The sequence below is a fragment of the Pinus tabuliformis genome, chromosome 5_2 (assembly GCF_031772625.1).
Source record: "Pinus tabuliformis cultivar Carrire ecotype Pingquan chromosome 5_2, CPIR1, whole genome shotgun sequence".
In the NCBI taxonomy this organism is placed as follows: Eukaryota; Viridiplantae; Streptophyta; class Pinopsida; order Pinales; family Pinaceae; genus Pinus; species Pinus tabuliformis.
The window spans coordinates 318,271,316-318,343,404 of record NC_142306.1 but is presented as its reverse complement, the minus strand read 5'-3'; positions in this window follow the sequence as shown (position 1 = coordinate 318,343,404).

Below are 72,089 nucleotides of genomic sequence, written 5' to 3'. Positions count from 1 at the left end.
TGCATTTTCATGGACTCCAGAAGCAACAAAGGCCTTCGAACATCTTAAAGAGGCAATGTGCCAAGCACCAGTCTTAGCTACACCGGACTTCACAAAAACCTTTATTGTGGAATGTGATGCTTCAGGAAATGGAATTGGTGTTGTTTTAATGCAAGATGAAAGACCCATTGCTTTTGAAAGTCGTCCAATCAAGGGAAAGTTTTTACACAAAGCTATTTATGAGAAGGAAATGTTGGCAATACTACATGCACTTAAGAAATGGCGACCCTACCTAATGGGAAGACACTTCAAGGTAAAAACAGATCATGATAGCCTTAAATACTTTTTAGAACAAATATTATCTCTGAAGAGCAACAAAAGTGGGTCACAAAGATGTTGGGTTATGACTTTGAAATCATCTACAAAAAAGGGAAGCAAAATGTGGTGGCAGATGCACTCTCAAGAAAGGATGAGGATGTGGAAGCATTGTTGTGCGCCATTTCTATTATCCAACCAGATTGAATAAACGAAGCAAGGGAGGAATGGAAGAATGATGAAGAAGTGTGGGCACTTATTCAAAAGTTACAACAAGATTCCAGTACATCTGATACATTTAGCTGGCAAAATGATTCGTTATGGTACAAAGATCGCTTATACCTCTGTAAAAATTCCAACTCAAACAAAAGATTCTTATGGAATTGCACACTTCTCCCTTAGGAGGGCACTCAAGATTTTTAAAAACTTACCACAGGGTTAAGAAGGAATTTTTTTGGGATGGCCTTAAATCAAATATTCAAAAGTTTGTGGCGGAATGTTTGGTTTGCCAACAAAATAAAGTTGAAACAATTAAGACCCCGGGTCTACTACAACCTTTATCCATTCCAAGCCGACGTTGGGAGGAGGTTTCGATGGATTTTATCACGTGTTTACCCAAGTCTGAGGGAAAGAGTGTCATCATGGTGGTAGTTGACAGACTTACCAAGTATGCACACTTTTTTGCATTATCACATCCATTTAAAGCCAGTACAGTTTCTACTGCATTTATGGAAACAATTCAAAAGCTACATGGAAACCCAAAGATTATTGTAAGTGACAGAGATCCCATTTTCACTGGAAATTTTTGGACAAAATTATTTTCTTGTCTCGGTACTCAGTTAGCTCATAGCTCATCTTATCATCCTCAATCTGATGGGAAAACTGAGATAGTAAACAAATGTTTGGAAGGATATCTTCGTTGCTTTGTATCTGATAAACAGACACAATGGGTCAAATGGTTGCCTCTGGCTGAATGGTGGTATAACACTTCCTTCCATACAGCAACAAAAATGACCCCATTTATGGCACTTTATGGATATCAACCACCATCCATCACATCATATTTAAGAGAAAATTCTAAGGTTCAAGCAGTGGAACATCACATCGAACATCAACAACAAGTCCTCCAACTCTTAAAGGATAACCTCGTGTTGGTGCAGAATAGAATGAAACAACAGGCAGATAAACATCGCAGTGAAAGAAGTTTTGATGTAGGTGATTGGGTATTCCTACAGCTACAACCATATAAACAAATGTCCCTCAAGCAAGCTAAGAAGGATAATAAATTATCACCAAAGTATTATGGTCCGTACAAGGTGTTGCAAAAGATTGGTACGATGGCATACAAATTGGAGCTTCCTGCAGCTTCTCGAGTGCACCCAGTTTTCCATGTTTCATGTTTAAAGAAGGTTATAGGCGACAAGCTCCCAGTTCAAACAATATTTCCAGAACTTGACGAGGAAGGAAAAATTATATTGGAACCGGAAGCAGTCACAGAAACAAGAACTCAACAGCTACGAAATCGATCAATTTCCGAGTATCTCATCAAATGGAATAACTTATCGGCTAAAGATTCCACATGGGAGGATGAGAATTTTATATCGAAGCATCCAGAACTACTCAAGCGTTGAGGACAACACTTTTTTGAAGGAGAGGGGCATGTTAGGTCCCTATAATACTAGTGATTACCCCATTACTATTGTATTTGTATCCCTTATTAATATTGTTGTGCCCCTATTGCCCCCATATTGTTACTACTGTGCCCCATAGAATCCCTCTATTGTTATTTTTGTGGCTTTAGATTATTATTGATAGGTTGGCTAGGTTATATTGTGACTCCTTAGACTCTTATATATAGAAAGGAGGTTTTTTCATTTGAATCATGAAGGAATCATTCATTTGTGTAATGTAAAGGAGGTTGCCCCCTCGAAGAGGCTGAATTCTAAGGCGTTGATCTATCTTTTCTATCTTTTTGTGAGCTGGTTTCATAACAGATCATGCCTATGATGTTATCTTCAGGAAAGGGAAATCCTTTCGAAGACACATAGCTACCAGGAAAGTGAAGCGTATCAGGGTTCGAGTGAAAAACTTTACAAACATGAGGTGGGAGATTGCACTACATTGAGTAGTAATCGGAAAAGTGTCGAGTTGCGATGTTAGAGAACCCTGACACAAGAGATTGGGTCATATACACCATGGTGAATTAAAGACCATGCAACAAATTACCATTAGTCTCCCTAAAGGCTCCCTTGACCAACAGGATGTCTACAAGGGTTGCATATTAGGGAAATATGTCAAATCCACTTTCCATGACCGAAAAAGTAGAGAAGATGCAATCTTAGAGCGAGTCCACTTTGATGTTTGTGGACCCTTTTCAACAACCTCCACAACAAGGCATAAGTACTATGTTACTTTTATTGATGATTTCTCTAGAAAATGTTGGATCTTCTTCATGCGGAAGAAGAATAAATTATTCTCAAAATTTGTTGAGTTCAAGGCATTAGTTGAGAAGGAGACTAGGAAGAAGGTGAAGGCTCTTATGAGTGACAATGGAGGTGAATTTTTTTCACATGCCTTCAAGGATTTATGTGCGAAATAAGGTATTCAAAGATAATTGACAACACCCCATAACCCACAACAAAATGGGGTAACTGAGAGGAAGAACGGGAGCATAGTGGGAGTAGAAAGGGCCATGTTACATGATCAGGGGTTTCCATTACATCTATGGGTAGAAACATGCAAGACCACAGTCTACTTGCAGAACCAAAGTCCTCATAGGATACTTGGTATGATCACACCAGAGGAAGCCTTCTTTGGGAGAAAGCTTGATGTGTCTAATTTCAGAATTTTTGGAGCTTCAATTTATTTCCATGTCTCCAACGATTCAAGGAAGAAACTTGAGCCTACAACAGAGTTGGTAGTTTTTGTGGGTTACACCAAAACACCACAAAATTACCGGGTGTATTTTTTTCACTGAGCATGATAGTTGTGAGTAGAGATGTCAAGTTCGATGAGGAAGAGGCTATCAAATGCTCTCTGGAACAAGAGTTGAGTATGCCACCAGAGAAGGAGCTTATAACTCCAAAGTAGGAGCCTCGATATGAGCTTCAAGAGGTTGTGGAGCAGCCACATGTAGAGGAGCATACAAGAGGTAGAGTGGAGGAACCCACTCAACCAAAATCTTTGAGAGAGGGGATAAAGAGAACCAGAGAAGTTGATAGATTATTTCAGGATGCATGAGAGAATGTGGCAGCCCCCACATCACAATGCATGAATAGGAGGTCACCTGATAGGTACACTAGGTAAATGGTTCTCATGACAAAGATCATTGAGACAGAACCTTCTTTATTTGAGGAAGCAGTTGATCAACCATTTTGGGTTGATGCCATAGTGGAAGAATATGAATCCATCATGAAGAATAGTGTATGGAAGGTGGTTTCAAGACTAGAAGGGAAATTAATGCTTGGTTCGAGATGGATCTACAAAGTGAAGTATGCAACAGATGGGAGCATTGAGAAGTACAAGGCCAGATTTTTGGCCAAAGGATTTTCTCAAATAGAGGGAGTGGACTATGAGGAAACTTTTGCACCAGTTGCAAGATATTCCTAAATTAGATCCATTATAGCATTGGTTGCGTAGATGGAATGGAAAAGCCACCAGATGTATGTAAAGATTACCTTTATCAATGGTGTTTTTGAGGAGGATATTTAGATAGAGCATATAGGAGAATTTGAGACATATGATCGAGAGTCGCATGTGTGCAAACTCAAGAAAGCATGGTATGGTCTCAAATAGGCACCCCAAGCATGGTACACTTGGATTGATAGTTATATCATTAGATTGGGCTTCACCAAAAGAGAAGTAGATGTGAACCTCTATCACATTGTGGTAGATGGTGAGTTGCTTATTCTTGTTTTGTATGTCGATGATTTAATATTGATTATTGATGAGAAGCTGACCTATTCTTGTAAAGAGGATATTGCAAGGGAATTTGAGTTGAAAGACATGGACCTCATTCATTACTTCTGCAAGCAGGAAGTATGGTAGGGTGATGGTGAATTGTTTGTGTCTCAAGGCAAGTATTCTACTGAGATACTTCAGAGATTTCACGTGGATAATTGTAAGCCCATGGACAAACCCCTAGCTACAAATTGGAGGAAGGAGTATGCTTCTCCAGGTGAGGAAATTGATGATACCATTTACAAGAAGCTAGTGGGTTCACTAATCTATCTTGTGAACACACGACCCAATATGCTATGTAGTCAACTAGCTCATCCAAGCAATGGTGAGGCCTACCAAATTATATTGGAAGGCAGTAAAGCATGTGTTACGGTACCTCAGATGCACTACCTAGTATGGATTATGGTAGATATCGACAAAGGGAGTGAAGATGCAAGGCTTCAACGATGAAGATTGGGCAAGAATTCCATCCGACATGAAAAATACATTAGGTGTTATCTTCAATGTTGGGTTCACAACTATTTTCTAGTACAACATGAAGTAGAGGCCTATGGCACGCAGCTCAGCACAAGCTGAATACATCGCTGCAATTCAAGCAACATGTGAAGCAATCTAGATGAGGAAAATACTTGTGGGACTATTCAGTCAGGAGATGGATCTGACAGTGATATATTGTGATAATCAAAGTTGCATTAAGCTCTCTAAGAATATGGTATTTCATGATAAGTCCAGGCAGATTGATATTTGGTATCATCATTTGTGGGACTGTGTGCAAAGGAGAATTATGTTGCTACAATACATTCTAATTAAGGATAATTATTTTGACATATTGACAAAGGCATTGTTCAGAGATAAATTCGAATTCCACAAGTGTAGGATATGGGATGTGGAAAATCCCTTTCTTGCTAAGAGGAAGTGTTGGAAAAATGTAGCAAGAAAGGCTCAATTTGAATATAGCCTTAGTCAAATTGAGTAAATCGAATTTCCACATCAGCAGGACAAATTTGAGGTAGTTAACTAGTGTGACATGGATCTTTTCACTCAGTTAGCTCAGTAAATTCAAGTTAGAAGGCTTGGAGTTCAGTTATGCATGTGTGATTGCTAAATTTTAGTAATCCATTTTAGCTATTTTCATTTGTATTCACTTAACTAACCTCTAACTATTGTTAGAGTCAGTTTAAGGTCAAGTGTACAGTGGGACAACAGTCTAACTTAGAGATATATTAGTTAACTGATTAATCAACCTAAAATAGCTAGTTCATGCAGAGAATTCAAGTTCCTTAGTTTAAGTGGAGATGACAAGGCAATGTAACAAGTAGTTGTAAACTAGTTTGAGTGTATAGGTGTTGCATGCAGTCATATGATCAATCTATGGGAATTTCACAATCAAATGGAGGAAAATTCCTAAAAAACAAGGCCTAATTTCCTCAGGAATTGTGCAAATAAATAGGAGGCTAAGTGAACTGATATTTGGCTAAGTGTTGGCTAGAGTTGTTCATTGAGCAAAGAGAACAATTATTCTTTTGCAGGTTGAGCTCAAAGTTGGAGCTAGAAATTGTAATATATTCTCTATTCATATGATTAATGCAAAGAGGCTTGAGGGGTTTTTCCCAGTTGGGTTCCCCTAGAAATCATTGTATATTTGTGGTTTTACTTATTTCATGTGTATGCATGTTGTTATAAATTGTGAATTTCATTCTGCAGATCAGTAGAGTAGAATTGTGTCTCATGACTTTAAATTAAATTTCCTAAGCAGTTGCAATTCTATCAAATTTCTACAAGGTCAACTATTTTCTACAGTAAATACTATTTTAATTGCATTTTGAATTGTTGTGTAAATTATTTTATTTGAGTATTTGTTCCACTCCATTGGTTTAAAGATTTAATTTTAGTACAAGTTGGTTTGAAACATTCCTTGTTTGCTTTCAATCTCATTTTTCTTGCCCACAACTATTGAACATCCTCGATCAAATCATTGGGAATTTTTTTATGAACTACATATAATATAATTTAATAATATTTTAAACTTCTTTATTTTCCTAGAAAAAGACTTGAGAAGTTCTAAGTTATGCCCATTTAGTGTTAAGTTCCTTAGCCCCTGGATAGGTAGTATCCAGAACCCATGATATTTCAAGTCTTACTCCTTTAGCTATTGTCCAACCTTCAAACAACCATTTCCTCTCTATCTAGGTATGGCAATGCCATTAACAAAATCATTGTGAAACCATAATGAGGTTTGAGAAAACGCATGGAGGGGAAAGATCATGCACCTTATTCTCATCCTTTCCTCTCCATCTATCAAGACCTCAATTAAAATCACATTGAATTTTTTTTATTTTCACTAGATAGTTGGAGATAACAATCAATACAAAGAAATGCTTAGTGAGTTGATATATGTCTGTCTCTCGCTATTTCACTGATGAATTATTTTGTACACTTGACCATTATCCACCACTTCATTTATCAACACTTAAGGTAATCAATATTTCACTATATTTTCATTATTACTATGACTATTGATAATTCATAACCAAGAAAAATAGGTACGCCGCCTTGATTGGCAAATGTCATATTGTGAGCATATCCTTGAATATATATGTGCATATCAACGATTAAAATGACACAATTATTTAATTCATGTACAATGAATCTAAAATGGTGAAGAATCAAAGAAAGAAAATTGCAACAATACCCAACAACTCACCCATCCACAATCCAAAGACACCATTTATCAGTGGTTACATAACCCAAAGACGTTGTCAAAGCCTCAATTCCAATGTAAGGCGCACACATATCATGGTCACCACTCCCACTCCCACTCCCACTCCCACTCCCACTCCCACTCCCCATTTAGATTAACCTAAAATTGATACTACAAGGATCAACATCCAACATCTAAACACATAGACATGGAACCCTACTTGTTTATCTTTATTCATAACTACACCGTTGTAGTCATTGTGCATATAAGATATTTGTAGCAACCTCAACATTGTTTGAATAACATATTGTGAAGACTTTATTGTACAAGTTAATTATGCTTTTGGATAATGACATTGTAGCTTAAGTCATGTAAATAAGTTAAATATTTCATTGTGAAACATCATAGACTTCCGCTACCCAGGCCACGCATCAAAACTGGCTACTAGTTGATCATCTTGTAGTTCTTTCATATACTATTATGCATGTCTTAATCATATGTTTATTTAACAAATATACCATTAGCGATGCAAAAACTTATTACATTTAATAGTGAAATCTCTTATTATAGGCCACATTTGAATGCATCATTGATTTGGAATATAACAAATATATTTACTTTTGGATATGACAATAGTAAAGAAATTTAGAGGAAACCATAAGAAATATAAAAACTAAAAATTTTGTGATGTGATGGAAGGTTTGGAATTATGCTTTAATTTTTTTTACAATGTGATAAAGGTTCGGAATTCATGAGAAAATAATTTGACTTCTTAGAATTTATTTTCGATGTCAAAAATTTATCGTATTGATTATAAAAAGATTGATTACTGGCTTTAAGCACAATAAGGTAAAGGTTTGTAATTTCTTATTAAAGTTTTTTTAATATTATTTTTAATAAATAATATATTATTATTTTTAAGTTTATAAAAATGTTTGATATGTTCAACGGGTTAGTTTAACTAATTGTTATTAATGTTGGTGGCCTTCTGCATAGCTTTATATTAAAAGACAACTAGTTCCAATTTTTTTGGGTGAGGCATGTTGAATTATGTAACTAGGTTTGCTTTTTATAATAGCATATGCAATTGTGATTTTATGTATTTAATGAAAAGAGAATTTTTTTATTATTATTTTTAATCTTGAGGCGTGGTTTTCATGCTCAAGGGAAATTTATTTCTAGGTCAAGCACCCATTGAGTGCTTCTAGGTTTGTCATAAAGTCAATTGATTATGCATTGTCATGTATTGAAGACCCATTTGGGCATGTTACATATTATAAAGAAAAAAATATTGAGTCAAAATAGAGTCAAATGACCCTCCAAGACCTTGTCATAGTACGAAGATCAAGTTGACCTACTTGAAGGGACAAGTTAGCCTCAAGATAACAATTTATTCCCCTCACAATCCTATAAATAAGAAGGAATTCGACCTCATTTACACACTCACTCAAGAAAGTTCGATCTCCTCAAGATAAAAGCTAGAAAAGGATGAAGAAGAAGAAGAAGATCAAGATCAAAGTTTTTGGGTCTCTCTCTCTCTCTCTCTTTCGTTAGGGTTTCTACAATTTCTAGGCTAGACAAAATTCTGAAGCAACATCAAAGTTGTGAAGTTGCAAGGTCAAAGTTCTGAAGCTACAAGGTCGAAGTTGTGAAGCTACAAGGTCAAAATTGTGAAGCTGTAAGGTCGAAGTTGTGAAGCTGCAAGGTCGAAGTTGTGAAGCTACCTCTAGATCGAAGTTGTGAAGCTGCAAGGTTGAAGCTATGAAGTTGTGAAGTTGCCTCAGGATCAAAGCTATGAAGTTGCCAAGTCGAAGTTGTTCAAGTTGAATCAAGGTCGAAGTTGTGAAGTTCCTAGTTCGAAGTTGCTGAAGCTACTAGGTCGAAGTTGCAGAAATTGTTGTTGGGGTTGAAGTTGTTGGAAGTTCAAAGTTTGTTGTTGGAAGTTATGCAAGGAAAGATCATCAAGAAGGAAGGATGACTTGGTATTGGAGGGTCTTGGTCAAGGTTCATAGGTCTTGGACTTCATCAATTGAAGTTCTATAAGAAGAGAATTATTCTGGTGGGTTTTCCTCTCAGTCAGAGAGGTTTTGGCCCTAACTGGTCACCTATATATTGTGTGCTATTGTATCATTGTTCTTTATTATTTGGTAGCTATTTGATGATAGAGAACACTAATAATAATAAATGAAATAAGAAGTTAACCAAGTAAAGTAAAAATACATCACAAGCAGTTATCAAAGTAAGAAAAATCACCTACGCTTGTTGGCCCCTAGATTTCTCAAGATGGTATTAGAGCTAAGGTGACTACATCAAGGAAGGGCAACATGAAGAAGGATACTCTAGGGTCTAAGTATACCTCAAAACCCTAGCTCATCCAAAGAAGGGTTCCACACTAGAAGAGTTCTTGGGAAAATCACACATTCTACAATCATTATTATGAGGAAGAAAGAGCGAAGCACTTTTGGGTTTGTTTTTTCTGGGCTATATCCTCCACACATGTGAAGTGTTAAGACATCCTTATGTAACAATAAGTATCAAATTGCATCCACCATCAAGGATCAATTTTTGTGCCAAGAAAGGTCTCCTTTGCAAGACAAAATAACAATAAAAGAAGTCAAGTCAAGCGAAGTAGAATGAAGGAAAATTTTTCCATATTCTAGCCACAGGTGTGAACTAGGGCTATTGAAAAAAACGTTGAAATTGAAGAACTGCTACATCAAGCTGAAATTATGAAGAAGGGCCAAAATTTGAGGTTCAGAAACAAGTTTAAAAAGCGTTGGCGTCATCATTAAGGAATCAACGTGATCTCCCTTTGAGTCAATGATCACTTTTGAAGAAAGACATATTCACCAAGAAGACATCTTCTATTATTTACATCATCATTAAAATAAATAAGGCATCAAGTTGAAGATTTCATCATCTAGGAGTTTCTTCACTTGACAAGTAAGTATTTTTATATCTATATTTGAATATGTCAAAATTACTTCATATTGCAAGGAGAGAAAAAAATTGGTTGGGTCATCAAACTTTCTTGCATGGAAGAAGAGGATAGATTTGATCCTCATAGAAAATGAACTTGTTGGTCATGTTAATGGTTTAATTATCGAACCGTCGAAAGAAGAAGATTAAGCTCTATAAGATGAAGATATCAAAAGAAGAAGTAATATCCTCATACTTTATGAGGGTATTAGAAATAAGAAACCAACTAGAAGAGGTGGGAGAAATAACTCATGACAAGGAAATGACTACCATAGTGCTCAATGCACTACCATAGGAATGGGTCAACTTCACATCAAACATTTATGGGAAGAAGGAAGCTACTCTATTCAATGAACTATGTCATTGTGAAAAATTGAACAAGCTAGGTTGCAGGAAAAAATCAATGTAAGATCAAGTGAGCAAGCTGAAGCATTTGCTGCCATGGATAGAAGAAAAGGGAAGTTTGGGAAGCTTGGTTCTCAGAAAAAGAAGAAGAACATGTCGAAGGTTCAATGCTATGAATGTCATGAATATGGGCACTACAAGAGAGATTGTCCAAAGCTTAAGAAGGATAACAACAAAAGAGGAAGGGAAGAAGCCCATATCACTAAAGAAGTGGAAGAAGCTGAAAAGAATAAATCCAAGAAGGAGGAAGTAAATGATCTATACTATGATTGAGATAGTCTTCTTCACATAGTTCTTTTCAAGTTTATGTTTCAAGTTTTATGTTGTAAAGTATAACTATCATGGTAGGAATAATTGGAAGCGTGATATGGTGCATCATGTTAGGAGATGACATCATAGAAGCATACGATTGAAAGAAAGAGTTTGTGAAATAATAAAAAAGAAACATGAAATATAACTAAAATAGAAGTCTATGGTTGTCACCTATAGAATGATGTAGCTCTTGGTAACCTCATTATAAGCATAAGTAGTAATTATGGGAAAAAGAAAATTATCTAGTATAGAAATCATCATACATCATTCAAAAAGGATCATTTACAAGATAAGGATGATCAAGATCCTCCATTGGAATCTTCATCAGAAGGTTCACCTACTAGAAGAAGCAAGTGTCTCGCTAGGAATTCCACCTCATATAGGATTCATGGAATGATGGTATAATGTCAAAAAGGAGGATGATCAAGATCCTCCATTGGAATCTTCATCGGAAGGTTCACCTACTAGAAGAAGCAAGTGTCTCGCTAGGAATTCCACCTCATATAGGATTCATGGAATGATGGTATAATGTCAAAAAGTGAATATCAAGGTGATCGAAGTTATTTCAATCAAGGAAGTTGTTGAAGGAAGTCTAGATGATCAAAAGGAAGAGATGAGATATGTATGCTTGCATTTGATAAAATTGATTATTGCCATATAGTTGTAGAGAGCATTAATAAATACTCCTCTGCATGAGCATGATCAAGAGAAAGGGATCTTCTCCGTTGGAAGGATGCATAAAGGCATGGTTCACATATTGAATAGATGAAATCGATATAATAAGTTCTCCCATGGAATATGAGGTGGCTGATAAAAATGAAGGAAGTTTGAATGGAATTTCCTGAGAAGAAATATGTGAAGAAAGTAAGGAGAGATCATGAAAGATGTAACTATTGTCGCATAGAAAAGGAAATCAACATCTGATAACTAGGAGAATTGACTGTGACATCTTCATGGAAAAGGTATGAAGAATCCTAAGAATTCTGGAAAGGAATATGATCCTTGACATTTAATATATATTTTTTTTGGAGAAGTGTCAATATGAATGCAGGATGTTGATACAACAAGCAAATGTCATGACGTAAGACCATCACAAAGGTAATTTGATGTTCATTTTTTATTTTTGAACAATATCTAGATGGGCTAATGCAGGGCTACGAAAGGAAGAGTTGCAGATGTCATCTGCAACTAATACTCGTGTAGTAGGATGGAAGATCCTGAAGGTAACATGATGTGAAGAAGGCAGCAAGGCATGAAGGAAGACCATATATGGACTAATGGATCACTTTCTAGTGAAAGGAAGGATGACATGACTAACATAATTCATAAATGAAAGTGATGGAGGGTCGATGCCCTACGAAGAATTCCCAAAATATGAAGACTCCATAATGATGAGAAAGAAGTTCATGACATCGAAAGGAGGAGCTATTCAACTAATTGTCCCATGATCTCCACCTAAAAGAGTTGTTGGAAGGAAATCCCTAGTTAAGAGGGAGTTTAGACAAGTCTCGAAAAAAAGAGGGATCTTAGGTATATTCCTTTTATGGAATGGGTTGATCATCCCTAGTTAAGAGGGAGTCACATATATGGTGATATACTTCATGTATAATGCACTAGACCGAGACTAACAACCATAATTTTTAGTGAAGGCCATGAGGAGAGATGGACACATCATTCTTGTCTTCGCTTTGGAAGAAATTATGGAGGATTGGGTAGGCATATGGCATTTGATACTCTTTGAGGGTGTGGTAGGAATCCAAGATAAGAGTAGTCACAGAGGACCGATATTCTTTGAGGACTAGGAATCCAAGGTAAGAATAGTCCTGGTGGAACATACTCAGAGAGAACCTGGGTGGGGTATGTTCTAAGAGAGATAATGATGAAGGTGTCCATAAATCATTGATCTAACCAACATTGTGCTCTGATCTTGTGGAGAGATAGATTTGTTAGTCAAGGCCTTTCTATGTGAAAAGGTTGGATGATATGATGTTATACATATGGGTTACTAATTCGACTCTTCTTATGATAATTCTTCATATTGAGAATGTGCAAGTACCTTGTATGGATTATGAATGCCTTCATAGTGATGAGGGAGTGTTGAATTATGTAACTAGGTTTGGTCTTCATTATGGCATATGTAATCATGATTTTATGTATATAATGAAAAGAGAAAAATAATATATTATTTGTGTTCTTGAGGCACAGGTTTCATGCTCAAGGTAAATTTATTTTTAGGTAAAGCACCCAATGAGTTATTTTAGGTTTGTCATAAAGTCAATTGATTCATTGTCATGTATTGAAGACCCATTTGGGCATGTTACATATTGTAAAGAAAAAAATATTGAGTCAAACGACCCTCCAAGACCTCATCATGGCACAAAGATCAAGTCAGCCTACTTGAAGGGACAAGTTAGCCTCAAGATAGAAATTTGTACCCCTCACAAGCCTATAAATAAGAAGGAATTCAGCCTTATTTGCACAGTCACTCAAGCAAGTTCGATCTCTTCAAGATAGAAGCTGGAAAAGGATGATGGAGAATAATAAGATCAAGATCAAATTTTGTGGGCCTCTCTCTCTCTCTCTCTCTCTCTCTCTCTCTCTCTCTCTCTCTCTCTCTCTCTTGTTAGGGTTCCTACAGTTTATGGGCTAGACGAAATTTTGAACCTACATCGAAGGTGTGAAGCTACAACGGTCAAAGTTGTGAGGCTGCAAGGTCGAAGTTGTGAAGCTACAAGGTCAAAGTTGTGAAGCTGCAAGGTCAAAGTTGTGAAGTTGCAAGGTCGAAGCTGTGAAGCTGCCTCTAGATTGAAGATGTGAAGCTACAAGGTCGAAGCTGCCTCTAAATTGAAGATGTGAAGCTACAAGGTCGAAGCTGCCTCTAGATCGAAGATGTGAAGTTGAAAGGGTGAAGTTGTGAAGTTGTAAGGTCAAAGCTATGAAGCTTCCTCTAGAGCAAACTTGTGAAGCTGCTAAGTCAAAGTTTTTGAAGTTATATCAAGGTCAAAGCTGTGAAGCTTCTAGGTCGAATTTTCTAAAGCTTCTAAGTCGAATTTGTGGAAATTGTTTTTGGGGTCGAAGTTGCTGGAGAAGTTGTTGGAAGATTGAAGTTTGTTTCTAAGCCATGTAAGGAAAGCTCGTCAAGAAGGAAGGATGACTTGGTCTTAGAGAGTCTTGGTCAAGGGTCATAGGTTTTGGAATTCATCAATTGAAGTTCTATAAGAAGAGAAGTATTCTTGTGGGTTTTCCTCTTAGTTGGAGAGGTTTTGGCCCTGATTGATTATCTATATCTTGTGTCATATTGTCTCATTGTTTTTTATGATTTGGTAGCTATTTGATGGCAGTGAACACTAATAATACTAAAGGAAAGAAAAATTTAATCAAGTAAAGTAAAAATACATCAAAATCAGTTATCAAAGTAAGAGAAATCACCTACAATTGTTGGCCCCTAGATTTCTCCACAAGGCATACTAGTCATCCATAATGTGAGGACAAGTATCCCTTGGATCTCTAAGGTTTTCAAGTAGTAGCAACTCAACTTTGAACATGGACCTCACCCAAGTAATCCCGATGATGCATTGATTCCTCTAGATCTTAAAAACAACAACAAAAAATACCAATTTTCTCCTACATAAAGTTATGATAAATCACAAAAAATATTAATTGTTTATTAGATTAAGTTACACAAACAGAAAAATCACAATACATAAAGGTGTAATTATACACTTATAATAGGTTGAACCATCAAATAGCTTAATAACTAATTAGATTTCATTTCTAATTATAAAGGTATGAAATCTAAATTACATTCCCTAATATTTAAATATTAGTTTCTCTTATATGTGTCAAATATTTCAAAATATATCTTTGGATGCTAATATACACCCCAACCCCTTGAGATAAGTGGTATCTTTCCATTTTATAATCTTTAAAAAACATTAAAATGTGATTGTTTGCTAGGTTATTTACATTAAACTTGGAGTGAAAAACTTCCAGGTTTCATACTCTACAATGTACACTGATATAAGAATTTACAACATTAAACTTGCAGAAAATCGCTATGGCTTTCAATGCCTCTAGTCGATTCTATCATTTTTAGTTAGAATGGAGCCTTGCTCTAACATCTAGATTTGATTGTAGTGACCAAGGTGGTTACGTCATTCTTTCTTTGTCTTTTTCTAAGTGTGTCCTTAATTGATCAGTGGTTCCTGATTTTGTTATAACTCATTCTGATTCTTAGAAGGTGTTTTCATGCACTTCATAATTACTTATTTTACTGGAGAGCAACTTCCTTCATTGTCAAGGAATCTTGATAATGAAGTAAAATTGTGATATCTCCCCTCATCCTAATGTGGACAATAGGTTGTTCTATTTGGAATCCTTCCTTAAGAGACTATTGGAGGTATCTATTTCATAAAATTTGTCCAAGACTTGCCCTTGGGCCCCACACTACTTTCACAAGAACAAATTTGTCATTGGATGAGATTTGGATCCTTTAGAACCATCCTATTTTCATTGACTTGGAAATACATTTTTGACAATGTTGATAAATTTCTCCACCCTTTCTATGATAATTGAAACTTTGCAACTATACAACTCCTCTATTAAATATTCTAATTTACTCTCAAGCACTTGTCACAAGTCATTCAAGTTAATCTACCATGCTCCATTGTTTCTCTCGATAGCCCTTGACCTTTTGCAAAAGATACAATCGATTTAATGTCAATTAGCAAACAATCTTCCCACTATTTAGTTTTTCCTATTAACCCTTTAGGTATACATGTATGACTCTAACCCCATCCATGAAAAATAACACTTTGAATAGTATCATTATTTTCATCCATTTACAAAATATGAAGATTTTTGTGCTAAATGTCATAATTCAATCCCAAATTCCAATCCTCACTTAAATTGGTTCCAAGGCATTGCCTTAAAAGTTGAGAACATAATGAATTTTGGAAAAAAAAAACATAATAAAGTTTGAGATTTCCGGTGATATATTCATTTTTTTTATTCTATTTTTTTACATCTATTTATACTTCCACTATAACTATAAAATAAACAATCCCATAAAATAAGCAATCCATATTATATTGATAAATAATATTTAATTTTGTTTTTTAATATTTGTTTTATACAAAATTTGGATTTTCTTTTTTATAATGATATATTCAATTTCAAAATTTGTTCTTATACATTTACCAATACTTTTACTCGAATTATATACTTTTTATTATCCCTATAAAATAAGCAACTCAAATATAATCATTTCACTTTGTTTTTTATCATGACTATAAAATAAACACCTCACATTATATTATATCGATGCATCTAAACATTTACTTTTTCTTTTATAGTAGGTAGCTGACCCTTGACCTACTTTAATGATCATGTGTGAACATTAATAAAATAATCTGCTTATCTGAGATAGCGACTTTGTTAATAATTTGTGGCCATAAGTAAAATTATCTTATTTATGGAAGTCGTGAGATTTTTTCAGTGTATTACAAAGTCCACCTTTAACCCGGGTTATGTCGATTTGGTAATCCATTGATTTGTCCAAAGTGGAAGTTTTGCATTGCTTCAAACTATTAGATTTTGTTTTAGAGTTTTTGGGCAGAGTTCGGAGGAATTTTTTTAAGTCAAATTTAAGTTTTTTATCATTTAAAATTAGTTTTTAATATATATAATTTTAAAATTTTAAGAAAATTTGATTGTAGAGAGTTTACAATTTAAATTTGTAATTCCAACACATTTTTATTTAATTCTAAAAAAATTAAATAAATTAAATTCAAAAATTTTAAAATAAATAAATAAATAAAAATATTTTAAAATATAACAGATATACTACCTAAATATTTTTTCTTATCCATTGATATTTTTCTATAACTGAAAAAATAAAATTTCCCATTTAAACTTATTACCTATTATTTTCTCACTTTATAATATAAAAAAAAATTAATAATTAAATAAAATCTCATCCGTATATTTTTGTGTTATTCTTCTTCCTAATTATACTTTTTGCTTTAATTTCTTGTCTTCATATTCATATTGTCGTTCCCGATGCTTTACTTTGTTCTCTTCATGGTGATCCTTATGATGAACAACTTACTCTCACCTTCCACCATTTGTTTTTTCTCTTTGTTTCTGTTCAGTGACTTGCCGTCTCGCACTTTTCAAACATGTAAGTCACTATTCACTATATGATTATTTTATAAGAAAATTCATCCATATTTAAGATATTCTTAACCTGTATATATAATTAAAAAAATCAATTTTAACTATAAATAAAATTTCATATTAAGTAATATGATTTTATGTCAGCGTTATAAATAGAAATAAAGAAATAAAGTAATTGAATGTAAAAAAATTTAATATATTTTCACTTTTTAGTACGAAGGAAATTTGCAATTCTTTTATTATTTATAAATATTTCAACACTAATTTAAATAAAAATATTTGAATATATATTTTAATTAATATATTTACATATATACTTCATAAAAAAGTTATTTTGACATTAATTTTAAGTAAAATATGTTGAGAAATGGCAATAAGAAATTCTAGTTTAATTTGTTTTTGAATTAAACTGTGATTTAAAATAGAATTTTTTTTCATAGTCATTTGAAAATAATTAATTAAGTTTAATTAACTTAATTAATTTAAGAAATTCGAATTGGAAGTCATTTAGAAGACATGTATATGTTCTCCCTAACTTATAGGAGTTAAGGATGAGTTATGAATGAGTTGTAATTAGTTAACCCGGTTTATTGAGTTAAGTCCAGTTAAATTAGCTCCAATCAGTTTCAAGGACTAATAGTGATTAAACATTCAGTTGGGACACTAGTGACCTAATTAGTTCTACTCTAGTTAACTGAAGATTCCACCATCAGAAACTCATGCATGTTGATTCTGAGAAATACCCAATTGAGACTCGAGTGCAGGGACAGTGTACTAATTGTTTTAGATTTTCATTAATAGTGCATGCAATTATGAACTAATCCTTGAGGGATTGCGTTATTTTTAAAGGCTTTATTTCCCTTTAAATACAAGCTATCCTTCATAGGAATTACATATTGGAATAGAGACTTGGAGAGCTTGTGAATTGGCTAAGCTCTGGCCTTGAGCTTGCTTATGAGTTCGAGATTGAATTTGTTGAAGGCTTTATTTCCCTTTAAATACAAGCTATCCTTCATAGGAATTACACATTGGAATAGAGACTTGGAGAGCTTGTGAATTGGCTAAGCTCTGGCCTTGAGCTTGCTTATGAGTTCAAGATTGAATTTGTTGAGTATTGAGATTCTAGAGAGAACAAGCATTGTAATTTCATCTTGATTTTCCTGATTAATACAAAACAAATAGTGGGGTTTTGAGTTGTGGCTTTCCCTGGATATTTATTGTGTTATGTGCCTTTGATTCTCTTCCTCTATGGATTATTGTTTGCAAGATGTTTATGGGCTTTTGTTGTAAAGAGTAGAAGTAGATTCTTGTCTCTTGTTTTAGTAAATTACATGAGCTTGTGAATCTACAGGTTTTTCTACAAATTTTGATATTAATTTTAAATAAAATTATTTTACAGAAAGATGTGTAATTTATTTAATTCTTAATATGTTGTTATTCAATGGATATATGCTTTCTATATCCCTTGATTAATAAATTAAGGAAAAAATATTTTATATTTTAATGCGGACAATGTCACTTATAAATAAAATATTTTAATGTTTTTGTTTGGTGACATATTTCAATGTTAACTATATATATTAAATAAAATATTTTAATGGTTTTGTTTGGTAATATATTTCAATGTTAACTATATATATTAATATTTTAATGTTTTTGTTTAGTAAAATATTTCAATGTTAACTTTGTATATATTAATATTTTAATGTTTTTGTTTGATAAAATATTTCAATGTTAACTATGTATATATTATAAAGTAAATGATGGATTTTTTTATTATTAAAACATGTTAATAGTATATTTCTCTAAATTAAACTAATATAAATCTATTTGAACTATGTAACTCTCAAGTGTCAAAAGAGATCAAATCTCTTTAAATACAAACTTTTCTTCAAAATTTACACACTAAAAAATATTTACACCTCAAAAAAAAATATCCCGCGAGACACTTAATAAATTATAAATTAAAATAAATTTATTTTAATTTTTAAACAAAATATAATTTTACTAAAACATTTTACAAATAAATATATAAGCTTTATAATATTAACCATACCAATTTAAAAAACCCCTGTGGGGAAAACCTGCTTAGTGTGGGTACATGCAGAAAGCACTATCTTGCAGCTGAAAAAACAAATATGGGTAGTAACGGGATATCTGGTACAGATCCAACATTTGGTCAACGGCAGATGGTCCCTCCAGGACAGTAGATCGCTGAAAAGCTATGAGATAAGTCCAGGATCAATTATAGCTTTAAACCTCAGGCTGAGAGGAGGGGCTACGCCTCAGGGAAAACCAAGCTCCTTAGGAGGAGACAAGGGGAAAAAGGCAGCACCTCAGTATCAACCCAAGGAAGGTTCCTCATATAAAAACATTTTACAGGGCAATAAAGAATCAGCGGCCTCTCCAGATCAAGGTGGATATACACCTCGGCCATACATAGTAGATCAGCTAGGGCAAACTCCAGCTCTAAACTTTGATTCTACTGGGCTTGATGATTTCGTTAAATCCTATGAAATGCAGGCCCTAATCTGCCGTTTTAATAGTTTCTGGCCAAAACCAATGGATCTATTCCACTGGATCTTCACCAAATGGACCATGGAATGTGATATACACCTATGCTCTAAGGGGTTTTTTGTAGTAAGATTTGCATCCAAGGAAGTCAGAGATACAATCATCAGTGCGGGCCTTGGTTTTGGGGAACATCGGGGTTGTTTATGACCCCATGGTTCCCAGATTTCGATCCAAACAAAATGACGGTATCCAAAGTGTCGATCTGGGTCCGCCTATACAACCTTCCCCTTCACTTTTGGAGTGAACGAGTACTGGAAGGAATCGGGAACAGTATAGGGAAATATCTCAAAACATATCTGGAAAGGATTGATGAAAGGGTCTATACTTTCGCACGTATTTGTGTGGAAGTAGATCTAAGTAAAGGGCTGCCAGACAACATCAGGCTGATCTACAAACAACAAAATTGGTTGCAAACACTAGACTACGAAAACACTGCATTCAGATGTAGGCTCTATAGGCAGACAGGACATTTGCAAAGCACATGTCCAGAAGCAAAGAAAGTAAACAGCAAAAAGAAGCAGAAAGGGAAGCAGAGGAAGGGATGGCAATTTCCACCCCCCGTCTCAGAGGATGAAGAATCAGAAGCAGAAGAGGAAGATACCCCCACAGAGAATGCAGAGGTCTCTCAAGGAATGGAGACCCAGAAGGGAACCACATCAGACAACAAGACCCCACAGTTCCCCACAAATCAGGGAGAGAAGGCAAACGAGGATCTGAATATGGGAGGGACCAAAAGGCATCATCACTCAGACACTTCAGATTCAGACAAGGAAACAGTTACACAGAAAGTAGAAACACAGTTAGTCATAGCTTCGATCGAGCCAACTCAAGGTGAGTGGCGCAAGGTCGAAAAGAAAAAGGGGAGAAAAACTTGAAAGGTGAGTCCATTACTCACTACCGGTATTCAGTTTTTCTGCCTTCCCCACTTATCCTCTCTTTCTCTTTTTCTTATTCTAATGCACGTTAATTTTTTAATGTTGCATGGGGCGCGAAAGCACTTGAGCTCTATGGGCATAATACAGAAATGCTTAATGCATCTGCAAGTGTAACTTTTCATTTTTTAAATAAAAGATTACCGTTTTTTCCTTGGAAAAAAAAACCATAACTAAAATAATAATTTATAATTAAATTTAAAAAAAAATATAATAACATTTATATTAATTAAAATAAATATCCTTTAATTTCACATATTACAATGATGAGATTCATTGATTTCACATCACATTATATTTTATTATATATAAGATTCATTGATTTCACATATTATATTATATTGTTTATATATATAAACTGGAATTATATATTTTATAATAATTACCATTACTAAAATTTTTTTTTATAAGAATAATAGATTTATATATATATATATATATATATTTTATAATAACTACCATTACTATATTTTAAAAGATTTCCCGATAAGAATAATAGATTTTTATAATATAGTAAATTTTTTATTAATAAATAATAATAATAATAATGCATGCTATTATAGTATATCTTTATAGGAAAAAAGCCAATGCAACGTAAATATGAAATTATTTTTGAGTGTATATAATTATTTGTTAGGATAATAATATATATATTTTTAATAATTTAGTTAAATATTATTGATCGTTTCCTATATTAATATAATTGAGATATAAAATTAAATAAAATTAATAAATAAATATAATTGACATGTACATAAATATCAATATAATGTATGTTAAAATTAAAATTATATTAATATAGATTTATTTAAATTTAAATTTAATAAATACTTGTAAAAAAATATTTTTTTAAATTGTAAGTTTAAAAAAATGATTGAAAAAAATTAAAGAATTTATATATTTTTATTATAGTATTAAATATAATATTATCATTAATTATGTACTCTAATGCTATTAAAAAAGGAGAGAGAGATATGGGGATGTCTGCAAGTTTACTCGTATTTTGAGAGAAAATTTTGGTAACATGATCATGCATAGCTGGAGGGGGTCTGTAGAGACTTGGGAATGAGGGAGAAGGAGGAGAATTATTGTAGGTGGGAAACCTGGTAGGGAATTGAGATTGGATATGGCAAGAGGGTTGGCAATGGCGACGTTGTGGGGCTCAGGGATTGGTGGATACCTGTGTTGGGTTCTCTTTTTGCTAACTAGGCAGATAACAATGGGCATGCTAGCCAGGTTAAGCCGACGACCTGTAGGCAGTTACACTTCTTTACTTGGGATTAGGGAGACAATGCATGTTGGACAACTGCTAAGGGGGGCGTCTTTTGCAAAATGCAACCTCTGGTGTAGGTCATGGGCTGGTCCCTTTTGTGGAACCCACCTGCAACCATGAGGGGCATGGTATTACAATTGACAGAGGGGGGTTTGAAGTTGGCGGGATGGAGCGACACAACCCTACCACCTGGGTGCATGCACCTTGTTGTAATACATTGAAGTTTAATTAGGTTACAGTTTGCCTCACTGTATAGGACTTGGCCAGAGAGACCATGGCATGACCTACAAAAACCTGAGGTTGCAGTAAGAAACCGTGCGTGACAAGGCAAGATACAAAACCTGGACCTTCAAGTGTTCAACGGGGTCAGAAGTCTGTCGAACGGTTAATTAGTGAAGCGACAATCGATTACCGAGAGGGAACCAATGAAGAAATTCGAAATTTGTTAGAAGAATGGGAAGCAGAAGTGAAGCAAGAGAGTGAGACAGATATAGAATTGGAAGACTAGAGAGTCCTCGTCCCGGACCCTAGAAATACAAGAGCCAGAATCACCCAATTCAAGCAGACCCTATACCTATATAGGCTAATGAAAAGCCTGTTGGGAAAGGCGATGGAGCAAATCTCGATAGGCATGGCAATCATTGTTCAAGTATTGTCGAATTACAAGCAGGAATTTCAGAAGGTGCACTTTCAACTGCACAAATAGGACGTCTGCCTTGGCCGAATTGAGTAGCACTTTCCATGTATCTTGGTCCAGATAGAGTTTCCTGGTATGAATGCCAAAGATCCAGCACAGGTGGAATCAACATCAGTTGAACAACAGGATTAACATGCCTACTTTATGATAGTTTTGTTTATATATGCGGATAGCTTTTAAATTTGTCTATGCAATTATATATGTATGTAGAACTCTAGAGTATGAAAGTGGACAAGAATCTAAAACTTATATTGCTTGGATAGAGAGACTTAAGATTTTTTGCTATTGGATGGCATATAATGCGGATAGGTGGCCAACAGACTTGGTTTCCCACTGGGCAAGTTGAGGCCACCTAGCCAGTTCTATGTGGTGAATGAAAAAGGAGGATCCACCAAGATTAACAAACAAACAAACAAAGGGAGAGAGAAATGAAAAAATAATAAGACCACATAACCATAAACTAAAACAAATAAAAAATTATTATTCATTGGAATACAACCATAATCAATCATTGTATCCATAAGATTTTTAAGATATTTTTTCTTGTACATGGTTCATTAACCATCTCACATATGAGATCTGGCATTCACCTTCTCAAACTAGCATATGAGTACATCTACCACCCTTGTACTAATTTAAGAGATCCATTCCATAACTGGATCATACATAACTCCATGTGTCACTGCAATACAACATATATACCTAACTAACAAGTCTTAACATAACTAATATCAAGATAGAATATGAGTACACTTACTACCCTCTTCATTCCACAACTTGATCCTCCATCCTCTTTATGCATGATGAGGATCACATTCTATGCTACTACTATATAATATATATGCTTGAGTCTTAGAACAACCTTGAGGAATACAACATGTCTATGGGTAGGATTTACAATTTGGACCAAACACCCTAAAGTGTTCATGCACTATTACAACTCTTCATCACCAAGCCTTAGCATTACTGACTCCATTTATGTTCTCTCATCCATGCAGCTACACAACCTCTCTCTCACTATATCCCCAACCTGTGTCAATCCATAATTTGCATATACTCTTTAATATCCACTCAACAATCATCCATTGCACTAATCTCACCTTGACTTGGCCTTCCAACATCATTTGCACTCACCAAATCCATGAAATATCTCATCGCCCTAGCTCTCATAACTGATCTTACACAAAACCATCCTGACAGCCACTAAACCACTTTTCTCAACTCTCAGTTTCTTAGTAGCAACATTTCATTAGGCTCTAAATTTCAGGATTCAAGGTGCTTTTTCACACCATTACTCATTGTTCCTCCAATGTAGCTTTTAGTCTCCTTTCTTCAACCTTGGCCGCCACCATTTGTAGCAGTGACCTTGTGGTGGCCATTAATTATCATTTCTGCCATTTTCATCTACGTCTTTGCTTTACTCACTTAGGGATGCACCTCCTATCTATTCCGATGTATGATTTTTTTTTTATATCCAAGTATCCAAGTAGTATATCTACCTCTACCACTTATAGCAATGTATTATCCAACATCTTAGAAGTGCCCAAACCACTCTCGAGAACTACTAGCTTTGATATTTGTGTTATAAAAGGGAGAGAGAGAGAGAGAGAGAGAGAGAGAGAGGGAGAGAGAGAAATAAAAATATAATAGGTGTACATAACCATATACCATAATGAAGGAGACAAAATTTAGGTGATTCAACCAATATGGGTTAGTCCACTGAGAAATGGCCAAGCCTTTATTATGTCATCAACAACAAACTCTTTGAAAATTTTATAGTCTCCTCCTTTTAAACATGACTTCACAATGGTCCAAATTCATATTACAATGAATTCACCATGTCATTAAATACTCTACATTATATGAGAATACCATGAACAAAAATAGTATATTACTTAAAGTGTCAATGGTAAATTAACCTTATGCCCAAGTCAAATAGCTAGTACCTGTTTCTTAGTTTAAGTATAACTATTTGGAGTCTAAATTGCTAACAAGATGTGAGCTAATCAATTAAATCCTTCATAAAAAAATAGAACTGAAAATGAAAATGTTGTGCTAAAATGGTGCTTTTTGGTGAGTACCTTACCTCAACAGTTGTAATGAAGCTCTATAACTTTATTTCTTCGGCAATGTTTCTTTCAAATTGATATGGAGAAACTTAGTTTCAAGCGAATGAGATGTCAATTCCAAAAAACTTGTTTTGCACAACCATTTGTCTCCTACAAAATTCATGGGCATTGTACGTGATTGATATAGAGTGTGTTTGTGGCAATTAAGTAAAGGGAATTTGGAATAAAACTTTTATTGGTATTCTCTCAAAAGAAGTCATGTTTTAAATAGGGTTGTTTTCTTTTAGCAAAAGGGAGTTGAGATGATCTATAATTTGTGTTTTAGTATTAAATTAATTTTTAAATTAAATTGTGAAGACAAGTTAATTAATATTTATGAATAATAAGCATTAACAATAGTTTTACTATTAATTTAACAACTAGATTATAATAAGCACAATTATATAAAGTAAATCGCCAGTAATTATAGATAGCTATCAAAACACATAGTTTCCAATAACATCAAAATTAAAAAAAAAAAAAATATTAAAATAAATAAAATATATCATTAGCCGTTTTCAAATACTTTCCAAATATTAGACGATTGTCTATGATTTGTGATTTAGTTATAGTAGATCAATCCTCTATGCTTGGTTCAAGGAAACCAAGTAAAATAACTTTAACAAACTAATTGAAATACATAAAAAAAATTAAAGACTAACCTCCCAATAAATGTAGAGCAATCTCTAGTTTTGCAGCCACTTGAAGCAGAATTTGGAACTTCAAAGTGGGATCTGGGCAATACCCACTTCAAAGTGGAATCTTCTTAATACCAGAGAGCATTCCTAGAATTAGTTTGGATCTGGTACCCCAACCTTTGCATCATAGAATTTGAATCCCATCAAATGAAATGAAGAGTTCTAGTGCATTCCATTGGATTTGACGCCAACCAAGTGTCCACCTCGACACCCACTTCAAAGTGGGACCTTCTTAATATAGAATTAGTTTGGATTCCAAACCCCAACCATTGCATCATAGAATTTGAATCCCCTAAAATGAAATGAAGAGCTCTACTGTATTCCATTGGCACCTTGGCTGCCGTTTCAAATCCTTTGACGTGCGAGAACATATACACAGAGACATTAATCACAAGAAGAAGAAAAATACAAACTCCTTGAATCTTTGAATTCAAAAAGATCAATTTCTTGAATTCTTGAATTCAATTTCTTGTAATAAGATCAATTTCTTGAATTCTTGATATACCTTGGAAGCAGGAATTATAAAAGCTATGGGTAAATAAAACAAATTCAATGGAGTTAGGAAAGAAATGCTCACAAGATCCTAAAGATTAGTAACTATATATCAATAAAACTTTCTTAATAAAATTAATAAAGAAATGCCCACAAGATTCTAAACACTAATTGGTTTTTACTAATTTAATTATGTTAATTGAAATGGAAGTTTTATTTATAATTGTTGCTTAGAAGGAAATTACATTATAAATTAGAGAAAAAAAATAGAATTGGTATTATTAATAGAGAAAAAAAAAAAAAAAACCATAATGACCACAAAAAAGAATAAGCAATATTAAAAAGTAATAAAAAATTGGAAAATGTTTTTTTTTTAATTATTTATTTTCTTTAAAAAATTTCATCTTAATTTGAAAATATGGAGAATGGAAATAACTGAAAAATCAAAATCAAAATAAAAAACAGAAAAAATAAAAATAAAAAACTAATAAAAAAAAGTTACTAAACAACATCCATAATAAGAATTTAACCAATCACTGCACACATAAATAAATTTAAATAATAATAAAAAAAAAAAACAAAAATTAAATTCGACAAATTAATATATTCAAAACAAAACTGAATGCTCACGCTAAACAACATCCATAATAAGACTTTAACCAATCACTCCACACATAAATAAATTTAAATAATAATAAATAAAAAAAACAAAAATTAAATTCGGCAAATTAATATATTCAAAACAAAACTGAATGCTCACGCTGTGATTATGCTATAGACACATAGTTATGATAAGCCATAATGAAGTTTAGTACTGGGAAATGGAGAAAATCATTTTCTTTCGTTATAAACTCTCGATGAAAAAGACAAAGCAAGGGCAATCAATCCTCTTTCATTGAAATTGTTTGAAGTTTAAATCCATAAATCACGTTTGGTTGAGTTTTATTTTGAACTTTGATGATGTAACTCGACAGCTCTTTTTTGTAAGCTTTCAGGGAGTCCAGCCTTAGATTATTTACTAGCTAAAAATTTTATTCCGAGAATTATGATTGGGTTGGCGCATGAGTAATGCCGCTATGGCTTTGGCAGTTCCCAGTGATTTAAAAGAGTTTGTGTCGTTTCTTGTGAAGTTGTTGTTAATATGAGGTGTTCCATTACATCAACCTCCTTTTTCGTTTTTCCTATTGATTTTGGAAAGTAGAATTGAAGTTGACAGCCCGGGCATCATGCTACGTCAACTTTAATTATTGATTGAAATATCTCCGATTCCGTATTTATTAATGGAAAATCATGTGCATGAAAGGCCAGTGTGAAATTGAGGGTTGCAAAACTATTATTCAAGGTTTTAAAGGTACATGGGCTAGATTGTGAAATTGAGGGTTGCAAAGCTATTATTCAAAGTTTTAAAGGTATACTCGCTAGATGGTGGTTGATAGAACCATGTAATTGGTAGAAAAAATGTCACATGAACTATTGAAAGATGAAATGGGTGACGTTGTATATCATTCTAATGGTTTTATTCGTTAAAATAATATGATAAGTGCTCTAACAACCATGATGCTAGAGCATTGATGTGGCACCAAGGCATAAATTGATATAAATATTTCATAATCCTTATGAACATTAAATGAAAAAAATGTCTCATGTGAAGATTTTTATATAGAAGGGGTATAAAGAATGGATACTAAGAATATAAAGAATGGATACTAAGAACTTACTTTCGAAACAAGTATACCTAGATGTACTTCCCAACAAATTTGTTGAAAATTTAAAAATTCAAGAAGTTTTCCAATTGTCATATGAATCTTACACCTAGGGAGAAATTTATGCATCAATTACCAAAGCATTGGTAGGATTATGCACAAATATGAAGGTTAACAAGTCTATCTAGAAGCTTTCCATGTTACCTTATAACAAGTCAATATGTCAAAAATATGGTCTTTATACAAATGATCCAGTTGTGAAAAGAAAAAAGGCCAAGAAGGTATTCAAAAAATTGTCTGCAGAGAGGTGGACATCCCACAAAAAATCCAATAAGGTATACAACAAGCAAGTACCATGCAAGAGCGCAATAGTACAGAGGACCCAGTATTTCTCTCCTGCAGATATTCATTTGCAAACTCATAAATGACAAGCATGGGAGAAAATTGTATGTTGGCTCTGTGGCCAAAAGGGTCACCTAGCAAATAAGTGCCCAATAGGAGATGAATTCGATTTTTTTTTTTGCAAGAAGTCCGAAGAAAGAGCCCTGAAAATCCAACAAGAAAAGGCACATAAAACACAACAGACACAATTGATCCGCAAGTGCAACAAGTTCCAATCACCCCACTATAACACAAACCAATGCCCACATGCCCTATTTCCAGTGAAAGAAGAAGTTCATCTTCTAAAGCATGGATGATGTGATGATAGTACTGAAACTTCTACTTTCAGTTCAGAATTCTCATCTGATATAGAACAAGATGTCCTATTTATTGAATGTGATTGTGAAGATCCTGATCTTTGTGAATCTAAAAATGGTGATAGAGATTTTGATCCTAATGAATCTTGAGATGAAGAAGAACCAGAGCCACCTCAAAAATTAAAAATTTGCATGGCCCATGCAACTGATGATGATGACGCAAAGCTTCTTGCAGATATCAAAGCTTTGTCTGAAAGAGAAATAAAAGAGAATCTTATGGATACCTTTCTAAAAACAATGTTAAAATCTTACTCAAACACTTCTTGCAGTTTTGGTAAGTCAGATGATAAGAAAACTTTGTTTGTAGATGCTTCTTTTGAGTGGAACACCAAATATTTCATAAAGATTTATCATGATTGAAGCCTATGAGGATTCTTGCTATCCATTACCATAAATTTCATGTTATGATAAATCTTGTCATCCAAAGACAAAAGTTTTTTCTTAAAACATTGATAGATAGTGGTTTTGACACCAATGTTTTGAATAAAAAGGAAATACCTGCGAGGAACTAGAAGAAATCAAACAAGGAAATTATAGAAATTGGAGAGCACTAGCTAAATCTCCATTATGAGGTTCCAAAAGTGACATTATGATTCAAGGATTACTACATAAATATGAAGTTTTCAATCTCCAACATCCCCATTGACTGTATACTGGGGAAGCCATTCCTAGCAGTTGTAGAACCACATGGATCCACCAGGTTAAAAATGGGAAAGCATGATATTTCATAGAAATTCCTACAAAGGATAACTAAGCCCTCAACTCACTCTTCCATTTATCTCATCCCCCAGACTATCTACAATGGTCCAAGTAATGGAAGACCTAACAAAAGCATCGAACAGGCTACAAGATGTCAAAAATGAAAGGGCTAACCTACGGGTTGAAGAAATATTAGCACAATAGGTTGTCAAAGCACAAATTCGACCTTTCCAACTACAATTTGAAGATGAAGTATGTGCAGAAGAACCAAATGCCTTCTGGCATCGAAAACAATGTTATGTTGAATTAGTCTACAAAACTGAGTATATTGGGAAGCCCTACAAAAGTTGTGCAATTCCGATGAATGAATAATATAAAAAGTTATTCTAGAAAGAAATCCAGAGCCTCCTAAACAAGAAACTCATTTGAGAGTCTGACAGTCCTTGGAACTATTATGGCTTTTATGTTAATAAACATTCAGAACAGATTTGAGGGGTACCTTGCCTGGTCATAAACTATAAACCCCTCAATGTTATTTTAGATGGTGACGCCTATCCAAGTCCACATAAAACATGCCTGATTTTCAGGATAGCAGGTGCTAGAATTTTTTCTAAATTTGATATGAAGTCAAGATTCTGATAGGTTTCAATTAAGGATGCAGATTGGTTTAAAATTTCCTTTAGCGTGTCTGCAAGATATTATGAATGGCATGTCATGCCTTTTGGTATTAAGAATACTCCCTCTAAGTTCCAAAGAATAATGGACCAAGTGTTTAAGCCTTATTTTGTATGGTTGCTAGTTTAAATTGATGATGTATTAATTTTCTCCAAGTCTATAGAAGACCACTTCAAGCATGTTCAAAAATTCTTCCAACTAGTCAAAGAAACAGGATTGATCCTACACAAAAAGAAGATTGAGTTGTTCAGAACAGACATCAAATTCTTGGGGCATACCATCACCAATGTGAAAATTACTCTACAAAAACATGTTGTTTCTTTTGTAGATAAATTCCCAAATAGAATTAAAAACAAAACACAACTACAAAGATTTCTTGGTTGCCTCAATTATGCATGTAACTTTTACAAACATTGTGCTCAAGATTGTAGGATTTTAAATGATGGGTTAAAATAGGAACCTCTTTGACATCAAACATGTAGGCGGAATGAAGGAGAATATGGATTATCTTGCGAAGCAACCATAACTGACAGGAAGGAGAGATAATAGGATTCATCATTGGCTTTATGTCATTTTGTACTCCCCCCCCCCCCCCCCCCCCCCCAACTCAGAAATTAAGGACCATACTCAAGCAGTTAGGACAATTAAACAAAAGTTGAGGCATTTGCCCATCCTCTATGTTACAAATGAATCTCTATCCAAAATAGTAGAATCTGATGCCAGTGAGCTTGGATGGGGTGATGTACTTAAACAAAAGAAAGGAAATAAAGAAAAAATCATCCAATTTTCTTCTGGGACATGGTCTGATACTGAGAAAAACTATTCTACTATTGAAAAGGAAGTCAAAGGTGCTTGAAATGCAATTGATAAGTTTGAAATTCATTTGATAAATAAAAGATATGTGTTAAGGAAAAATGCATTTGCTATGAAGAAAGTCCTTAACAAAGAAATAAAAAAGTCAAGGGAAGCAAAGTTTGTTGGATGGAAAGCCCTATTTTCCAATTTTGACTTTGATATCCAATATATAAAAGGAAGTGAAAATTGTATTCTAGATTTCTTGAGTAGAGAAAATCTACAGGATCTGGTTCATTGTATGGTGATAGTTACCAAATGGAAATACAATGATGAAATATGTAGGGAAATCCCTAAAATAAAATCTTGGGATCAATATTGCAGTGCATGGAAATCTTCATGGCAACTTCGCCATACCTAGGTCTTAGACTCAAATTTGCAGTCTCATAATGATATACAACACTTAGTTCAAGAATGGAGGGTTCGTCCACGACCAAGGAGATGGATACCTCTCATGGTCCATCAAAATGCATGCCACCTTGTTGAGTTAGTAGAAGATGCTCTCACCAATCATTTCCTAGATGTTACTGAAATATAGAGACAAGAAAATGTGAGGGAAAATTTTTATCATAAGTATTTTACTCTAAACTGACCAAGGGATCCTGACTGGCCAAAACATTGGCCTCAAAGAAACCCACATGTCGTATTTCTTGGAACTGTTTATAATTTCAAAGGATATACCAAGTTATGGTGGGACTTTCTATGTTGTAGTGATGAACAAAAGGAATACTATATCATGTTAAAATTTGGAGCCTTGCAAGCCAATCAGATGGGACACAAACCAAAATGGTTAAAGAAATGGTAGAGACACTTTGGAATCAACCGAAGTGCCTTGGATCCTTATAACCTATAGAGAAATTATGTCAGTGGCAGATTCTAGGAATATAGAGACAATGAGATTTGCACAAATGAACATATCCTAGACAATTATGTTGCATCCTATGATCAATAGCTTGTCATGATAAAATTAAAGTACCAAGTCATCCTTGGTCGTCCCATGATGGTACGAAGAATATATACTAAAGCATGGGACATTGGACCTTGCTATCTAGGGCTGAAAATGTTTGATGATTTATTTAGAAAAATCATACTGCTTTTTCGTGGGTTTTGCAGATGCAAAATCTCCACTGTGTAAGGAATAAAAATATGTATGAAATATCATTCTCGTGGGAAAAAAAAAAAAAAAATCCACTGCGTTAAGATATTTTGTACTCCAAAATCTTTCTTGTGGGTTTTGACATGAAAAGTATCCACTTTGTATCCTGTAGAAAAATAGTGACTAGATTCCTATGGATGGGCCCATCTCATCTATTAAAAGAAGAGAGAATGAGTTATTCCTCATCTTTTGTGCCTTAGGAGTCAAAATTATGAGAAGTTTGTGCATCAGAACTTAAAGTCTGGTGTGAACCTAAAGTGGCCAGATTTTCATAGAAGAAAAGAGTATTTACTTTTTCTATCTCTGTTATATAATCACTTCATGATATAAATAAAAAAGATAGTGTTTTCAAAACTCTGTGTTATTAAATCTTGCATATTTTCATGTCTTGTTTGAATGAATGTTTTCTCTAAAGTTCATTAGAGGTTTTCTTAGGATTCTGGAGTGCCATTAAAGATCATTGAGGCAAGAGGTCCTGTTAAGAGCAATTATGCATTGAATATGTCAAAAGGTTTGTGTAAGAGATATTTATTTTCATTCGCAAGCTTCATTCTCCACCGGAGGAAGCCCCTGCTTCAAAAATTGGTATTAGAGCCAGTAACATCTAGCTCCTGGGTAACACAGTCAAATCCCTCTTTCTTATAATGGATGCACCTAGAAAGCCAATTTCTTTCAGAGAAGCTCGTGAAATTGAAAATGAAGAACAAAATGGTTTACAGAGTCTTTAATGTTTGTAGCTCAAAAACATTAAATCTTTCTAAAATAGAGATTCTTGAGATCCAACCATTTGCAGCGTGGAAACTCACATCCATATCCCCTAGTGAAGTTTATAGTGACCTCTCTGTGTTTCATCTCAAAGCAATAACTAGAGTTTCAGTTAAGGAATGTGTGTCTGAAGTGCAACATAATTGTGATACATTTCAAACTGTACCTTTGTTAAATCCAAAAGAACTACAAGTCGATGGTAAACGACATGGCACAAATTATCTCCATTTAGGATGCATAAGGATAGGAGTGTCAAACCTTACTCATAAAGCATTGAACATTTTTTTTCTTGCTTCTGTCAAATATTTAACCGACAATAGATACACAGATTCACTAAAGACTTCTAACTTGGATTTCTCCAACAAATTAGCTCAAGATGAATTAATTAATTATTTTTCAAGTAGCTGGTGAGACTAAATTTGAATTTTAATTCAAGGACAAATTAAAATTGGAATATTCTTGTTGCCACATTTCAACAACTCACTCAGGCAAGTTCGATCTCGAAGCTGGAAAAGGATGACGAAGAATAATAAGATCAAGATCAAAGTTTTTGGGCCTCTCTCTCTCTCTCTCTTTCGTTAGGGTTTCTACAGTTTCTGGGCTAGATGAAATTATGAACCTGCATCGAAGGTGTGAAGCTGCAACGGTCGAAGTTGTGAGGCTGCAAGGTCGAAGTTGTGAAGCTACAAGACCGAAGTTGTGAAGTTGCAAGGTAAAAGTTATGAAGTTGCAAGGTCTAGATTGAAGATGTGAAGTTGCAAGGTCAAATCTATGAAGCTGCCTCTAGATCGAAGATGTGAAGTTGAAAGGGTGAAGTTATGAAGTTGCAAGGTCGAAGTTGTGAAGCTTCCTCTAGAGCGAAGTTTTGAAGCTGTTAAGTCAAAGTTGTTGAAGTTATATCAAGGTCGAAGCTGTGAAGCTGCTATGTCAAAGTTGTTGAAGTTATATCAAGGTCGAAGTTGTGAAGCTACTAGGTCAAATTTGCTAAAGCTACTAAGTCGAAGTTGTTGTTGGGTTCGAAGTTATTGGAATATCGAAGTTTGTTGCTAAGCCATGTAAGGAAAGATCATCAAGAAGGGAGGATGACTTGGCCTTGGAGAGTCTTGGTCAATGGTCATAGGTCATGGAATTCGTCAATTGAATTTCTATAAGAAGAGAAGGATTTTTGTGGGTTTTCCTCTTAGTTGGAGAGGTTTTGGCCCTAGTTTATTGTCTATATCTTGTGTCCTATTGTCTCATTGTTTTTTATGATTTGGTAGCTATTTGATGATAGTGAACACTAATAATAATAAAGGAAAGAAAAATTCAATCAAGTAAAGTAAAAATACATCAAAATCGGTTATCAAAGTAAGAGAAATCACCTACAATTTTTGCCCCCTAGATTTCTCAACAAGGCATACTAGTCATCCATAATGTGAGGAAAAGTATCCCTTGGATCTCTAAGGTTTTCAAGTAGTAGCAAATCAACTTTTAACATGGGCCTCACCCAGGTGATCCCGATGATTCACTAATTCCTCTAGATCTTAAAAACAACAACAACAACTACCAATTTGCTCCTACATATAGTTATGATAAATCACGAAACATATTCATTGTTTATTAGATTAAGTTATACAAACAGAAAAATCACAATACATAAAGGTGTAATTATACATTTATAATAGGTTGAACCATAAATTATCCTAATAACTAATTACATTTCATTTCTCATTATAAAGGTATGAAATCTAAATTACATTCCCTAATATTTAAATATTAGTTTCTCTTATACGTGTCAAATATTTCAAAATATATCTTTGGATGCTAATATACATCCAACCCCTGGAGATGAGTGGTCTCTTTCCATTTTATAATCTTTAAAAACATTAAAATGTGATTGTTTGCAAATCTATTTACATTAAACTTGGAGTGCAAAACTTCCAAGTTTCATACTCTACAATGTACACTAATTTAAGAATTTACAACATTAAACTTGTAGAAAATCGCTATGGCTTTCAATGCCTCTAGTTGATTCTATCATTTTTAGTTAGAATGGAGCCTTGCTCTAACATCTAGATTTGATTTTAGTGACCAAGGTGGTTACATCATTCTTTCTTTGTCTATTTCTAAGTGTTTCCTTAATTGATCAGTGGTTCCTGATTTTGTTATAACTCATTCTGATTCTTAGAAGGTGTTTTCATGCACTTCATAATTACTTATTTTACTGGAAAGCAACTTCCTTCATTGTCAAGGAATCTTGATAATGAAGTAAAATTGTGATATTTCCCCTTATCCTAATGTGAAAAATAGGTTGTTCTATTTGGAATCCTTCCTTAAGAGACTATTAGAGGTATCTATTTCATAAAATTTGTCCAAGACTTGCCCTTGGGCCCCACACTACTTTCACAAGAACAAATTTATCATTGGATGAGATTTGGATCCTTTAGAACCATCCTATTTTCATTGACTTGGAAATACATTGTTGATAATGTTGATAAATTTCTCCACCCTTTCTATGCTAATTGAAACTTTGCAACTATACAACTCCTCTATTAAATATTCTAATTTACTCTCAAGCATTTGTCACAAGTCATTCAAGTTAATCTACCATGCTCCAATGTTTATCTCGATAGCCCTTAACCTTTTGCAAAAGATACGATCTATTTAATATCAACTAGCAAGCAATCTTCCCACTATTTAGTTTTTCCTATTAATCCTTTACTTATACATATATAACTCTAACCCCATCCATGAGAAATGACACTTTGAGTAGTATCATTATTTTCATCCATTTACAAAGTATGAAGAATTTTGTGCTAAATACCATAATTCAATCCCAAATTCCAATTCTCGCTTAAATTGGTTCCAAGGCATTACCTTAAAAGTTGAGAACAAAGTAAAATTTGGAAAAAAACATTATAAGATTTGAGATTTCCTCTTTATTATGATAATATATTCACTTCCAAAAAAAATTAGTTTTTTTTTTTTTTACATCTATTTATATTTCTATTATAACCATAAAATAAGCAATCCTAAAAAGAAAGCAATTCACATTATATTGATAAATAATTATTTTATTTTATTTTTTAATATTTGTTTTATACCAATTTATAATGATATATTCATTTTCAAAATTTCTTCGTCTACATTTATCAATACGTTTACTCACATTATGTACTTTTATTATCACTATAAAATAAGCAACTCAAATATAATAATTTCATTTTGTTTTTTATTACGATTATAAAATAAACACCTCACATTATATTATATCATATTATATAGATGCATATAAACATTTACTTTTTCTTTTATAATAGTTATTATTTTATGTAGATTTCCTCTTAATTCACCAGCATAACTGATCCTTGACCTTCTTTAATGATCATGTGTGAACATTAATAAAATAATCTGCTTATCTGAGATACCGACTTTATTAATAATTTTGCGGCCATAAATAAAATTATCTTATTTAACGAAGTTGTAAGATTTCGTCAGTGTATTACAAAGTCCACCATTAACCCGGGTTATGTCGATTTGGTAATCCATTGATTGGTCCAAAGTGGAAGTTTTGCATTGCTTCAAAATATTAGATTCTAGGTTTTAGACGCGGGGTTAATTATTATAGGTTTTAGAGTTTTTGGCGGAGTTTAGTGGAAGTTTTGTTTTTTTTTCAAATTTTGGTTTTTAGGGTTTAAAACTAATTTTTATTGTTTAACATTAGTTTTTATGGTATATAGATTTTGTATCTTAAAATATTTTAAATTTTTTTAAAGTAATAAAATTGTGAAGAATTCACAATTCAAATTTATAAATCTAATAAATCTCTATTAAATTTTAAGCAAATTAAATTAAAAAAATATGCCAAAACACTCCAAAATATATTACAAATATACTACTTAAATATCCTTTCTTTATCTTTGGTATTTCTCAATAACTAAAAAAAATTCCCAGTTATTTTTTCACTTTGTTATTAATTTAATAAAACATGGTAAAAACTAAAATAAAATCGCATTCGTATGTATATTTTTGTATTATTCGTCTTCCTAATTATACTTTTTGCTTTAATTTTTCGTCTTTATATTCATATTGTCGTTCCTGATGCTTGAACAACTTTATTCTCAGCTTCCACGATTTGTTTCTTCTTTTTGGATGAAGTTATTTTTCTCTCTGTTTCTGTTCAGTGACTTGCCGTCGTCGACTTTTCAAACGGCTGCCTTTTCGGTTAGTTACCTTTGTGGCATTCTTTAGTGGATTGTCGTGCAACTTTGCCCCATGCTTTCTACTGCGTTACATAATCAAAGGAGGGACGAGAATTTGAAAGTAATGTGGAGAAAGTATCTTTTAGTTTTTTCATTAAGCGTCTTTTAGAGATGCTTTCCAATTTGGTCTAGGGAGTTGTCCTCATCTTAAGTCTAGATGTCCTCATCTTAAGTCTTAGTATAAAATATATGGTTATGTAATATTATATTTAAAAATAATAAAATATTATTTATATTAAAATATTTAAAAAAAAATAAATAAATAAATAAAAAATAAAATTAACCCCGGATGCGGGTGAAGAGGTGGTAGATGGCATGGTGCCACATGCCAAGAGGACGATGCCACGTGAAGAGGACGAAGGCTTTAATACCATAAGCCTCCGCTCCAAAACACCTTAATGCGCATTAATGCTGGCTGACGGCGAGGGAGAAGCGCATTCATGGCGCTCTGGTTCCGAGGGAAGGCCGCGGAGGTTAAGGATGGAGCAAGAATGTTGCAGCGACATTCTTGGCGAGTTCTGGTTCTGCAGACGAGTGAGAACATTCTCTGCACTTGGACGCTTCTGGAGATTTGGCATTTGTTTTGTAGAACGGACATTCTGGGCAGCTTCTCTGTTCATATGGCAAGAACTAGAGAAAGACAGCCATGTCGAAGAGGGCCTGGTCGTGGGGCACCTTCTCGCCCTCAAGCAGTGGCAGAAGGGTATCACCAGTGCTGTTGCTGTTGTAGTTTACGTCGGGCTGGAATCCCCCACCTGCAAGTATCTCAATTCGTGGATACCTCCGACCCGAATGAGAGACCGCCAAGGCAGCCTGAAATCCCAGCAATCGGCACTGCGGTATTCAAGTTGGGCAACTTCAATGCCCATGTTTCCATCCTCTTTGTCAGAGAGGCAGAGCCGGACCTCGAGGGGGCAAGCAATCAGGAATTGCCTCCCGCGAATCCGCTGGACCAAGGCGTGGCTCAAGCAGAAGATGCAAGAGGGAAGGCGCCTATCCAGACTCAGACGCAGGAGGCGTCATCGTCCAGAGCGGGCGCGAACAAGGACCAGGATGACACCTTTGAAGGCTACCCGATCGTGGAGATGGACCTGGCCGACTTGGAGCCAGACGAATAACTCTATCATCTGCCCGCCCTTCAGGTCCTTTTTTGATGCACCCGGTCTTGGTTGTCTGATCATGTTTGGTCTTCTGTCTTGGTCACTTGGTCTTATGTCATGGTCGCATGTTAGCTTGGTCTCGTTCTGGACGCTGATTATGTATGGTCCTGCTCTGTTTTCAATTTTGATCCTGCTCTGTTTTAAATTTCATCATCAAGTTTATTATGGAAGTCTGGTAACTTACAGGGTCGCCCCTGCGTGGGTAGTGTTTTTGGATCTCAGCCCCTGCGTGGGTAGTGTTTCAGTGTCTCAGCCCCTGCGTGGGCACTGTCTATGTTAAAACAAGGGCTTTTTGTTGAGGTTTTGGGGTATCCAGCGCTCAATGCACGCCTCTGTTGGCTGCAATGTCATAGTGCCATCGCTGGCCTGGAAAACTTGTTTCACTGCATGTAATTTCTCTATGTACATAATATAATTTCCTAGAGTAGTATTATCGATAAAAAAAAAAAATATTTAAAATTAAAAATAACAAAGAATATTTTTTACGGGCCAAATAAAATATTTGCATTTAAAAAATATGAAGTAATAAAAAAAATCTCTAATTTAATTTATAATTGTTTTTTTATCTTTTATAATAAAAGATATGTAAATTTTTTACTATTCAACATAGAGTTGAAATTATTAATATTAAAGTCTATCTCAAAGGAGATGTGTAATTGTTCACATGTGATATTTTAAAAAGAAATTAAGTAAAATAAAAAATTAGTATTAATAATATAAAATAAATTAGAATTGGTTTATTTTTAATTATTAATGATGTAAAATTCAAGTAAAATGGAAATATTTTATATATGATTGATATTAATTTTTATTGTTATTATTATTTTTTAATTTTGACCAATGAGCAAAACTACGAAACATGACCACCAAAGAAAACTATAATAAAGTTCTATGATCCCTACCTAACCCTAATAGATATGAAGTATAATAAATTTTCATGGCATTACCCTTTATCTTGGCATACCACGCTTGTAATATATTTATATTTTCAAAATTAAAAGTGTTTAAGAAAATGTATTTTTTTCTCACAACTTAATAACCCCTTTAAAATAATAATTAAACAAATTATTGATAAATGTTTATAGTAATCTCTTATAGATGGTTAATTAGAGTTAGTGAAAATCAAACTAAAAGAAATAAATTGATATTAATAATATATTTTATTTAATAATAAATAGTATTAATATTATTGTTGTTAATTTTATAATTATAGTGAATTGAGTGTAATGATAGTAGTTGAATGTTGTGAATTATATATTGAAGGTTTTGGAGTCAATTTCTCAATATAATTATCTTGTGGTATTATTAGAAAAAAAATAAAATAACACTTCCATCAGTATTATTAATCTCTTTTTCATTTTCTTAAATTCTCTTAAATTGTTAGGATAAATATTATTAATGTATACCATAAATGCCATGTTAATTAAAATGTAAAATTAAAGTAATGAAAGATGTAAATCTAGTAAATGTTTCTCAACATTCCATACATGTTTTTTGGACCAATATAACTACTTCAATGGTGGAGAGGAGTAAAGAAACCAATTTCATTATTAGATTCAAGAAGTTCTACCTATTTTTTTGGTTGATTTCCAAACATGATAATTCCCATAAAACATTCTTACACGCTTTACTTTTACCATGGTTGTTCAACAAAGTCCAATATAAAAACATAATCCTATGTGAAAGGAAAACAAATTTAATTGTATCCTAACAAAATCTTAAATGAAAAAACTAAAACTAGATGTAAATCTAGTAAATGTTTCCCAACATTCTATACATGTTTTGTGGACCAATATAACTACTTCAATGGTGGAAAGGAGTAAAGAAACCAATTTCACTATTAGATATCAAGAAGTTCTACCTATTTTTTTTGGTTGATTTCCAAACATAATCAAGGAAATCTTCTCAATGAAAAAACTAAAACTAAAACTAGATGTAAATCTAGTAAATGTTTCCCAACGTTCCATACATGTTTTGTGGGCCAATATAACTACTTCAATGGTGGAGAGGAGTAAAGAAACCAATTTCACTATTAGATATCAATAAGTTCTACCTATTTTTTTTGGTTGATTTCCGAACATGATAATTCCGATAGAGCATAAAAAAAAGACATAAACAAGTTCTATTTTATTATCTTGGACTATATTCAATAATATTGTAAACCATAATAATAAAGAGTACTTTAAATTATAAAAAGAATATGATTATATCGTCTTCGACTATATTCAATAATATTGTAAACCATAATCATAATACAAGGGTCCCAATTATTAAAAAAAAGTTATCATGTTCATGTTCATTTAAGCATTCAACAAGGGAGTTCTACACATAGTTATGCTACATGTATATGCAAAAAATGCATTACATAAAGCCCTCCTTGATATACATAATACGTTTGGTAACCTCCACATAATATATTTATCAAACTTAATAACATATACAAAATATATACAACTCTGGTAATATATAAGATTATACTCTTCGTAGCTTCAAGCTTTGCCCCCATTTGCCGTGTTGTCCAACAACGACAACAAACGCAAACGTCGTCCAGTAGGAATAACTGGTATGGTAGCAGGACTCGCCTTCGACAAATTTTATTCTATTAATCTTTGACTATATGCACAGGAGCCAACACAAGGTTCGATGGAAGTTGTTAAAGAGACCTACCCCAGAAGTTCTGAAGTGAGTCTATATTTTCCCAAACCCAACTTTAGAGAGCTGCCATCAATGGCTCATTTCCATTGTGTAAAGAGGAGCTTTGACAAGCTCTACAACAACCTCTACCAAAATTGCATGGCGCATAACGCTTAGGCATGTCAACGTAACCAGCATCCTATAACATAGAAAAACATATCACAACCATCAGAATATATAACATTGATTCTTCACTCAAGAACATATACTACTAATTTTCTAATGCTGGAGGTATCATATAAAAGCAGTCGATTAGTTAATATAACTACGAACCCAAGTGTCCATACGACCATGCAGACTAGGCTTATGAGAGACACCATGATTTTGCTCCATTCTGATGCCACTCTCAACTTATCACAACTCGTCGTCCTTCACTAGAAGCAAAGCATATCACTGTGTGTATTTTAAATTAATTGATGACGGTGTTATTTATCTAGTCTTGTATGTGGATGATATGTTGTTGGTTGGAAATGACAAAGAAGTTATCCAGGATTTGAAGACCTAATTGTCCTCCAAATTCAACATGAAAGATCTTAGTGCTGCAAACTATATTTTGGGCATGGAAATTAAAAGAGATCGAGCAAAGAGGAAGCTCTGGTTAAACCAGAGGAAGTATGTCGAGACAATATTGTAGAGGTTTAATATGCAGGATAGTAAATTGGTGAAGGTTCTTATTCCTGTAGGTGTGAGGTTATCTGCTGAACAGTGTCCTAAGACACAAGAAGAGGAAGAGGACATGTTCCGTGTTCCATATGCAAGTGCAGTCGTTAGCCTGATGTATGCAATGGTCTGTACTAGACCAGACATTGCACATGCAGTGGGAGTATTGAGCAGGTTTATGTCAAAACCAGGGAAGGAGCACTGGACAGCAGTGAAGCGGGTTTTCAGGTATTTGCATGGTACTAGTGATTATGGTTTGTGCTACCAAGGAAGACCAGGATTGGACAGAGTGTTGGATATTCATGGCTTTGTTGATGCAAACTGGGTTGGAGATCTATATCAGAGAAGATCTACAAGTGTGTATGTGTTTAACCTATTTGGAGGTGCAGTCAGTTGGATGAGTAAGAAACAATCTGTAGTGGCACTGTCAACTACAAAAGCAGAATACATGGCAGCCACTCATGTAAGCAAAGAAGCAGTTTGGTTGCAAAGATTGTGTTCAAGTATGGGGTTAGCACTGGAAGCTATAAGGATAGACTGTGACAGCCAAAGTGCAATTTTCTTGGCAAAAAACTCCGCATATCATTCAAAGACAAAGCACATTGATGTTCAGTATCACTTTGTGAGGGATATGATAGAAGACAAAAAGGTGTTGTTGGTAAAGGTGGACACTTTGAAGAATACTGCAGATGCAATGACAAAATATGTGAGCTCTGAGAAGTTCTATTGGTGTAAAGAGACAATGGGCATTTCAGGGCTGGAAAAATGACTAAGCTCTCTTGTGGCCCTCTGTGGAAAGAAAACAACAAGTGGGAGAATGTTAGGTTGTGTTATATTCTTTCCACGTAGTTAACAGGGGGTTTGAGGGGCACCCATAACCCCACTTTATGGGGTCTGGGGCAACACCCCAGAAAATTTTGGTTTTGGACCTTATCTTAGGTTGGGCGGACCCACTTATGGTTTTGTGCATGATTTTTGCACATGTTTTTTGGACGCGATGGTTTTTGGTCCATGGTATTGTACGCGATGGTTTTCGGTCCATGGTATTGGATGCTTCGGCATGTATAAATATGTATTATAACATTGAAAGAAATATAATAAAAAATCAAGCTGGTAGTCCCAGTTTTGGGAGCCAGGGGAAAATCTCTGTGTGTATGTGTTTTATGTGTTCTGCTCTCACATTATTTATTTTATGTGTTTTAGAATTCGTATGCAGGTAATTTTTGTACGGGGTTAAAACCTACATCTTCCAATTTCAGGATTAGTTTCCACCAACTCTCATTCTCCTAATTTGAGCTTTGATCTTGTGAGCATTCACAACTATACCAACACAAGCTTGTCTAACCTTACAACCTAGAGCTCTTATACCACTTGATCTAATATTCACCCTATGAGTGACATCAGTTAAAGATTTATTACACTAAGGTATTATAGACTCATGTGCTGGTGTGTGTTCTATGTTATTGAAACAATGGATCGATCAGATTGCCAATACACAGACAATAAAATGGAAAGACAACAGAGAAATACAGTAAGAAATCATAAAGACAAAAGCAATTTTAATAAGGAGTTCACCCTATTCTCCAGGGCTACATCTCCAGTCTAGCTTCAATGGCGGCTTTGTTTTTTGTGTCTTTCAACAGAGAAATTACAATACAGGGACTCAATATGAGTTCTCCTGAAGCAGATTTTTCTTGGCAGGGTGGTTCTTGGATTCCCCAAGCCACTTGGAGTGCACAGACTCTTCTTCTTCCTACCAACTTTGTGACCTCTTGGTCTACAGTGGAAAGAGCCAAATGTGATGTTCAATCCGGACAGATTCCCCTATGGGAAGGCTTGAATCTTCAAGCTCTCTGGTGCCTGATGCTACCTATGGTCAGCTCGGCCCTCTGTCTCTTCTGCTCAGCTTTACTGTTCTCTGTGTTCAGTCCTCCTCTCAAGGTTCACTGTTCACTATCTCTCTTGGTCGCTTGGACTCTTCTCAACTCTGACTCCAATCTTCCAATTCGACTGTCTCTGTTCACGACTTTAGCCATTTGATCCCCATGCCTGTGTTGAAAAGTGTGCAACAAGAAATGCTTGTTGAGATTGCAACAAGATGATAGAGCTTAGTGGAAAGGAGTCGCCTTCACTAAGTGGGCCCGCAGGCAAATTATGGCGCAAGTTCTATTTTTGATCACAATGTGGATGATCACAGTGTGGGTGATCACAGTATGAGTGATCACAGTGTGGGTGACCACAATGTGAGTGATCACAGTGTGAGTGATCAAAGTCTATTTTTAGACTAGCTGTCAAAAATAGAAAAGTCAAATATTATTGTCTCATAATAATATTTGGACTATAAACCTGATCTTATTCTCTTGGAGCACTTCAGGATGAGCTACGAATGTGGTACATGCAGATCCCAGAGGGAAATATGTGGTTACCTATGGGATGACTAATATTTGCATGCAGGACTTCAGTTAGAACTCAAGTGAGTTGAGTTTAGTGGACTGGAGGTGTAGTTGATGAAGTTGTGTTCAGTTTGGCATTGTTAAAATAGTTGTATTTAGTCTAACTGATCAATAGACTAGAGATGAGTTGGGTGAATTAGTTATTAATTAATTCACAAGTTATTAACTCATAATGCAACTATAGAATACATCAGTTAACTCAGTTGCATGTCAGTGCATGTTCAGTTCAGCAGGGACAGGTGTTAGAGGATCAGATTGCTATCAGTTGTGACTATAGCTGTGCATGATGATTTGCACAATCAAAGGGATTGAGTATGCCAATGAATTGGCCAATATCAAGAATTGTAGCTTGTGCTCACGTCCAACAGAGTGTGAGTGATTATTTGCAGGTCAAATACGAGTTTGGTAAGCCATTCTCATCAGTTGTTGAGCAGGTATTGAGCTGGAGAGGCAGGCAAGCAGTGGAATAGATTTGGAGATCAGATCTGAGCTATATTGTGTGTAACAGGTGGAGCTGGTACTGGTTTGCTTGTGATAAGCATTGTACTTTGTAATGTTACATGATTCAATCAATATAATATACAGATAGTGTGGGGTTTTTAGCGAGATGCTTTCCCCGAGATACATACTGTGTTAATGAGTTTGATTGATGCTTCTATGTGTGCCTGTGAATGTTTCTGCGTCTATAAATTGATGATCAACGTAGAGGAGGTTATGTATTATGCATGTTCCACTTATAAGTGTATAATCAGGATAATCTCTGTGAATATGTGTCATATTATTCAAAATTTCTACATGGTATCAGAGCTAGATAATTGTAGAAAAAGTTTCTACATGGTATCAGAGCTGCTTGATTTGTAGAAGAGATTTTTACAGGATATCAAGCGAGGATTGATCATCTGATCTACTATTCAGGAAGTGTTTACATTCTATTTCTTCAGGCAGAGTCTGTGATCGGGCCAGGTAGCCTCTGGATTCATCCTTCTTTTGGAAGGTGAGATATCCGGTGAATGCCCAGACAGTCAATCTCTGTACAAGAAATACTTTGTTCTGACGAATTTTAGATCGGAAGCGGTTGAGTTTTGAGCTGGTGGAATTTGAATTTAATTCCAAAGCAAGAGATAAAACTCAGAAACATTCAGTGTGAGAATGGAGACAGTATGCCCCAGTATCTCACGAAGTTCACCCAATGCCGGGATGAGCTGGGAAGTGTGGGGGTGACTGTCGGATGAGGATATTGAGTCTAGCACTCCTTGACCTTCCTAAGAGTTGGCATAGCTACCAGGAATCGGTGAATGGAAGGGAGAAACTACCAGGATGGGAGAGACATTGGTCGGATTTGATGCAGGAGGAGATTAGACGGCGCACCAGAGACAGTTCTTCATCTATGCATGATGAGGAGAACTATGCCTTAGCGAGTAAGGCGAAGAAGGGGAAGGGGAAGGTTTCTCTTTCCGAATCTTGTTCTTCCAATGATGGGAAGAAGGTTGACAAATCGAAAGTGCGATGCTTTCGTTGTCATGATGGAGACTTGGTGATTGAGAGGGAGCGTATATTACCTCTCAACATGCAGAGCCAGAAGAAGTCTCATACAATTGTGGAGGAGCCACGATTGGTGCAGCAGCTTTAGGAGGTTGTGGAGGAGCCACAACAAGGGAAGCTGAGAGGAGATAGAGTAGAGACATCTACTCATGCAGAGACCTCTAGTAGGGGAAACTTCGAGCTAGGTGGGAAGAGAGATCGCATGCAGCCATACCTCTAGGTAGGAGGTGGGGTGATGTGGATTGATCGTCCTAAGGAGGAGGGGCAAGATCCTTGAGGTACCCAACCTCTTGGATGAGACCTTGCTACAGGAGCCCCAATATGTAGTAGCAGGAACTGACTGATTGGGTAGAGACAGATGCGTATGGAGCGGCAGAGAGAGCGACAGTGTAGGGAATCCCAGGACAGCGCATAGCTAGCAGGCTGCAACAATGCGAGAGGCACAAGTGTTTTGCACAATGCTAGGTGGCACAGAGAGGTGTGCAATGGTGCGAGATGCATGGAGATGTTGCAGTAGTGAAGATGTCAGAGAGGGAGCACTTGTCAGCAGCAGGTAGAGCTTCAGCATCAGAGGATGTTTCTAGCTCAACAGGGAGGTCATTTGGGAGGTGCAGTGTAGATGCAATGCTGGGAGATAGAATTAGCAGCAGCACAGATGCAGTCAGAGATCAAAGTGACAGAGGCTAGAGCAGTCAGATACTAAAGAGCATAGAGATGCAGAGTTTTCAGTCTATAGAGGCAATAGCAGTCAGAGACTTTGATGACAGAGCAAGTGGACTGGCCAGATGTGTTGCATGGAGAACATTCCAGAGTTACAGGATCGAGTTTGAGAGGAAGCCTTTCTTGTTGAGAGGGAGTGTTGAAAAGTGTGCAACAAGAAATGCTTGTTGAGATTGCAACAAGGTGATGGACCTTAGTGGAAAGGAGTCACCTTCACTAAGTGGGCCCGCAGGAAAATTATGGCGCAAGTTCTATTTTTTATCACAGTGTGGATGATCACAGTGTGGGTGATCACAGTATGAGTGATCACAGTGTGGGTGACCACAGTGTGGGTGATCACAGTGTGAGTGATCAAAGTCTATTTTTAGACTGGCTGTCAAAAATAGAAAAGTCAAATATTATTGTCTCATAATAATATTTGGACTATAAACTTGATCTTATTCTCTTGGAGCACTTAAGGATGAGCTACGGATGTGGTACATGCAGATCCTAGAGGCAAATACGTGGTTACCTATGGGATGACTAATATTTGCATGCAGTACTTCAGTTAGAACTCAAGTGAGTTGAGTTTAGTGGACTGGAGGTGCAGTTGATGGAGTTGTGTTCAGTTTAGCGTTGTTAAACTAGTTGTATTTAGTCTAACTGATCAATAGACTAGAGATGAGTTGGGTGAATTAGTTATTAATTAATTCACAAGTTATTAACTCATAATGCAACTATAGAATACATCAGTTAACTCAGTTGCATGTCAGTGCATGTTCAGTTCAGCAGGGACAGGTGTTAGAGGATCAGATTGCTATCAGTTGTGACTATAGTTGTGCATGATGATTTGCACAATCAAAGGGATTGAGTATGCCAATGAATTGGTCAATATCAAGAATTGTAGCTTGTGCTCACGTCCAACAGAGTGTGAGTGATTATTTGCAGGTCAAATACGAGTTTGGTAAGCCATTCTCATCAGTTGTTGAGCAGGTATTGAGCTGGAGAGGCAGGCAAGCAGTGGAATAGATTTGGAGATCAGATCTGAGCTGTATTGTGTGTAACAGGTGGAGCTGGTACTAGATTGCTTGTGATAAACATTGTACTTTGTAATGTTACATGATTCAATCAATATAATATACAGATAGTGTGGGGTTTTTAGCGAGATGCTTTCCCCGGGATACATACTGTGTTAATGAGTTTGATTAATGCTTCTATGTGTGCCTGTGAATGTTTCTGCTTCTGTAAATTGATGATCAATGTAGAGGAGGTTATGTATTATGCATGTTCCGCTTATAAGTGTATAATCAGGATAATCTCTGTGAATATGTGTCATATTATTCAAAAATTTCTACAGCCTGTTCGGTTCCTCTTCCGCCTGTGCCGATTCACCTTCTACAGCTGCGCTTGGAGTTCCCTGCATTCAGCATCATCATGAACGCTTAGGGAGTGGCCACTTGTCCTCCTCTATATGGCGCCAGCATGCTTCGTCGGTTCATTTCTTCAGTTACGTCGTGGATGTGTTCTTCCTCCACCGTGACGATCAAACGGATTCCAAATATCTTTAGAACGCGGCTTAATTCCTTGTCGATCTTGCTTCTTTCCATCGGGTGCGATCTCAGTCGTTCAATCTGGGCCCTCTAGATCCGACTCCATACGCACGTTTCGCATGGTTGACTTGCTCGACCGTTAACGCACAATCAACGACGGTTTTCTCTCACCTCCGCCTGCCACGCGTCAATCGGTGTATGGAATCGCTCCGCTCCTGTCCAAAACCTCTTACCATTTAAGGGCACCCCGATCAATACCGCCAGTTTTCCAACAGGCGGGTCCCGCCCTCGTATGTTAGCGTTTTTCGCTTTTTCCGCCCGCGGTTTCCTGGCTCCTGATGTGACCGAGTGCTCGGGCTTCCCCTTCAGGGCCCTATTCGCCTAGCGATGCGCGATTAATCGCACATCAAAAAACTCGTCCTTTTCCCATTCCGGGGCTCCCAGGGGCTACTTTGGCCTCCTGCGCAGTCTCCATGGGCCTCGATTGACCGAGCTGCTCGTCGTTCCACGTCGGCTGCCATTGCCACTGGTTCAGGGTGTTTTTGATATTGTTTTGGATTTCTTTAGAGATTTGTTCGCCCTGATTCAGTCATGGTTATCGACAATCTTTCTATGGATCCAATTCGAATCAAATAGTGATTAAACATTCAGTTGGGACACTAGTGACCTAATTAGTTCTACCCTAGTTAACTGAAGAATCCACCATCAGAAACTCATGCATGTTGATTTTGAGAAATACCCAGTTGAGACTGTAGTGCAAGGACAATGTACTAATTGTTTTAGATTTTCATTGATAGTGCATGCAATCAGGAACTAATCCTTGAGGGATTGCGTTATTTTTAAAAGCTTTCTTTCCCTTTAAATACAAACTATCCTTCATAGGAATTACACATTGGAATAGAGACTTGGAGAGCTTGTGAATTGGCTAAGCTCTGGCCTTGAGCTTGCTTATGAGTTCGAGATTGAATTTGTTGAGTGTTGGGATTCTAGAGAGAACAAGCATTGTAATTTCATCTTGATTTTCCTGATTAATAAAAAACAAATAGTGGGGTTTTGAGTTGTGGCTTTCCCTGGATATTTATTGTGTTATGTGCCTTTGATTCTCTTCCTCTATTGATTATTGTTTGCAGGATGTTTATGGGCTTTTGCTGTAAAGAGTAGAAGTAGATTCTTGTCTCTTGTTTTAGTAAATTACATGAGCTTGTGAATGTACGGGTTTTTCTACAAATTTTGATATTAATTTTAAATAAAATTATTTTACAGAAAAATGTGTAATTTATTTAATTCTTAATATGTAGTTATTTAATGGATATATGCTTTCTATATCCCTTGATTAATAAATTAAGGAAAAAATATTTTATATTTTAATGCGGACAATGTCACTTATAAATAAAATATTTTAATGTTTTTGTTTGGTAACATATTTGAATGTTAACTCTATATATTAATATTTTAATGTTTTTGTTTAGTAAAATATTTCAATGTTAACTTTGTATATATTAATATTTTAATGTGTTTGTTTGATAAAATATTTCAATGTTAACTATGTATATATTGTAGAGTAAATGATGGATTTTTTTATTATTAAAACATGTTAATAGTATATTTCTCTAAATTAAACTAATATAAATCCATTTGAACTATGTATCCCTCAAGCGTCGAAAAAGATCAAATCTCTCTAAATGCAAACTTTTCTTCAAAATTTACACACTAAAAAATGTTTACATCTCCAAAAAAAATATCCCTCTAAACACTTAATAAATTATAAATTAAAATAAATTTATTTTTATTTTTAAACAAAATATAATTTTACTAAAACATTTTACAAATAAATATATAAGCTTTATAATATTAACCATACCAATTTAAAAAATAAATAATAATAATATTTTATAATTAAATTTAAAATATATATAATAACATTTATATTAACTTTATGAGGGGTTTTTCGGGGTAAATCACAAGAAATTTCATTTGTCGACGTATTTCGAACCAACTAGTGTGGTTCATCGTCAGGACAAGTTGAATGAGCAGATCAAGCTATGCATGTTAAATAAATAGAGTAGAAACTCCAACAACGATAAAAACGGCTATATTGACAACGGCTAGATTTGACTGGTTAGTTAGGACCGGATTAAATAATGGTTATAACCCTAATTTGGTCCTAACTAACCAGTCAAATCTAGATGTTGTCAATATAGCCGTTTTTATGGCCCTTGGAGTTTCTGCTCTATTTATTTAACATGCATAGCCTGATTTGCTCATTCAACTTGCCCTGATGATAAACCACACTAGTTGGTTCCAAACGCACCGACAAATGAAATTTCTTGTGATTTACGCCAAAAAATCTCTCATAAAATTAATATGGATCACAGAAGCTTCAACTCAACAACATTTATATTAATTAAAATAAATATCCTTTAATTTCACATATTACAATAATGAGATTCATTAATTTCACATATTATATTATATATAAAATTCATTGATTTCACATGTTATGTTATATATAATGGAATTATATATTTTATAATAATTACAATTACTATATTTTTTTCGATAAGAATAATAGATTAATATATATATATATATATATATATATATATATATATAAATAACCATTACCATATTTTAAAAGATTTTCCGATAAGAATAATAGATTTCACATGTTATGTTATATATAATGGAATTATATATTTTATAATAATTACAATTACTATATTTTTTTCGATAAGAATAATAGATTAATATATATATATATATATAACCATTACCATATTTTAAAAGATTTTCCGATAAGAATAATAGATTTGTATACTATAGTAAATTTTTTATTAATAAATAATAATGGTGGCATGCTATTATAGTATATCTTTATATGAAAAAAGCCAATGCAACGTAAATATGAAATTATGTTTGAGTGTATATAATTATTTGTTATGATGATAATATATACTTTTTAATAATTTAGTTAAATATTATTGATTTTTTACCGTATTAATATAATTGAGATATAAAATTAATAAATAATATATAAAATTAATAAATAAATATAATTGATATGTACATAAATATAATGCATCTATAAATTAAAATTATATTAATATAGATTTATATAAATTTAAATTTAATAAATACTTATAAAAAAATATTTTTTTAAATGGGAAGTTTAAAAAAATGATTGAAAAAATTAAAGAATTTATATATTTTTATTATAGTATTATTATTAATTATGTACTTTAATGCCATTAAAAATGGAGAGAGAAATATGGGGATGTCTACAAGTTTACTCGTATTTTGAGAGGAGATTTCTGTAACATGATCATGTGCAGCTGGAGGGGGTCTGTAGAGACTTGGGAATGAGGGAGAAGGAGGAGAATTACTGCGGGTGAGAAACCTGGTAGGGAATTGAGATTGAATATGGCAGGAGGGTTGGCAATGGCGACGTTGTGGGGCTCAGGGATTGGTGAATACCTGTGTTGGGTTCTCTTTTTGCTAACTGGGCAGATAACAATGGGCATGCTAGCCAGGTTAAGCTGACAACCTGTAGGTAGTTACGCTTCTTTACTTGGGATTGGGGAGACAATGTATGCTGGACAATTGCTAAAGGGGGCGTCTTTTGCAAAATGCAACCTCTAGTGCAGGTCATGGGCTAGTCCCTTTTTGCGGAACCCACCTGCAACCATGAGGGGCATGGTACTACAATTGACAGAGGGGGGTTTGAAGCTGGCGGGATGGAGCGTCACAACCCTATCACCTGGGTGCATGCACCTTGTTGTAATACAATGAAGTTTAATTAGGTTACAGTTTGCCTCACTGTATAGGACTGAGCCAGAAAGACCATGGCACGACCTGCAAAAACTTGAGGTTGCAGTAAGAAACCGCGCGCAACAAGGCAAGATACAAAACCTGGATCTTCGGGTGTTCGACGGGGTCAGAAGTCTATCGAACGGTTAATTAGTGAAGCGACAGTCGCTTAACGAGAGGGAACCAATGAAGAAATTCGAAATTTGTTAGAAGAATGGGAAGCAAAAGTGAAGCAAGAGAGTGAGACAGATACAGAATTGGAGGACTAGAGAGTCTTCATCCCGGACCCTGGAAATACAAGAGGCAAAATCACCCAATTCAAGCAGACCCTATACCTATACAGGCTAATGAAAAGCCTGTTGGGAAAGGCGATGGAGCAAATCTCCAGAGGCATGGCAATCATTGTTCAAGTATTGTCGAACTACAAGCGGGAATTTCAGAAGGTGCAGTTTCAATTGCACAAACAGGACGTCCGCCTTGGCCGAATTGACTAGCACTTGCCATGTATCTTGGTCCAAATAGAGTTTCCTGGTCCGAATGCCAAATATCTAGCACAGGTGGAATCAACATCAGCTGAACAACATGATTAACACGCCTACTTTCTGATAGCTTTGTTTATATATGCGGATAGCTTTTAAATTTGTCTACGCAATTATATATGTATGTAGAACTCTAGAGTATGGAAGTGGACAAGAATCTGAAACTTATATTGCTTGGATAGAGAGACTTAAGATTTTTTGCTACTGGATTTTTTTGCTATTGGATGGCATATAATGCGGATAGGTGGCCAACAGACTTGGTTTCCCACTGGGCAAGTTGAGGCCACCTAGCCAGTTCTATGTGGTGAATGAAAAAGGATGATCCACCAATATTAACAAACAAACAAACAAAGGGAGAGAGAAATGAAAAAATAATAAGCCCACATAACCATAAACTAAAACAAATAAAAAATCTATTATTCCTTGGAATACAGGCATAATCAATCATTGTATCCATAAGATTTTTAAAATATTCTTTCTTGTACATGGTTCATTAACCATCTCACATATGAGATCTGGCATTCACCTTCTCAAACTAGCATATGAGTACATCTACCACCCTTGTACCAATTTAAGAGATCCATTCCATAACTGGATCATACATAACTCCATGTGCCACTGCAATACAACATATATACCTAAATAACAAGTCTTAACATAAACTAATATCAAGATAGAATATGAGTACACTTACTACCCTCTTCATTCCAAAACTTGATCCTCCATCCTCTCTATGCATGATGAGGATCACATTCTATGCTACTACTATATAATATATATGCTTGAGTCTTAGAACAACCTTGGGGAATACAACATGTCTATGGGTAGGATTTACAATCTGGACCAAACACCCTAAAGTGTTCATGCACTACTACAACTCTTCATCACCAAGCCTTAGCATTTTTGACTCCATTTATGTTCTCTCATCCATGCAACTACACAACCTCTCTCTCACTATATCCCCAACCTGCGTCAATCCATAATTTGCATATACTCTTTAATATCCACTCAACAATCATCCATTGCACTAGTCTCACCTTGACTTGGCCTTCCAACATCATTTGCACTCACCAAATCCATGAAATATCTCATCGACCTAGCTCTCATAACTGATCTTACACAAAACGATCCTGACAGCCACTAAACCACTTTTCTTAACTCTCAGTTTCTTAGTAGCAGCATTTCATTAGGCTCTAAATTTCAGGATTTGAGGTGCTTTTTCACACCATTACTCATTGTTCCTCCAATGTAGCTTTTAGTCTCCTTTCTTCAACCTTGGTCGCCACCATTTGTAGTAGTGACCTTGTGGCGGCCATTAATTATCATTTCTGCCATTTTCATCTACGTCTTTGCTTTACTCACTTAGGGATGCACCTCCTCCATGTAGATTAAAATATCCAACTAGAAAATCTTCCTATCTATTCCAATGTATGAATTTCTTTGTATATCCAAGTATCCAAGTAGTATATCTACCTCTACCACTTATAGCAATATATTATCCAACATCTTAGAAGTGCCCAAACCACTCTCAAGAACTACTAGCTTTGATATTTGTGTTATAAAAGAGAGAGAGAGAGAGAGAGAGAGAGAGAGAGAGGGAGAGAGAAATAAAAATATAATAGGTGTACATAACCATAAACCATAATGAAGGAGACAAAATTTAGGTGATTCAACCAATATGGGTTAGTCCACTGAGAAATGTCCAAGCCTTTATTATGTCATCAACAACAAACTCTTTGAAATTTTTATAGTCTCCTCCTTTTAAACATGACTATACAATGGTCCAAATTCATATTACAATGAATTCACCATGTCATTAAATACTCTACATTATATGAGAATACCGTGAACAAAAATAGTATATTACTTAAACTGTCAATGGTAAATTAACCTTATGCCCAAGTCAAATAGCTAGTACCTGTTTCTTAGTTTAAGTATAACTATTTGGAGTCTAAATTGCTAACAAGATGTGAGCTAATCAATTAAATCCTTCATAAAAAAATAGAACTGAAAGTGAAAATGTTGTGCTAAAATGGTGCTTTTTGGTGAGTACCTTACCTCAACAGTTGTAATGAAGCTCTATAACTTTATTTCTTCAGCAATGTTTCTTTCAAATTGATATGGAGAAACTTAGTTTCAAGTGAACGAGATGTCAATTCCTAAAAACTTGTTTTGCACAACCATTTGTCTCCTACAAAATTCATGGGCATTGTACGTGATTGATATAGAGTGTGTTTGTGGCAATTAAGGAAAGGGAATGTGGAACAAAACTTTTATTGCTATCTCTCAAAAGAAGTCATGTTTTAAATAGGGTTGTTTTCTTTTTAGCAAAAGGGAGTTGAGATGATCTATAATTTGTGTTTTAGTATTAAATTAATTTTTAAATTAAATTGTGAAGACAAGTTAATTAATATTTATGAATAATAAGCATTAACAGTTGTTTTACTATTAATTTAACAACTAGATTATAATAAGCACAATTATATAAATTAAATCATTAGTAATTATAGTAATTATAGATAGCTATCAAAACACTTAGTTTCCAATAACATCAAAAAATATGTATATATATACATATATATTAAAATAGATGCTTGTCTATGATTTGTGATTTAGTTATAGTAGATCAATCCTCTATGCTTGGTTCAAGGAAACAAGGTAAAATAACTTTAACAAACTAATTGACATACATAAAAAATTAAAGATTAACCTCCCAATAAATGTAGAGCAATCTCTAGTTTTGCAGCCACTTGAAGCAGAATTTGGAACTTCAAAGTGGGATCTTGGCAATACCCACTTCAAAGTGGAATCTTCTTAATACCAGAGAGCATTCGTAGAATTAGTTTGGATCCCATACCCCAACCTTTGCATCATAGAATTTGAATCCCCTAAAATGAAATGAAGAGCTCTAGTGCATTCCATTGGATTTGAGGCCAACCAAGTGTCCACCTCAACACCCACTTCAAAGTGGGACCTTCTTAATACCATTGGTAGAGTTAGTTTGGATTCCAAACCCCAACCTTTGCATCATAGAATTTGAATCCCCTAAAATGAAATGAAGAGCTCTACTGCATTCCATTGGCACCTTGGTTGGGGTTTCAAATCCTTTGACCTGCGAGAACATATACACGGAGACATTAATCACAAGAAGAAGAAAAAACACAAACTTCTTGAATCCTTGAATTCAAAAAGATCAATTTCTCGTAATAAGATCAATTTCTTGAATTCTTGATATACCTTGGAAGCAGGAATTATAAAAGCTATGGGTAAATAAAACAAATTCAACAAAGTTAGGAAATAAATGCTCACAAGATCCTAAAAATTAGTAACTATATATCAATAAAACTTTCTTAATAAAATTAAGAAAGAAATGCCCACAAAATTCTAAACACTAATTGGTTTTTACTAATTTAATTATGTTAATTGAAATGGAAGTTTTATTTATAATTGTTGCTTAGAAGGAAACTACATTATAAAATAGAGAAAAAAAAATAGAATTGGTATTATTAATAGAGAAAAAAAAAGCCATAGAAAATGACCACAAAAAAATAAGCCATATTAAAAAGTAACAAAAAATTGGAAAATGTTTTTTTTTAAATTATTTATTCTCTTTAAAAAAATTCATCTTAAATTCAAAATATAGAGAAAAAACTATAATTCATGAAAATGGAAATAATTGAAAAATCAAAATCAAACTAAAAAATTAAATAAAAAACATAAAATAAAAAAATAAAAACTAATTAAAAAAATAAAAATTACACAACAACATCCATAATAAGACTTTAACCAATCACTCCACAAATAAATAATTAAAAAAAAACAAAAATTAAATTCGGCAAATTAATATACTAAAAACAAAACCGAATGCTAACGCTATAAATATGCTATAGACACGTAGTTATGATAAGCCATTTTCTTTCATTATACACTCTCGATGAAAAAGACAAGGCAAGGTCAATCAATCCTCTTTTATTGAAATTGTTTGGAGTTTAAATCCATAAATCACGTTTGGTTGAGTTTTATTTTGAACTTTGATGATGTAACTCGACAGCTCTTTTTTGTAAGCTTTCAGGAAGTCCAGACTTTAGATTATTTACTAGCTAAAAATTTTATTCCGAGAATTATGATTGGGTTGGCGCATTAAGGCAACATGAGCAATAATAAAGTCAAAGAGTAATGCCGCCATGGCTTTGGCAGTTCCCAGTTATTTAAAAGAGTTTGTGTCGTTTCTTGTGAAGTTGTTGTTAATATGAGGTGTTCTATTTTTCAGAAAGAAAAAGTTTCATAGTATTGTATTGAGTCAATATAAAAGATCTAGATGGTACAAAAATGGCCCAAAAAAGAAGCGAGAAGACCTAGATATAGAGACAATGTGGCGAAAACCTGAAGGAAGAGAACCTTCCAGGAAGCGGAAGCCTGTATCACTAATCCAGAAAAAGACAATCGGAAAAAACAAAAACCAGAGATATGAGCATCACATGATGATTACATATTACATATGAGATTGAGTTTTAGGACAACGAAAACTCATGATTTATACAAGAAAAGACAAAAAGGTTGAAGAAAAGAGAACCTTTAACAAAACCAAAGGAGTCTCAAAAACTAGGGATAGAGAAGTCCTGGATGAAGCAGGAATTCTCTCCATCTATAACCTTCATGGACCATGAGCCAGAACCTAAAATCAGACCCTTCTTGGACAGGCAGTCAGCCTGGAGATTCTGGGCACGATAGATGTGGTGTATGGAGCAATCTCTCATGCGCCCCCAGAAGAACATTATCCTGTCCATCCATCCTGCCAAATGAGGACTATTAATGTGGCAGGCACCCTTGACATGATCAATCATTGTTTTGGAGTCACCATAAATTGAAATTTCCTGTATATCAAAAAACACACAGAAGGCAAGGAGGCCCGCTAGAGCCCTCGCCTCAGCCATACTATTAGTGCCTTTCCCACCATTCCATGAAATAAGATATTGGATCTTCTCATCCATGATAATGTGAACTTCGCAGCCACAAGTGTTTTGTTGCTCAGCCCCATCAAAAAATGCACTAGGAACTCTGTTGAGGGGACATTCTTTCTCTTTCATGTGGCCTTTTCTCATTTTGGGCTGTTTTATTGGCACAGAATCATAGATGGAGATGATGTGTTGCAAAATAGACTTTAGGGAGTCCTTTGAATCTTTGAAGGTTTTGTTATTCCTCCATTTCCATGCGCACCATAGGACGATGATAATAAAATATCTCCATGATTCTCTTTGAGCACTCCACCATTCAAAAGTTGCATGGATTGAAACAAAAACAACATGAGGGAAACCATAAAGCATTGCCAATTCATACCAGATTTGCAGAGAATATTTGCATTGGAAGAACATGTGATAATTGGATTCCTCAGCTGATTCGCACATAGAACATCTACTCGGCCCGTGCCAGTTCCTTTTCCTTAAATTTTCCCATGTTAAATTTTTGTTGTTGAACACCAGGCATGAGAAGATAATCATTTTAAGAGGGCACCCTGACTTCCAGAGGATCGTAGGATATATAGAGCAGGAACAAGAAGCCTTTAAATTAATCATATCAAAGTAAATGTCTTTTACACGAGCCGGTAGCTTTGCATTTGGCACTATCCAAATAAGATCGTCAATTGCCCTTGAACGATGAAAACCACAACTTCGAAGAGCATCCTTGACAGAATTCCATACCATAACTAGAGGCTCTGACAAATGAAGATCATTGGCTTCTTTCCATAGGGGATTGGTCCATGCCAAACTGATATTAATTTGTCCCACGTAAAAATGCCTTTCCTGTAGAAGAAAAATAGAAGGCTCTCAGGTATGGTTAGGCATTCCTGCCCACTCAGAATGGGGTCAATTCCAATTAAAATTCTGCTGCCAGAGTAAAGACTCCACTTCAGATTCTTTAAAAAATATTGCTCGATTTTACGGAACTCCAATTAATCCATTCCTATACCAGAATTCCAAATCTTTACCTTCATGTATTTCTTTTTAATAGTGATACTCCACGGTCCTTCACCAAAGATTCCCCTCCACAGCGATTTGCAGAGGAGCGCTTTACCAAAATTCCACAAATCCAACAGCCCCCAACCGCCTAGATTCTTAGGCAAAGAAATCTTTTCCATTTTGGATAGATGGAATTTCCTCTGATTTAATTTACCACCCCATATAAAATTAGCAGATATCTTGTTCATTTTGTGAATGATGCTTGCAGGTAGGAAGAAAATATGAGCCCAGAAAATAGCCAACTGCGATAAGACCGCCTGAGTTAGAATAATTCTACCTGCCAAGGAAAGAAACTTGTATTCCCAAGCCGAAATCTTTTTGTAATATCTTTCTATCAACCATTGCCAATCCGCTTTGGAATAGCCCTTGGCCTTCAGCTGAAATCCCAGATATTTCAAGCCATCCTTGAGTGATTTCATCTCTACTCCTAATAACTCAGAGATCCATTTCACCATTTCCATGTTGATATCATTGTGGAAGAGGGTAGATTTTGCTTTATTAATTTGTAACCCCGTATCTCTTTGGAATCTATTAAGAATGTCGTTGAGACATATCGACGAAACCCTGCAAAGCATTGCGAAAATGAGCACATCATCAACAAAGAGGTTGTGTGAGATAAAATTATCCCTGCAAATCTTGACAGGCCTGCACCTAATTTCAGACACCGCCTTGTTTATATGGAGGCTTAGAGAGTTCATTTCCAATATAAACAAAAGAGGGGAAAGGGGGCATCCTTGACGAAGTCCCCTTTCCACTGGAAAGAAAGGAGAAGGCATTCCATTTATGATGACCACGTAGTTCACATTTTCTACACATGACATAATCCAGCTGATGGAGTTTGATTTCAGGCCGATCTTTGCCAATAAACATCTAATGAACCCCCAATCTAAACAGTCATAGGTTCTTTGTAAGTCAATTTTCAGGACGGCTGCATCTGATTTTTTTGATATCATAGAAAAAATACTTTCCTGTGTATTAGCGACTGCATCCAAAATATTTCGCCCCTTCAAAAAAGCATGTTGGTCTTTGGAAAGAAAGGAGGCCAAAGTCGCTTTTATTCTTTCAGCAATAATTTTTGTGATGATTTTGAAGGTTATATTGCATAATGAGATTGGCCTGAAATCTTGGAAGGATTCCGCTCCAGTCTTTTTTGGGATTAGAGCAATCTGAGTGGATGTTGTGATCTAATGAATATTGCCTGAAATTCGGGATGCTTCAACCATCCTCAACAAGTCTTTCTTGATGATATCAAAAAAATGAGAAGAAAATTCTATGGTCCAGCCGTTCGGGCCTAGGCATTTATCCTTTTTGAAAGCCCTCAATACTCCAAGGAGCTCCTCCTCTGTAATTGGCTGAAATAGGCTCTCATTTTTCTCATCATCAAACATTTGTGGAACCAGATCAATACCCCATCGAATGTCCTGAAAACTACAACCTTCCCTTATTTTGTACTGGCTTTTGAAATGCCTTACAGCCTCCTTTGATATATCTTGTTGTGAGACGAAAAAACCACCCTTCCATCAGTTATTCTCCATATGGTGTTTTTCTCGCGCCTGGAGCTTGCATATTTATGAAAGAACTTAGTGTTCCTGTCACCATCCTTTAGCCATATTTCCCTGCTTTTGAGCCTCTAAGAGGCTTCCTCTTGCTTCAAAAGATTTTTTTTTTCTTTCAAGTTCTTTTATACGACATTTCATGCTAAGGGGAAAAAAAATTGCATCCATAGTCTTTCATATACTGTCCAGCTCCCTCTGTGTTTCTTGAAGCGCATGTCTATCCCTTTTTCTTTTCTCAAATTGCCACTCTTTTGCCACCTTCCTCAAAACAGACATCTTGTCTCTAAAAGTCATAAATGGGGGAGACATATCTCTTGCGGATAGATTCTTCCATGCATTTGTAATGATTTTATTGAAATCTGGATCCTCTAACCATGTTCTATTGAATTTGAAAGGGTACCCCTTTCTGAATCCTTTCTCTTGCCAACTGAGGTAAATTGGTCTATGATCGGATGTAAATGAGTTCCCAATGGACGAGAATGGCATGCCCATTTTATCTATGATGCTTACATGCATTATGAACCGATCAATCCTTTTAGCAATATACGCCTCTCCTGTTCTTCCGTTATTCCATGTAGGCATCATTTTTGAAGGAGCAATATCCACTAGATTTCTGTTCAGAAGTTCATACTTAATACGGTCTGCAAGCGGATCTCTCTTTCTGCAATTACCCCAGCATTCATTAGTGCTTAATGTTACATTTAGATCACCTGCAATCATCAGAGATTCAATATCAAAAATTTCTGAGGCAAATAATTTTTCCCAAAAAGGGATTCTGTTCTTATAAGGCGCATAGGTGTTCAAAATATTGATTTGGAAGCTTTGTCCTCTGATAGATGCCAAGATAAGAATACCAGCAAAACACTTGTAAGCTTTAGCTCTGATCCAATTAGGATCCCATAAAACTGCCAGCCCCCCTGACAGACCTCTTGCCTCTGAGGCTACCATATACCATGAAGGAAACATTTTCCTAAAGTAGGATATGGACACATGATTGTTGTGCATGGTTTCTTGGATTAAAATAATTTTTGGCCTAGTTGAGTGGAAGATTTCCTTTAGCACCAAGAATTTCAAGTCTGTGCCTAGACCTCTAATGTTCATAGATATGATGAAGGTCATTTGGAAGATTCGCCAACCATGCTTGCTCTAAGAGGCTGAGTTTCAGTCATATCATATATGGGAACATCGACCAGGGATAAATTCCTTACTCCGTTGTCTGTAACAGTTGTCCTCCCCCTAAAATGTCTGCTACCTCCATTGTGTTTCTTTCTTACTGTAATATTCCTTGCAGAATTCGGGCTTATGAACAGAGAAGCAAGATTTCTCGGTTTATGAATGGTCAGAGGCTCCAACTCAAGAGATTTCCTGCTAAGTAAGAAGTCTAAATCGCTGTCACACATGTTTGCTAGAGATGAAACTGGGGAATTGAGGGGGGTGACCGCCACCAAAGGCTCTTTGCCTTTTGTGGATTTTGAAAGATTCTTTTCCGGCGACTGCGATAATGAAGAAATCAAGATGGGGTGGGAGCCCACGATGAAATCCTTAAACTGAATGGGCACAGGAGAAGGAACCGCTTTGTCGTCCCTTGGTTCTGGAATGGGCGAACAATGAAGAGCTATAGCTTTGTTAACAGTGGAGCAGCCAAACTTTTTAGAGCTTCCAGGTCTGGATTCGGGCTCATGTGAAAAATCCTGAGACAAAAACTGCGGGGAAAGGGTGGCTTTGGATTCCAGATTTTTAAGGGCCTGTCCATCCACAAGTTCTGTCATAGATAAGCTAGCTGTAGGAGTAGGGTTCTCCTTTTCAGAGGGCTTGGGAGAAACTATCCGAGACCTTCGATGAAACAGTCTGGATTTTGGAACTAGATGCCACTGGAAGTTTTTAATTAAATGACATGTTTTGTGGTATGCAGAGCATCTGAAGGGGATGCCCCAAAAGTCCAGTCTTTGTTTAATTTTCAGGTGCCTCCAAACAATCTCAATATGATCTGGAAAACCCCCCCTATAGGCCTTCTCAATGAGAATCCACGCTATCCTTTTGTCTTTTTCTCCAAGACACCACGGGTCAACATAGACAAATCTACCAATGGAGTTGCCTATTTCAGCGAGAGTCTCCATGGACCACATCTCCAGAGGGAGATTTGGGAGTTTTACCCAAATCAAGTTATTTGAAGGAGTATTTTTTAACGGGTCATATCCAATATACCACCTGTAGAGAGCTAGAAAACTCCTTCTAAAAACCCAAGGACCCTTCAAGATAGTTTCTACGTCACTGGCATTCAGGAAATGAAAACAATACCACTCCTTCATGAGGTTAGAGATGATGGGGGTATAACCAATCAAAGGTTTCCACCTAACCTCAAGCCATTTTCTCATCGCGGCATCGTCCATTTCCGGAAAATGCCATCTGCCCACCAAGGCGAGATCCTGAAGGCTTTCAATTCTTTCAGTTAGATGAATGTTGTCCAGTTTGATAGCAGTAGGCGGGGGGGTGGTTTTGACAGGGTTCCTGGCTTTATTGTAACGGCTCGCATGTTCGCACTGCATCTTATCCTTCTGTTGGGGATCCCTATTCCTATATGCTTCCCGAGATGGATGCTTTGTTTGGAGCCCTTCCCTTTCCCAATCAGCATCATGCCACGAAGGTTTGACAATCATATCATCCAGGGTTGATTGCCACCCAGCAGACAACGTGGCGGCCTCCCGTGCCTTTTCGGCCTGAATAGTGGCCCGGACCATGGCCTCCATGGCCTATGCATCCGACCCACCGTCCATGTGCCTCCAGAAAACCCTCTCCTTGGAAAAGCAACCCCCCGTTGTCCTAATAAGATTTCCAGATCAAGATATGTACAAGAAATTAATCATCCTCTGTTCCATTTCTGAGCATACAACCTGGATGAGATAAATGCCAAATGAGGGGAATTAAGTGAGGATGGTTCAGATCTGACTTTGGGACTGGCGCTAAGAAGACTCAGGAAGGATGGCTCCAAAATTCAAGGCAGGCGCGGATTTATAAACCAACATTTGGCCAGGGATCATAACTAGGGATGACGACAGCGCTCAGGCAATTTGACTGAAGAGGGATGCTCCTAAATTGTTTATACTCTTATGTACAATACACGTCATATAAAGGACACAACCCAGATCCCGATGAGATTTGAAATTCCATTCTGGGATTAGATTGAGGAATTCTGGTCCAGCGTAAAACTTTTCCGGTCCCATAATCCGGGCATCCGTTGGAGGAAGACACTACTGGCACTGGTCCAAAGGAGCTTCAGGACTTTCAGAGGATGAGAGAAAAACATCTAACTGGTAGAAGATTCCTGGAAAACTAGACGATAACAATAAATTTCAACAATGCACCACCATACTCCTATTTTAAACCGAATGTTTGAGCAAGGTTTATAAATTACTATAAACTTCTTCAATTTCAGAAGAATTGCCGATAACATCTTGTAGAAATCCAGACCAGAGCAAAGAAACTAACAGACCCTGTTACACTTAAACTCATCCAGGTTGGGAGAAATTCAAACCATGGATTATCTTGTAAAGGCCCAAAGCTATAAAATTAACGCGTCATAGCGAGAGCTATTTAGCTAAACAATACCAACACCCCCAGACTAAACCATCTCTATACTTCAGAAGCAATACTTTATTCCTTAACAGATGCATAGAAACGCAACAAACTGTATAGGATAAAAAAGATAACTGACCTCTTACCAGGTGCGTGCCGAGGGGAGCGCGTGATATCCGCCAGCAGAAACGAAAACCAGAAGGTCGGAGACCAATAAATAGGAAGCCAGAACAGGAAAAACCAAAAAACTGGGCGAGAACGACATTCAGAGAGTTCTCATCTCAAAAAACAAGGCTGGATGAAAGAGCGAGAGCTTCGGCTCTGCCTCTGGGAGAGAGGCCAGCCAAAAAACTTACTTGCTTACCTTAGAACTGGTTAAAAGGTTGAAAGCAAACCCCAGTAGGTGACGACACGACGGTAGGTAGATGTGCATGGATGAAAAACGGCTTGCAGATGGCGAAAGGGAACATGCATTGGTCCGTCGGAATTACCTACCTATCAGAGATTGGTCATGGCCATGGCCGCCAGAGTTGTGAAAGTCTGGTTCGTTGAGCTTCGATCGCATCTCCACACTCGACACACGCTCATCTCACAAGCCAATCATTTCTATTAGATAATGATAGACCTCCCATTGTTTATTCCCAAATATGAGGTGTTCCATTACATCAACCTCCTTTTTTGTTTTTCCTATTGATTTTGGAAAGTAGAATTGAAGTTTGACAACCCAGGCATCATGCGACGTCAAATTTAATTATTGATTGAAATATCTCCAATTCCGTATTTATTAATGGAAAATCATGTGCATGAAAGGCAAGTGTGAAATTGAGGGTTGAAAAGCTATTATTCGAGGTTTTAAAGGTACATGGGCTAGATTGTGAAATTGAGGGTTGCAAAGCTATTATTCAAAGTTTTAAAGGTATACTCGCTAGATGGTGGTTGATTGAACCATGTAATTGGTAGAAAAAATGTCACATGAAGTATTGAAAGATGAAATGGGTGACGTTGTATATCATTCTAATCGTTCTATTCGTCAAAGCAATATGATAAGTGCTCTAACAACCATGATCCTAGAGCATTGGTGTGGCACCAAGACATAAATTGATGATAAATATTTCATAATCCTTATGAATATTAAATGCAAAAAGATGTCTCATATGAAGATTTTTATATAGAAGGGTTATAAAGAATATATGAAGTCAAGGATACTAAGAACTTACTTTGGAAACAAGTATACCTAGCTGCACTTCCCAACAAATTTGTTGAAAATTTAAAAATTCAAGAAGTTTTCCAATTGTCATATGAATCTTACAACTAGGAAGAAATTTATGCATCAATTACCAAAGCATTGGTAGGATTATGCACAAATATGAAGGTTAACAAGTCTATCTAGAAGCTTTCCATGTTACCTTATAGCAAGTCAATATGTCAAAAATATGGTCTTTATACAAATGATCTAGTTGTGAAAAGAAAAAAGGCCAAGAAGGTATTCAAAAAATTGTCCGCAGAGAGGTGGACATCCCACAAAAAATCCAATAAGGTATACAACAAGCAAGTACCATGCAAGAGCGGAAAAGTACAGAGGACCCAGTATTTCTCTTCTGCAGATATTCATTTGCAAACTCATAAATGACAAGCATGGGAGAAAATTGTATGTTGGATTTGCGGCCAAAAGGGTCACCTAGCAAATAAGTGCCCAATAGGAGATGAATTCGATTTTTTTTTTGCAAAAAGTCCGAAGAAAGAGCCCTGAAAATCCAACAAGAAAAGGCACATAAAACACAACAGACACAATTGATCCAACAAGTGCAACAAGTTCCAATCACCCCACTATAACACAAACCAATGCCCACATGCCCTATTTCCAGTGAAAAAAGAAGTTCATCTTCTAAAGCATGGATGTTGTGATGATAGTACTGAAACTTCTACTTTTAGTTCAGAATTCTCATCTGATATAGAACAAGATGTCCTATTTATTGAATGTGATTGTGAAGATCATGATCTTTGTGAATTTAAAAATGGTGATAGATATTTTGATCCTAATGAATCTTGAGATGAAGAAGAACCAGAGCCACCTCAAAAATTAAAAATTTGCATGGCCCATGCAACTGATGATGATGACGCAAAGCTTCTTGCAAATATCAAAGCTTTGTCTGAAGGAGAAATAAAAGAGAATCTTATGGGTACCTTTCTAAAAACAATGTTAAAATCTTACTCAGACACTTCTTGCAGTTTTGGTAAGTTAGATGATAAGAAAACTTTGTTTTTAGATGCTTCTTTTGAGCGGAACACCAAATATTTCATAAGGATTTATCATGATTGAAGCATATGAGGATTCTTGCTATCCATTACCATAAATTTCATGTTATGATAAATCTTGTCATCCAAAGACAAAAGTTTTTTCTTAAAACATTGATAGATAGTGGTTCTGACATCAATGTTTTGAATAAAATGGAAATACCTGCTAGGTACTGGAAGAAATCAAACAAAGAAATTATAGAAATTGGAGATCACTAGCTAAATCTCCATTATGAGGTTCCGAAAGTGACATTATGATTCAAGGATTACTGCATAAATACGAAGTTTGCGGTCTCCAACATCCCCATTGACTGTATACTAGGGAAGCCATTCCTAGCAGTTGTAGAACCACATGAATCCACTAGGTTAAAAATGCGAAAGCATGATATTTCATAGCAGTTCCTACAAAGGATAACTAACCCCTCAAAGTCACTCTTCCATTTATCTCATCCCCCAGAGTATCTACAATGGTCCAAGTAATGGAAGACCTAACAAAAGCATAGAACAGGCTACAAGATGTCAAAAATGAAAGGGCTAACCTACAGGTTGAAGAAATATTAGCACAATAGGTTGTTAAAGCACAAATTCAACCTTTCCAACTACAATTTGAAGATGAAGTATGTGCGGAAGAACCAAATGCCTTCAGGCATCGAAAACAATGTTATGTTGAATTGGTCTACAAAACTGAGTATATTGGGAAGCCCTGCAAAAGTCATGCAATTCCCATGAATGAATAATATAGAAAGTTATTCCAGAAAGAAATCCAGAGCCTCCTAAACAAGAAACTCATTTGAGAGTCTGACAGTCCTTGGAACTGTTATGGCTTTTATGTTAATAAACATTCAGAACAGATTTGAGGGGTACCCTGCCTGGTCATAAACTATAAACCCCTCAATGTTGTTTTAGATGGTGATGCCTATCCAATTCCACATAAAACATGCCTAATTTTCAGGATAGCAGGTGCTAGAATTTTTTCTAAATTTGATATGAAGTCAAGATTTTGACAAGTTTCGATTAAGGAAGCAGATTGGTTTAAAATTGCCTTTAGCGTGCTTGCAAGATATTATGAATGGCATGTCATGCCTTTTGGTATTAAGAATACTCCCTCTAAGTTCCAAAGAATAATGGACCAAGTGTTTAAGCCTTATTTTGTATGGTTGCTAATTTACATTGATGATGTATTAATTTTCTCCAAGTCTATAGAAGACCACTTCAAGCATGTTCAAAAATTCTTCCAACTAGTTAAAGAAACAAGATTAGTCCAACACAAAAACAAGATTGAGTTGTTCAGAACAGACATCAAATTCTTGGGGCCTACCATCACTAATGTGAAAATTACTCTACAAAAACATGTTGTTTCTTTTGTAGATAAATTCCCAAATAGAATTAAAAACAAAACACAACTACAAATATTTCTTGGCTACCTCAATTATGCATGTCACTTCTACAAACATTGTGCTCAAGATTGTAGGATTTTAAATGATGGGTTAAAATAGGAACCTCTTTGACATCGAACATGCAGGCGGAATGAAGGAACGATGGATTATCCTGCGAAGCAACCATAACTGACAGAAAGGAGAGATAATAGGATTCATCATTGGATTTATGTCATTTTGTACTCCCCCCCCCCCCCCCCCCCAACTCAAAAATTAAGGACCATACGCAAGCAGTTAGGACGATTAAAAAAAAGGTGAGGCATTTGCCCATCCTCTATGTTGCAGATGAATCTCTACCCAAAATAGTAGAATCTGATGTCAGTGAGCTTGGATGGGGTGATGTACGTAAACAAAAGAAAGGAAATAAAGAACAAATCATCCAATTTTCTTCTGGGACATGGTCTAATACTGAGAAAAACTATTCTACTATTGAAAAGGAAGTCAAAGGTGCTTGAAATTCAATTGATAAGTTTGAAATCCATTTGATAAATAAAATATATGTGTTAAGGAAAAATGCATTTGCTATGAAGAAAGTCCTTAACAAAGAAATCAAAAAGTCAAGGGAAGCAAAGTTTGCCGGATGGAAAGCCTTATTTTCCAATTTTGACTTTGATATCCAATATATAGAAGGAAGTGAAAATTGTATTCCAGATTCCTTGAGTAGAGAAAATCTACATGATCTGGTTCATTGTATGGTGATAGTTACTGAATGGAAAGACAATGATGAAATATGTAGGGAAATCCCTGAAATAAAATCTTGGGATCAATACTGCAGTGAATGGGAATCTTCATGGCAACTTCGCCATACCTAGGCCTTAGACTCAAATTTGCAGTCTCATAATGATATACAACACTTAGTTCAAGAATGGAGGGTTCGTCCACGACCAAGGAGATGGATACCTCTCATGGTCCATCAAAATGCATGCCACCTTGTTGAGTTAGTAGAAGATGCTCTCACCAATCATTTCCTAGATGTTACTAAAATATAGAGACAAGAAAATGTGAGGGAAAATGTTTATCATAAGTATTTTACTCTAAACTGACCAAGGGATCCTGATTGGCCAAAACATTGGCCTCAAAGAAACCCACATGTTGTATTTCCTGGAACTGTTTATAATTTCAAAGGATATACCAAGTTATGGTGGGACTTTCTATGCCATAGTGATGACAAAAGGAATACTATATCATGTTAAAATTTGGAGCCTTGCATGCCAATCAGATGGGACACAAACCAAAATGGTTAAAGCAATGGCAGAGCCACTTTGGAATCAATCGAAGTGCCTTGGATCCTTACAACCTGTAGAGAAATTATGTCAGTGGCAGATTCTAGGAATATAAAGACATTGAGATTTGCACAAATGAACATATCCTAGACAATTATGTTGCATGCTATGATCAATGGCTTGTCAGAATAAAATTAAAGTACCAAGTCATCTTTGGTCGGCCCATGATGGTACGAAGAATATACACTAAAGCATGGGACATTGGACCCTGCTATCTAGGGCTGAAAATCTTTGATGATTTCTTTAGAAAAATCATATTGCAGATGCAAAATCTCCACTGTGTAAGGAATAAAAATATGTATGAAATATCATTCTCGTGGGATTTACAAAAAAACATCCACCGTGTTAAGATATATTGTACTCCAAAATCTTTCTCGTGGGCTTTGACATGAAAAGCATTCACTTTGTATCCTGTAGAAAAATAGTAACTAGATTCCTATGGATGGGCCCATCTCATCTATTAAAAGAAGAGAGAATGAGTTATTCCTCATCTTTTGTGCCTTAGGAGTCAAAATTCTGAGAAGTCTATGCATCAGAACTTAAAGTCTGGTGTGAACCTAAAGTGGCCGGATTTTCATAGAAGAAAAGAGTATTTACTTTTTCTATCTCTGTTATATAATCACTTCATGATATAAATAAAAAAGATAGTGTTTGCAAAACTCTGTGTTATTAAATCTTGCATATTCTCATTTCTTGTTTGAATGAATGTTTTCTCTAAAGTTCATTAGAGGTTTGTTTAGGATTCTGGAGTGCCATTAAAGATCATTGAGGCAAGAGGTCGTGTTAGGAGAAATTATGCATTGAATATGTCAAAAGGTTCGTGTAAGAGAAATTTATTTTCATTCGCAAGCTTCATTCTCCGCCGGAGGAAGCCTCTGCTTCAAAAATTGGTATTAGAGCCAGTAACATCTAGCTCCCGGGTAACACAGTCAAATCCCTCTTTCTTATAATGGATGCACCTAGAAAGCCAATTTCTTTCAGAGAAGCTTGTGAAATTGAAAATGAAGAACAAAATGGTTTACAGAGTCTTTAATGTTTGTAGCTCAAAAACATTAAATCATTATAAAATAGAGATTCTTGAGATCCAACCATTTGCAGCGTGGAAACTCCCATCCATATCCGCTAGTGAAGTTTGTGGTGACCTCTTTGTGTTTCATCTCAAAGCAATAACTAGAGTTTTGGTTAAGGAATGTGTGTCTGAAGTGCAACATAATTGTGATACAGTTCAAACTATACCTTTGTTAAATCCAAAAGAATTGCAAGTTGATGGTAAACGACATGGCACAAATTATCTCCATTTGGGATGCATAAGGATATGAGTGTCAACCCTTACTCATAAAGGATTGAACATTTTTTTTCTTGCTACTGTCAAATATTTAACCCACAATAGATACATAGATTTACTAATAGGCGGGATTGTAGCTCCCTTGTCAGGTGGACCAGTCTGGTTCGACAGCTATCCAAATTTTTCTGTGTATACCTTTGATGAACATTTAAAAGATGTTTTGCATTTGCAAATAAAAACTATAGGGTTTGATTTAAGACAACAACAGACAAATATTTCTATACACACCAGAGGTTGTTTTAGACACACAAATACTTTATACCCTGCAATCCTTCATACCCCCAATAGAGATTCACAGTCGTGTGGTCGTCATTACAAATCCTTCAAACCAAAAAATTGAGTATCATACCGTAAGGTGGGAGGATCTTACTTTTCCTAGACATTGGGTGATTGAAGCTCCTAAACTACCAAAGTTTCCAAATATCACCACCGTGCAAGTTTCAGAAAACCCATGTTCATCCACTCTATCCTTTCCGTCTACTCCTAAAGATGATAGTTCTTCATCAACAACTAGATTGATGACTATCAAAAGTATTAAGTTGTCTTTGGCTTGTGTACATACCTCTCTTTTAGAATTGGCCCAAGTATTGCAATTTAATTCTTTAACAGTTGAGTGCCCTTCTTCCAAAGATCTTGTAAATTTAGACTCTTTGAAATTCCAACAAAAGCACCGAAATCATAACCCGGTATGGGAGAAGCTCCTAAATAATTTTTTTTTGTTATTTAAATATATTTTTGATTATAAATTATATAAATTTACAATTTTAACAATTTTTTTTAATGAAATTTTAACTAGAAAACAAATAACAAAAAATTATAATTTTTTTGTTATTTAAATATATTTTTAATTATAAATTATATAAATTTACAATTTTAACAATATTTTTTAATGAAATTTTAACTAGAAAACAAATAAGGAAATCAAACATGTTTAGATGTGCATTATTCTCAATTAGTTAAATGGCAAATGGCAGCTAATTAACAATTTTCCTACAAAATTATGAATTTTTTTATGAGTTAAAACTTCACAGTTTTAAGCGTTTTCATTCTCAGTTAGTTAAATGGCAGCTAATTAACAAATTTCCTGCAAAATTATGATTATCTTTTATGAGAAGTGATTATGCTTTTTTTCTTCGACTCTGTTATTTTGATGGCAACTAACTGAACAAATTTATTGCAAAAGCATTAAATATTGCACTCTGAAATCATAAACATTGTATCAATATTCTACCACTAATCGCTACGGATGGAGGGCATGACAGTGACATCCCAGCACGCAGGGACAAACTCCGGAACAAAGAGGACGGCCCTCAAATCCCCGGGGCATCCCCTGCTCCAACAGAGGGCGTATATCCCCGGCAACGTAAGGCATCCCTAGATGAGAAGGAGGCATTTAAGTGTCTCCATCCTACTGGATGCCCTCAAATCCCCGGGGCATTTAAGTGTGTCAAACAGGTGCCAGCCTAGATGTTTTGACCCTAATCACCCTGGTGCTGAACTTATCCTGATTGTAGGATTCCAGATTCCCGGAATACCTATAGAGAGTGGCCACCTCAATTGACTTTGTGGCTGTTTATTGAATTTTGAAATATTTTGAAATCTGTAACCCACCTTTTTTGGTTTTTAAAAGCAACTACCCTTCCCAAGGTTGGATCCAATTCTGTGAAAAATCTGGGTTACAGCTTCCCCATGGGAAGAACCTGGATTTTCCAAAACCAATGGTATCAGCAGTCTTCAGTGATTTATCTAACAGACATGTATTCTAACGCTAGAGACGGTTTATACATCAACTGACAGGTTTGCACAGCATACATCAACTTGTTGAGGTTTTGTATATATGAGAAGGCTCTATGACAAGCTGGCAAAGACTTTTGTATTGAAAAACCACAGTTGTCAATCCATGTGTTCTGAAAAATCCTAGTTGTATCTGTGAGGCGTACCACAGATTGAACCATACAAGCATGCATTCCAAGTACCTTGCACACACTAATCAACTTTGGGGGCATTTCTATTGAAGAGTCACGTTACACATTATTGCAGTTGGATGTTCTAACATGCTTGGTAGCGGCTATTCTAAAAATATGTTTTTCGGGGCTTGCTTCGAATCCATAAACCCTTTTCCTACATGAATATTTACAGAAGCTCCCGCTTGATTCATGTTTTTGGTGTTTGTTGTATTTGAAGTGTAGACATCACTGCAAACCAATAAATAGATGAAATATGAACTCTACGCCTTGGTGAAAGCATCTGCATCATAGTAAAGATAGGAGGCTGCCAAGATTAAAACACATGGCCAGAGTTAAAAATAAAACAAGAGAAATAAGTTATGCTGATGCAAGTTTTTACTAATCAATATGAGTGGCTGAGTAGATGATCAAGCAGACACTTTTATTTTAAATACAAAATTTTAATGGATATTTTGAATAGGTTTGATAATTATGTATTGATTCTTAAAATGTTATAGGTTTAAGTTCAAAGAAAGTAGAGTTTGTATACTTTTGTATATTTTAGCAATCAAATAGTTGAAGAGAGGTAATTCCTTGTCCGGCGAACAAATTTAATATCTCACTATAGATACCAAATCTTGTAACATTAAATAAAACTGACTATTCATGGCCAAGTTTCTATCATACTGGTTACTATTTTACAATGAGGAAGCAAACAAGAAAACTCTCTGGAGCAAATCTCATAGGGAAGGGTTGAGGATGGAAACCATTTTGGGGGAATTAAACTTCCCGAGAAACATCCAGACTTGATGGAAGCTAACATAATCCTAGTGATAAACATCATATTATAAGTAGATTGGTATTCTTCCCTCTAATAAAAAAAGCTAACAAAGACTTCAAAAAAAAAAAAGAACATGATTTATGGGGATGAATGGATGGGAAAACCAGACGTTCCCGATCGTTGTGGATTGAGAAACATCATGTGATCGCAAGGATGTTACTCTTAGCAATGTGTGAGGCGGTAAGGCACAATCGCTGACTTAAGCATGCATGTGACACATAGTAAGACTTCTGTTGGTGACA